General features: G+C 43.8%; 1 protein-coding gene across 1 annotated transcript; it reads right to left on the bottom strand.

The window, feature by feature from the left end:
* Positions 1-243: 243 nt before the first annotated feature.
* Positions 244-32,399, bottom strand: chst15 (carbohydrate (N-acetylgalactosamine 4-sulfate 6-O) sulfotransferase 15). Its single transcript, XM_062413648.1, has 8 exons — positions 32,183-32,399; positions 12,157-12,750; positions 10,105-10,444; positions 6,595-6,738; positions 3,571-3,727; positions 2,683-2,839; positions 1,919-2,066; positions 244-1,282 (listed from the first exon to the last, which is right to left on the bottom strand). The coding sequence occupies exons 2-8, from the start codon at positions 12,595-12,597 to the stop codon at positions 1,083-1,085; spliced, it is 1,587 nt and encodes a 528-aa protein (XP_062269632.1). The 5' UTR covers positions 12,598-12,750; positions 32,183-32,399; the 3' UTR covers positions 244-1,082.
* Between the last annotated feature and the right edge of the window lie 19,421 nt (positions 32,400-51,820).

Here is a 51,820-nt window from a genome sequence, read left to right as displayed (position 1 = left end):
GGTTTTTAAACCTATGAAATCAATATGGATTTTTTCCCCAGGTTATATTTTCATATTTCAGTTTCTCCATTTCATTTGTTCGACGGACTTCCAATTAATTCACCAGATTAAATCATCTCCAACCCAAACCTTTGCATTCAGCTTGTGTCTGATTGGTTAATATCCAATGTTTCTGACAGACCTTCAACAGCAGGATATGAAGTGATAATTGCATGGCCTCACTCCACTTCAGTCCCAAAAACAAACATCAAGAAATAAAACTGATCACTTTTAATGTCTTTATACATCTGTCAAATTTACACTTGAAGTCTGCATTCATCCTATCTGACATGTTTCTGTTTTCAGCGACTGAGGCCATATTAATATTGCAACTACGTGTTTTTCCCAGTAGAGGGTGCTGCTGTTTCGTATACCTTTTAGCTCGCGCTCAGTGTTGGACACATCTGAATTATGGTGCAGACAGAGTGAGTGTCAATTAAGATATGCATTTTATAAACCATAATATTGTTACACAATCTTTTATTTAATTTACTTTACTCTTGTATTCAGATTTAGCCTCAAATTCGACCTGTATCGTTGATTAAAAGTCCAAAACACTTGATGACCCCTAAGGTCCACGACTGAAGTTATGTCCCTAACATCCACTGGTGTCTGCTTACACTTGCTAACATCTACTGGTAGTTGGCAACTTAAATTGTGCTGAAGACCTTCAAAACGTACAAGGGACATTCTCCATCTTGATCTAGATATTCTAAAATCCAAATAGAACACAGGACTTCGTTTTTCATACCTTTGAATTCACTATTTAATTTTGTACATCTGGTCACAGAAAAGAAACAATCAAGACCTCACTCACTCACCCGCACGCTCACTCACTCACTTGTGCTATTTTTCTATCTTTGATTCATCTCTGCTTTTATAACTTAGAAAATAATTTAAATATAAAAACATTGATGATTTTTTTTTTCCTTTCATGGGCACTTGAAACTCCAACGAAGGGGCTGGCAGACACATCGGTGTGTGTTTTTCTCTGTTCGTGTGTGTGTGTGTTTTTTTGCAGAAGTAGAATGGAGGTCGGTTGTTCAGAGGGTTGAGTTATTGTCCCAGAGGAAGGAGTCATTGCGCAGCACTTTGGCCAGTTCCTCGTTGAAAGGCGTGTAAAAGTCCCGCAGGATCTCTTTCGTGATGGGCAGCATGGGTCCCAGGTTTTTGTCGGCCGGCTTCCTGGTGTTGGACGCTGGATTTCGCGTGATCTCCGACTCTATTTCTTTTGTCAGTGGCCCTGTAGAACACACAAAAACACTTCACACCCCCGTCCTCCTTGGCCACTTCAGATTTTTTCCACACCACTAAACAAATGGAGGAAAATACAGCAAAGGACACTTGAAATGTCAACATGTATCAGTGGTGCTCTTAGCAGAGGAGGCGGTGCTCTGGGAGGTGATCACACCTCTGCTGCTCTTTGAGGAGTCGAGTCAGAGCTGTGGGGCAATTGAACTGTGGGATGAACCAGTATGACCAAACTAAAGGGGGGGGGGGGGGGGGTGTCAGAGACTGTGGGGCAAAACTGTTTTTCCCACTGACCTGTCAGTAAACAGCAATTTACACTGTACTCCAAGGACACATTGGCACCACTGATACTGACTGTCCAGAATGTGTACAATGCAGTACCTGTTATACTCCACACTGATGGAGAAATAAAACTATGGCTCAGTTTCCCATTTGAAAGTAGAAACGACACAAAGCAACTGAGATTTCAACCTTTAACATCTGTCACTGCTAAACTGTTTGGAGATTGATTTTAGTCATTTTTCCGTTTGTGTCCAACAGTGACATGGACTCAATATGAAAAAATCCCATAATCCCAGAGTCCCCTGAAGGAACAGCTAGATGTCTGGTCATGTTGTCTGTTACTCACCCAGGTTCAGGAAGTCAAAGACTTTGTGCATTGTGTATTTCCGATTGGAGGCGTGGTCCTCCAGCCTCAGGACCAGAATCTGTTCCCTGCTGAAGACGGTCAGCCAGTCCAGTAGATACAAAATGTACAGGCCAATTCGCAATCGGACCTGTGCACACACAACACAATTAATCAAGCACAGGGCGCGGGAGCCTGGAGTAAGGGCAGCTGTGATACCTTTCACTTGGTCTAATAACTCTGAGAAGATATTAGTGGAGGGACATAAGGCCGGCGGCAGAGGGTAGGGCATGCGCCCACAGGGCCGTAAAGCTTGTCAGTGGTAGTTGGAGAGGAGGACCTCGTCTTAATACAAGGCAGCCTGGAGGGGGGGGGGGCAAAAGAGGATGGGCCGGACTCTTCCTCCCCTTCCCTACACTGTGGGAAAAGCTGGCCAGGGGCCCTACACTGGGGCCCTACGTCCACTGAGACTTGTTCTGTTTTGTGAGTAGAGAGTAAGCTGGTAAACTAGCTTTTCTCATACAAAGAGGCTGTACACTCTCAAAAGCCAATCCCTTTTCGTAGAGTCGCTCCCTGCAAGCTTCATCATGTGTTAATGAAGTGTGGATTTCACTCCATCTGTCTTTCTCCCCCCCCCCCCCCCCCCCCCCCCCCCCCACTCCTTTTCAACTTCTTTCTTCCCACCAGTTAAAGGTGCTGGTTGCCAAAAGGCCAATTTTTGTGTTCAGGGACTGTGAGACAAGAGTAGAAAAGGGGGGCACACTCACTGGCATGGCATTGTTGAGAGTAATGTTGTACACACAGGAGCGCATTGTGTACTCTGTAAGGCACCCCTCGAACAACTGCAGCGATTCCGACACCTTCTCGTGGAAATCCTCCGCAGACTTATTGGTAATACCAAAGTAAAGGTAGTCGGAGTATAACCTGCAAGACAAGATAGATGATCCATGAACAAACTTGGAACATTGTTTAAATGATATCCTCTCTGACATTTTTCCGAACATCAAACTTGGGGGCTGCTGCAATGACACTGCAAGTAGAAAACCGATATATATATAATAAAAAACAGTGATATTTTTAACCTGACTATAAAGAGGCCTGTGTTTAGACGGAAAAGTCAGATTTTACTGAACTTTTCTTCACTTTACTGCTGATCTCAGCTCTGGAGACTCAGTAGATTCAGTGTCTGGTTGCCTAATATAATAAAAGAAAACGCCAAACTATTTGCACGTATTATCTTATTTATATCAGCCTGTATTGAAAATGAATGTGTGTGACACACAAAACACGTAAATGCTGTCACAGTTCAGTTCGAGATGTCAGACGGCGGCCGTGCCGGGGAGATGCCAAGGTTGTAAACAAGTGGCGCATAATAAAAATTCATTTCCCCGAGAATTGCTTCAGGGAAAGGTTGAACAGGCTGTGATTTGACAGACAAAGGCAATTACAGAGAGCACGTTCACACACTCTTTAAGTAAAAATCTAAATTAACAGAATTAAGTAATCCCAGTTCGGCTCGCAGGTATTCAGCACTAAGCTCTCCACACGTCTGATAACGGCGTCATTATGAAATAAATTAAAAACATGACAATGTGTGTGTCTGATATTTTAAGGTGGGTATGTCGGTGGGAGGCAGTGAAACCGATGACTCGCACCTTTCCACCGGGTCCCTGAGCATAACGATGAAGCGGCCATCGGGCTGCAGGGCGTGAATAAAGTCCTGGACGAGGAAAGGAGGCTCTCCCTCTGTGGTGTTGTCATAGAAATACACCCAGGCGTTGTTGTCCCACATGGTGGATGCACTGGCTTCTCCTGCAAAACACACCCACAGTAGTTTAAATAAACAATCTGCCATTAGCGTGCGATGTAATTTTTCATTTTTCAATATTAAATGTTTAAATGTTTCTCAAAATGTTCAACCTCATCTTACGTCCTTGTGAATCGATGCTTGCATTTTATGGTAAACAAGATTCTCGTGTGATATTGAAAGTACAGAAAAAGTAAATGTAAATTGCCAATTATGCTACAAACTTCTTGAAGAATGCAAGAAAAAGTTTTGGTTGTATTAGTTTGTTTTTATTCATTCTAAAAAAAGAGTCCATACAAGTAGATAATTCTCCAAAACCTTACTGCAATTACCTGTGTGTCAACTCCTTTCTATAATTGCCACTGAATCGAGGATTTGACCATCACACACGCAGCATGTTCCCAGCACACACGCGGCAAGTCAACACAAAAATAAAGATTCTTGAACCAGTGCACAGACATAAAAGAGAGAGTTGCTACACCTCCAGCTGTGAGGAAAAATAAAGGGAATAACTGTGCACACAGTAACTGTACTGGTGCTCCTAACAAGTCACAAAGCGTTTCAGTGCAGGAACGTAATCAGGCTGAGCTGAGAAATGATATCCAGGATTCATTAGGCTGCCTGTGCCTTCACCATCCTCTTATCTATGGAGTGAAGCTGTGATGTATATGGAAGGAACACATCGCAGGCCTTATCTGCCTCTCTTTTTCTTGGAGAAAGGGAAGATAGCCAGGACCTATTTTCTGCAAAAGCCGCTATGCCTAAAACGACACACAGTGCGATCAAATCTATTTAAAGGCCTCCACTTTATGTCCATTAAAGGGGTTTATTTGGCTCCATGGGGAGGGGCCTTAATAGGACAAACAAATGGAGGAGCCAGGCCTGCATGCCTCTGGTGTTTCTCAGTGGCTTGGTCTTGGCCGGTGGCTTGAGGAGAGTCAGAAGCCCACGTTTCTGGCCACAGGCCTGCACCTTGCTGCGCTCTGCCAGGGCATGGTGTGAATACTGAGCAGGACTCGGGCACACTCCTCCCTAACATGGATTATTTATTTAAAGAGGGAAACAAAACAGGGCGGCATGCTAAGCTGCGCTCAATACACCAACTCAGTCCAGTGTGAAAAGGCTATTGTTGAAAAGTTTTCCTTTGCAGCCGAGCAGTCCTTTCAGACGGTGTTTGGACATTGGGGGGGGGGGGGGGGGGGGGGGGGGAGACAGAGACAGATGAGAGCACGAGGGGCTGGAGGCAGGATATGCAGATCGAGGAAGGAGGTTTGTGGAAGAAAAAAAAACCTACACCCCGCCGCGAATATTATTGCTGTCCTGGCACAAAAATACAATGATTATTTTCTACGGCACTTCAGTGAAGTGGCTAAGCAAAGCAGAAGGAAGTCCAGCATTATTAAGCTGTGAGACTCCTCTTTAAGGCTGAGTCACTGGCTTGCCTAAAAATCAGCATCACCCTCTGGAGCCCTCTGCTCAAGCCCCGCTACCTGCTGCTTTAACAGCAGTTTTATAATATTAAAGCCGAGATTACAAGCGAAGTTCCAGGCAAGTGTTGGGTCACCCGGAGCCAAGCACTGTTTGGCTGCAGCCTGATGGGGCCACAGGGTTCCGTCAGTCCACGTTCCACACACCGATCACAGCGCCAATACATGACCTGAGTATCAACTATGATTCAGCAGGGAGGGGAGGGCCAAGCCGCTCTCTGACACGAAGTGACACTTTGACAAAACAGGAAGTCAAAATCTATGCTGCACAGGAAACGTCTGTGCAACTGAAGCTGCCGGGAGATGTCACTGGAAGACGAGAGAGTGTGTTTTACATGCCACTGTTTGTTATCTTGTTCCCTTAGCTTTCCTCAACGTGCACTTGTTTAAGTTTTAAGTGATGCTTTGCTGGCTCAGTGATTGATATCAAATGTTTGAGTTACGGTTAATCTTTAAAACAAGAGTCTTGGAAGGAATGTTTTAAATAGAGTTACAAATGGGGTCATGGGTAGATTGTGTTCAGTGCAAACAGGGGTGTTTACCAATTTGTGTTAACTCCCTCGCTCTTACTGAAAATTCCGCCAGGTACCGACTGGCCCACAGAAACCGATGGCGTCAGATAAATGGGTTAAATCGGTCAACTCTGTCGTGGGGAGGTGACGCACGCTCAGCACTACTGGCTACAACAATCCCTCCATAGCTTTGTGGTTTTTCATGACGCTGTTGGCGGGAGCGTCTCGGGGGATTTTTAACGCCTGAGGCAAAAAGGATCTGGAGGGGCCACAGTAAACCAGAACAAAAACCTCTGCAAAATTATGAACAAAGTGCAAACCACCACCGCCATCACAGACACGTGCCTTTAAATGTTCTTGTCTTCAGCCAAATCTCTAAAATGATGCGGTGTGTAACGTCAGTTTGTGGCGAGGGGTCTGGTGAGGGGGGTTCCAGTAGTGCTTTAGTTGTCTCTTGTACAATCATTTCAGAATTTGATTGTCGTTGCTGTGGACTAATGTAAATCAGCCTTTCTCAAAAGGCCATTCTTAATTTGCCTACCCCTGTTACAAGAGAGAGGACTTTGGAGTTGTTGAATTTCAGAAGCACTCATGATTGTGCAGTGGTGTGAACAGGTGAATGTGAAAGAGTGGAGCTCTGAGATACAAAATACATTTTTATAATCCGGTTCATTTCAGCCGATAACGATCCCTTCAAATATGTCTGGATCGGCCTTCATACAGATCTTAAGAATTGGCTGATGTCATGTCCGTGCAACTGAAAGGAACATTACCAGCAGATAAGGGCTGCACACATGAATACAGAGTCTCAAACCAAATGTGATACGGACACACAGAAAGCCAATCCAATGGCCTGGCTGCCTCTTTGCTTACCTATGATCATGTTAGGGTGGCTGGGGCTTCCACTGCCTTTTGCTGTGAGGTTGCCCTGGATTTGATAAGCAGACTGATCGAACAAGTCCAGGTAGTCTTCCACTGGGTATCCATCCTGGAAGCCCTTGCTGATACGACTGATACCTGGACGGGGGGGGGGGGGGGGGGGGGGGGGGGGGGAGAAGACGGGATGTTAGGTACACTTTGTTGGGCATATGCATCTTTAGGGAATATTTACATTTGTTGGCAAATTATCACATCCTATGGTTTATAGAAAGTAAAGCTGGACTCAAATATTTTAGATGTGAATCTGAGATTTGTGGTGAGATGGATTTGCATCAATCAAGCTTTTTTTTATATAACTAGCTGCCCCCTCCCCTTCATTTATGTCTGTGTGTAAGGAAGGAATATCCTCAAGGATTTTATGTTCTGTATTAACATCCCATTTCACGACGATATAATCACAATTATGCGATTGTGGAGATTCAGTGTAGGATTTGGGAGCATCCACGCAGCGTAATGAGGCAGCTCAGGCGTCTGTGACTTTCAGTGATGCTTTGATGGTGTCGCAGTAAAGCACCTTTCTGTAGTTAGGAGGAAAACACGATTAGAAGACTCTAGTAAACTCTCTAAATAACCAGCCTGCAGCATTATTCATCCAGTACATCCCCATCCCTATGAGGTGCCTTGGTTCCGCTGTATCTTGCTTCAGGGCTTTTTCTCTCTCTGTTCTTTTTGATATGATTGAAGTGTCGTGCACTTTTCAAATAGTCCTTGTTTCTCGATGGGTACTATACCACAGCAGACACATCTGCTTAAGATTCAAACTGTTCCTCTAAGAAAGTTATGCAGCGTGGATAGCATCAAATCGCCTTTTCACAACTGCGGCTAAGTGGAGAGACCAGAGGGGGGGGATGGAATAAACAACCACAAACCAAGACCATTTGAATTTAGAGTGTTCTCGAAAAGGATGTCTTAAGAGAAAACGTGCTGATTACCAGCGCGGAGCCCTGAGTGCAACACCGGAGGGGAACGAAAGAAAGTGACAGCGCAGATGAAAGCACGGGAGGAGGTTGGTGACCAAAGCTGAGAGGGACCGAGGACCTTGGGATACGGCTGCATGAGGCTGCATTCGCTGCTACGCAACATCACAAGGCTGCGGAAACACACCAGCACGAGGCGGCCAAACCAACACAAAAGGAGGTGGAAATAATTATCAACTGAAACCAAACGGCACATATAATGGGTATTGCATCGCAGACTGATCAATCCACCAAAAAGGTAAGCGAGTCTCAGCGGGATTAGGGGCATAGTTAGTCAGCAGCTGGACCAACTTCAAAAAGAAACGCGTCGGCTGGAACAGTTGAGCCGTCTTTGATATTTTGCAGCGAGAATTTTGATTTTGAAATTTTCAAACAAATGCGGCCGATGCTGCATGTAACACCCTCAACAAGTATTACGCCCAACCCCCCCTTCCCCCTCCCCCAGGGTGAAATTATTAAAATGTAGTCATTTTTAGACAGATGGCTCTTGGCGAAAACGACATGTACTGATTCATGAATCAGTCATTGCTGAGCTGAAGAATAGCACTCATCCATAGCGAGAAATCAACATGAAAACCGAGTCCCTGATGCTGCGCTGATGTGATGCTGTGGCTGCTTAAAAAAAAAAAAGGAGAATTATGAGATTGTCTGCACACATGTGAACACATCTTCCAAATCACTTTAAACTCATTATCTAATCTGCTTTTTTGTTTTGAGCAGAGCCATCAGGCAGATCGGTGCTCGGCAGTTTAATTGCCTCTCCCTCTACTTTCTCTACAAATACAGACACACATCAGTGACACACAAACACACTCGTGCCTGCCTCTTTCGCTGCTGAAGGTTCTCCATTATTCATGAGTCTTAATGGTTGTTTCAGTCGAACAAAAATAACAATGTGGGTATATTGTGAGTCTTTGTGGATTTAAATCTGTTAAGGCTGGCTGCTAATCATCAACTATTTTTTACTTAGAAAATATTTCAGATCTAAAGGGGAGGACAGACTCACAATTCTCTCGTGTCTTGTGTGAGTGTCTTTATGGAAAGTCACCAAACACACTAAAGAAGCAAGGCAGCAAAGTGTGTGCAAGTTAAGTGAGGGTCGCATATTTGTAATGAAGAGGCTTTTCAGTTCATTCCTGGCAAATAGAGTCTTCCTCCCAGATCTCGCCTGGTTTTTAAATCCCATCTGTGGTGGCTTGGGCGGGGGGGGGGGGGGGGGGGGGGTTGTTTTAACGTCACAGATGCACATGGTGAAAGATGTTGAAGAAGTGACATTTTGCCACCTGTTCAAAGACTGGAAATGAAAACCAATAGTGTAAGAGAGAGAACTGTGGCAGTAGGATGTGTGTATCTGAAGAAGGCAGTGACGAAGCAGTGATTTACAGAGAGCGTTTAACTCTGGCAAATATTTCCACAAAAATACAGATAAGAATCATGAAAACACGCCTCTGAGAAATTGTAAAATATGCAGCAGCTCCCTCTAAAAACGCTCGGCTGTCAAATTAAATAAGTGATAGCTCCGTTAATCTTTTAAATGAGAGTATCAAACCCCTGGTGTGCCCAGGGTAGAGAACGGAAGCTGTGAATTGAGGCAAGAACCAGGAGCTGACGGAAGCAAGGGTTTGTGTTTTTGAGATGTGACGCAAGTAATGACGTTAATGTTTGCTAAGGAAGCACAGGAAGCGTCGCCCCCGCACATGTAGGTTCAAGGCATGTGAGGAGGAGGAGGCTGCGTCTTTCACGTGTTGCAACCACGCAGTCAAATCTATGTCATACGAGATGCCGAAGTCAGTTCCTCCTTCTCACTTAGTCCTAGTTCAGCCCTTACTTAATGAGCCATCAGCGCATGAGCTCGACCGTCTGTGTATCAGGATGGGATTGGTTATTGTGTCTAAAAGCACACAAGATGGGTAAAGAGAAAAAAAGATATAATGATTGTAAATACACAATTTAGATCTGTAAATTTGAGGCTGACAACTCTCAGGTAGGAAAACAGCTTGAGTTTATTTTCATTCTCAGCACAAGTTGGCTCTTGAATATGCATGACTTGGTTGATTGCTTCGGGAGATTGAACTGCGTGCACTAGAGCCATTTAATCCATGTCACATATCCAGCTATCACACTTTAAAAAAAAAGGGGGAAATTGCTACTTATTTTATTTTCTTAAGTCAATTTGATGTAGAAAAACCTGTTTTCCAATGTGAACTTGTCAGTCAACACCATGAGGACTTTCCACCCAATTTACTTAATAATACTGAGATAAATATAATTATGCTTGTGAAAGAGACAGGTCTGCCTTTGAGGATGCCCCCCCCCCCCTTTTTCTGAAGCTAACTGAGGTATGGCTCTGCCAAAATGATATGCTGCAGAGAGTCACACTTCACACTTCCAATGCCCTGGGGCTCTCATTATTGTTTATCAGCCTGGAGGCCGCTTCTACAGCACATTATGGTTTCTCTTTACTCACCAAACCTCTTGCGGGTCCACCAGTGCGGCTCTTTGAAGGTGGTGAACCGAACGTCCGGCCGCAGCTTCAGTCTGTCGTACAGGTCCGTCGTGCCACATTTTGGTTGGCCTATGATATAGAAATAAGGAAGGCACCGCATGCGGTAGAGTTTCCCGTCATGGTGAATCAAGTGCTCTCGGAAAGTGTTCCTCAAGAACTGGAATTCAGTCCGGAAGCGCCTTGAGTAGCGCGCGTACATATTTTTCCTGTACGGGTCTGAAGTAATATTCCCGGTGTACTCCTCATACCAGCAGGGGTTCTTGACACCGGGCTGGAATTGGCGGGGGATAACAGAAAACATCTGTAACAGCAAACAAAGGCACACAAATAAAACGGATTACACACGATTCCAGTTAGTCGTTGCTAAGATACATTAAATGAGGTGGCTTGTGTGTTGCATACAACATTTGTGTGTTAAGTTCACATTAAGCGCAAGTTGATGTCGGGGGAACGGTCTCTAGAGGCACAGTAAAGTTTTAGAAATTGACTTGTGTTGTCTTGGTTCTGAAAACTAAGGAAAAGATAAACATTTGTATTTGCTGGAAGTGGGGTCATTGCTCTACACAGAAGGTGATGAGACCATTAAGCATCATTTTGATGTTTAAAATGTTATCACAAGACATGAGCATACACCTGTGACTTTTGTATTTAAGCTCTGTCTGGACTGAACCAAAGCCATTTTCCCTTCCTCCTTGTTTTGGAGGCTTCTTGCGTCCATTCTGTATTTCTCTGCCCTAAAAAGAGCTTAACATCCTTCACCGCTCAGCCTGTATGGATATATACACCGTCAACACGTAAAACATTGTAGTGTACTCGTTTAATTTCCAATCCAAAGTGCTTGACCCAAGAGAAACGATAGAGAACAAACCTGTCCTTGTATTTTGCAATTGCAGCGCAGGCAAAATGCCACTTAGTAGAGTTCAGACCTCCGCCAACTCGAAACCACATTTAAATTCACTACATCCACAGATTCATTTGGATCGGCATCAAGTTGCTAACACTCATAAATTTCAGTCTGATATATATATATTTTTTAAATCAAAATAGAGGGATTATTTGCAGAGAAGTCAAAGAAAATATTAAATGACACATCTCGCAATCTTAAAGAAAGGGGGAAATAATCGTGGATATGGCCCCTGATTCAGGTTCGTCCTTGACCCATAAATCCTTCCAGCAGGTATCTGAGTTATCCATCTATCGGTATTTTTCATTCAACCTGGATGAAAACGTGACCTCCTTGGCTGAGGTAAGTGAACACGTATATGCAGCGTGCAGTGTGGGAGTAAAGCTGACTCATCCACAACTGTAGAACACATTTCAAAGCGGGTTTTTGACGATTAAACACAACAAAAGGCCCGTGCCTGTCTGACCTGCTCGCCGCCTGCCAGACACGACCGAGGACAATTAATGTCAGACCCCCGGCTCAGACGTGGTATTGATTGTCCCGCGGTCACACTCTCCTATTCATCAGCTTGCTCAATAAGAAATGAGTTATGTCGAGAGAAGCTCTGGCACAGGCCATTATCATTAGGGTTAACAATTAATTGAACCAGGCTTTGAGGTGAGTCGGACGCTGGCAGAAACCCACAGGGGTCGTGTGTTTGAAGACTGTGGGAGGACTTTGAGCTTTAAATCCCTTCTGAAGGAAAAAAAAAAGACATATATGCAATTATCTGATTTTACACCATTTTTTTTTTTCCAGAGCAGTTTTATCTTTTTATAAATTAAATTAGAATGTGCAGCCAGTGGGGGATTTCACCAGCGCGGCTCTGTTGAACCTTGTGTAGACGGCACGTAGGGATGAATACTGATTGGAATCACCTTTCCTCTGAGCATTTAATTACCCAGAAAGACACGTGCACGATTGTCAATTAAAAGAGCGATCACTATCACGCTGGTATTATGATGTAAAGGATAACGTTTGCACTGAAACAACGGAGGTATTCATTCCACGATTAACCTGATACGACCGATTAAATGAGGGAGATGACGGCGTGTTTCGGCTATACTCACATGTGGCTCACTGTTAACCAGCACTTTGAACTCCGGGATCTTTCGACTGCTGTGAAACTTCACCTTGGATGTGATAGACTTGACCACTAGTTTGATATGTGCATCGTCCTTGACCGAGGAGGCATTGAACGCAAAGGGTCCCGGGCTGACCAGGCTGCTGAAGTGGAAAGGGGACGGGGTGAGGAGGAGGCCCTTCTTGTCCCCCGTCAGGATGTACGAGGCCATGATGAGGAACGTGACGGCCAGGCCGAACACGAAGCTGTAGAGGCGGATGCGGCTGAGGCAGCCCAGCGTGCTCCACCGCCTCGGCAGCTCCCGTTTCACCTCCAAGATCGCAAACAGGTTCACGGGCGTGTCGTCCACCTGCAGGAGCAGCGGCCTCTTGCGGTAGTCGTCCACCGCCGAGCCCAGCAGGCTGTACTTGTAGTCCACGTGCGTCATCGTGTCTGCGAATCCCAAGTGTCACTTGCTCAGACTCTCAGGGGGGGTGTTGTAAATCAGGAGCCAGCCAGACGGGAGGGTTGGAGATGGGGCCAGCAGTTTAAGTCCATGATGGGTTGTGGAGAACATCCCACCTCATCCACTCACAGCTCCCTGTTGAGAAGAAAAGCAGAAATAAGAGAGATGACCGGCTGTCCGCTGGTTGACCTCACACATGTTCTTATGCCACAGCTTCATCACTTCTCAATAAAGTTGCTGCAATAGACTCACAGTCACATCCTGTTTGAGTGCTGACTTGCATGTAGTTATCAGTGTATTTGGGAACTTGAATTGAAGTTATTTCCAATTCATCACTTTCCCGAATCTCTGATGACAAAATAAAGCTGCTTTAAGAAAATGGGTGTTAGCAGAGAAAAGCAGTGACTATCTGCTTTGAATATTGATTTCTCGCGAAATGGGAAGTAGCAAGTCATCACTGGAAATGATAACTCGCTTCAGAACATCCCCATTTCTTGACAGTCTTTTGTGGTATCATCTGTATTGTGACTAAACCTGAGGTTGGGGGAAAAAAATATAAATTCTTTTCAGTGACTTGCTCTCATACTTTCTGTTTTAATCACACAGCACAGCGACACCCTTCCCAACCACACAGTCCATCTTCCCATCCTCCCTGTGCATCGGAGTCACAATATGGAGGACGCGATAAGAGCCAGGGATGCTTTCAGCCTAGCAACTACGAGGCTGCGTGTCAGACTTTCCCGGGGAGAAACATGAAAATGAGAGATACCCGGTCCGGACCCCGAGAAGGGATTATATTATCAGAAGTCAACAGTCTCCTACAGATAAAAGAAGGGCGGATTTCTAAAGGGCGAGAGAATTGGGGATATTTAATGATAATGCTCCTACAGTGGTAATGTCTAGTTTTAATCCTTGAGGATTTCTTTGTATCTGGAGCTGAATCCATATGGTGGCGGTGAATAGAATACAGCATAATGGCAAAAAGCCAGCCGAGCCGCGGGTCTGGGGCAAGATGAGTGGGATGTTTGCCGATTTGACTGAAGCCACCTGGTAATGTTTCACACCACACTTCCAAACTGCATGGATACAGCCAGGAGTTTGACGTATGCAATACCTGCCAGCTGCTCCTGCTCGCATGCATCATAAGATAACGGCACCGTGGAAGTGAGTCATCGCTCCTCCTCACAGCTGCTGATGTTGTCTGTCCCCCCCCCAACTCCCACCCCTCCCGCCCATCGCTCCCACCCGTTCCACGGCTCTGTATGTGTGGAGCTTGCGGCGCAGAGCTGATAAGAGGGAGAGCGACCGGAGAGCGTCGGCCTCCTTGCTCCAGCAATGTCATTTACTCCCAGCTGGGCCCTCAGCATCACGCCACAGCCACAGCCTCTCCAGGACACAGGTTTGTGTGTGTGTGTGGGGGATGAAAAAAGGCCTGTGCTAAAAAGAACAATTTCTAACCTTCAAGATTTTAGAACGACTACAATTTCAGTCAGAGGAAAAAAGAATAAAGGATTTGCTGCAAAAAAGCTGAAACCGCGGTCACACAATAATCTGTTTTCACTTTTAGCCAGAAAATGAGAGATCTTCTGGAGCAGGATTATCACTTTCCAGCATAAAAAAAAAACCTGATGAGAGTCTTAGTAATGGATTTTAAATTACGATAGCTACTTCAATCAAAGTTTGCCCACAAATGGCAGATGGTGTATCCGTGCTTCTCTTGGATAAAATTCACCAGGAACCACATTTTCAAAAAGTCCTAAATGATGAAAGCTATAAAAGATTGAGTGGTTTGCTTTATCGGAAAAGTAATTACCGCAGATCTGATGTCCCGTGCTCCATCAGAGACGGCCACTGCACCGTTTAATCAAAGTTCAAAAACCGGAATGACATTTTCAGGACTCTTCTTCGTAACAAGTCTGCCGTTTGCACTCATCTGTATTCGTCATGTCATTATCAATTATAGACATGTCGCCGTCCTTCATCAAGGCTGAAGTCAATGGGGGGGGCTTGCGCTCAAGGCTATTTAGGACAGAACGAAGGAAGAGGAGGGCATGAGAGTGAAAGATGGCGACAGGGGGCAGGGTGAAAAAAGGGAGCAGAGAGAGATTGAGGGAAGAGGCAAGGTGTGTGTCGTTGACGAGAGAATGTCACTCTCAAGGGAACTCGCATCTGAATCAATCAGCTAACTGCAGCAGTGGGTGACTGGCATCTTGGCAGACCGCCGCCCTATTCAGAAAGCAAATTCGTTGCTCCTGTCCATCAAACATGATGAAATGGCTTAACTCAAAAGGAAATATGGCTGCAGGGGCAGTGGACGAAGGGGACACAAGGTTGCATCAGCCACCTTTTGGTAGAAGAACCTTCAAACCCACGATGGTTAAAAGAAAATATGGATTTTTACATTTTCATTAAAGAGGGTTCTTCACCACATTTATTTTCTCTTCTCTTCTTTTTTTTCAGATCTCTATTAGGTATCAATTTGAGAAATATCTGGGTATTGTACAGCGTCAATGTGCTTTGTCTTTTTACTTTTAATATCGGAAGTAGAGCTTGGGTGATGCTGAATTTTTTTAATCCATATTTATATCTTACATTTTCAGAAAATGACTCCAATAAACCTGCAGTAAGCTAACATTGGCTGATATGTCAGCCAAAATTTGCCTCCTTAAAGACTGAATTATTTGACGACCTGTACTAGGTAGAGTGAGTCCTTTCGTGTCATGGGTTTAATGCTTTCTAATAAGCCATCCAAATGAATTAAAGAGCTCGCTAAAATGTTGTCAGCTGTATTTTTATAATCCTAAATCATAATAGAAGTTATCTCAGGATAAGTCTTCCATGAAAACCACTTGGTGACGGCGTTAAGGAGGAACTTGTCTTTTGACGAGAGGAAACCGTCTTTCTTTTCATTCGGAGATTGATCAGTGAATAAAGACCATCAACGGGATTTGTTTTACATCTGTCATTTCACTCCCACTCTCCGTTTCCATCTCTGCTCTGGAAAAGCCGACCAGCCTCACGCGGTGGCAGCTAATTGATGTTCTCTTGTGAGCCTTTTTTTTAACATTACAGTTTTTTTCTTTGTGTTCACTGCTGCCAGTACAGGATGATTGATTATTTGTGAAAAGCTGCAGTGCAAATGGAAATATTGTGCTCAATAAAAGCACCTGTTGAAAAGCCATTGTTGTTAACTGCTACTAAGCCACTTTCTGTAGAAAAAATAAAATTTTCAAACAGGTCGTATGTGGCAAATGTCAAAATTGAGAATTATTTTGAGATGATTGTGGAGATGAAAATGTGGTAGTGACGAACAGAACAAGACTTTACTTGCAGAGTAGAAATAATGCTCTCATTCCTGTGACCATGAACCAGGTTTATATTTCATATTAAAAGCTATCAAACAATAGGAATGACAAAAGCACTCCACAGCCCTTTAATCATTCTGTCATCAAACTACAGTGGTGAGCGATCATTATACCTGGCTGGACGAGGAGTCTGTGCAGCAGAGAGCACAATGTCCTACCTCCTCCGCTCTCTGGTATTTCAAATGGAGGGAATTAATTGCATGGGCCCCTGAAATGCCCCTTTCTGTTTTGGTTCAAAGCAAACGAGCCAGCTCTTTCTCAGACTACAGAGAACTCACTATTCCATATCGCGGAGGATAGTTAGAATACCTTGGTTATCCTCGCAGACCTCCCTGTGTTCCTGCTGGAGAAGATTAAAAGGGATTTTTTTTGTTATCGGGCATAACACTAACCCATTTGCAGTGGAAGTCGGAGGTTTCATGCTTGTTTTTCTCTCTGAAAAAATGGTGCAGGAAACTCATGAAGGTGCCGTAGAAACAATCTGCTTCAGTGTATGATTTTCTCTGGTTGTCTACGGAGGAAGGTTTTCTTAGAGCATCAGAACATCTTTTATTTACTCAAGGCTGTTAACATTGCACAAATTCAACTTCAAACATCTGCAGGTGCAACAGCGAGATTAGAGGTTGTGTTGGAAATTGGGAGACAGAGGAAACTGGGTATAAGATGAGTTGATAAGCTCAAGACAACTGCATCCATGTTACCATTAAGAATCCTTGAAAAATATTTCAATGATTAGGTTCTATACTAAAAGGCAAATTAGTCATAGTTACCTGAATGACACCCGAAGACACATTTAAAGTGTTATCCGGATTTTGGTTTGGATTCGCACTAAATTATTCATATTTATCGATATCATCTACACATCCATTTATTATTTATACTGCATTTTCTTTGAGGTTGGTGGAGCCAATTCCATTTGGGGCGAGAGGTGGGGTAGACCCTAGACAGGTCATCAGCATATTGCACGGCAACCTAACACCAAGCCAAGTTGGGATTCAAACCACTGGACAACTGTGTCCACCATCCACTTCCTAGATAATGCAATTCCACTAAATTTTACTTAAGATCCATTAACTTTCCAATGCCTTTGGAGATTGGTGAAAATGTATATTTGTTGTGGATCCTTCATCCAGATTTCTTTGTCTCAATGTTCCAGCAGGTTCTGTGGAAATCCATATCGTAGATTTTGCCCGATTGTCATCAAATGATATAGTGTAAATGTAATGGGATCATCATGTCATCAACAACGAGAGTGAGCATCTTCATGCTCTGTGGCTGCTCAGTATGCAGCACAGCACTACTGACAGCATGTGGCACAAAGTGGGTTATGTAATACGGACTGATAAACTGGAGAACACAATGTAAACAGGAGCTTATCCCTGATTCATTGCATAGGTGGGTAAAGTGATACAATATCGTTGCCTCCCTACGCAGCCAGCAACGTGGGAATCGCCTGCAGACTCTGTTATCTGTGACAGAAGTTAAAGAACAGAGTAGCAGTGGTGGGAGGTGCACGGCAAAAACAACAATCTGCTGCTGTGCAAGCCTAGGTGCTCTCTCGAGGGAGAGGGGGAACAGAAAACACGAGCACAAGATGACGGGTTGGACCGAACACCCTGCGACGACGATGCTTGGGAGACCTTGATAAATAAAACAGCTCGTACTTTCCACACAGTCTTTGTGTGCAGCAGCCCAGGAGTGCTCACTAGGCTTTTTATCTCAAACTGATTTCAACCATTCACTGTCATGCTGAAGATACTGTTTGTCATGCAGCAATGAGCCGCTTTCACCGAGCATCATGAAGCCATTTCCCCCCGAAGGAGACCACTTGTGGATGCTCCAAAGCAAATCAGCAAACGGATGAAGCACAGAGCAAACTGCTAATGACTCAGTATAAGAAGGAAAGTGCTGCCTACAGACTCAGGAAGTTTCTCATTGAGGCCTTGTCTACACACACTGATGAGTGTATAATCCAAAGACATAGCTGAAGGGCTGTAAACATATCATTTCGGCGTGTTCACTTCGGAGAAATCATCTTCCCGCCTCACTACGCCTTGACCTCTTAAACATGAGCCGGGAAGTGGACTGTGGTCGAGGTCCGGCAACAACACAGGAAGTTCTGTCGGGACAAGAGCGTGACAGGAGCAGTGAGAGGGAAGAACAAAGCGGGTGTCGCTGCTGTGTCAGCCGCAGCAAAAAATGTTTTTCCACTCACAATAATTAAAGTTCAGCATGGGGCCAGTGCGAGGGCGATCAGGCACTGAGACCCGGCCTGGCATGTGAAACATCAGCAGCCCCGTGATTGGCTGAAGAGGGCTGGAGATATTTTAATTTGGAGGAACTCTATTTTTATTAGAAGTAGAAAATATGTCAATTATTCATTTAATGCTTTTCATTCATGCTTCTCAAAAAAAATCTTCAAGATTTCAGCCCGGATTTATGAGCCTGCACAAGGGACTATTGTGGTAATAGCGAGTCTGGATTGATACTACAGCAAACACTTTACAAGCAGCTGCTGTGTCTGAAACACAAGAGCAGCACAACCCAACAAAGCCGCGCTGCTTTAATGAAGAAGTCAGTCAAAAGTAATTGCGACAGTGCTCTGATGTCACGCTGCACAAGCCTCAAGTTGTTCTCCTCACATCAGCGGAGCGATGTTGAAAGGAGCTGGAGCCGGAGGAGTGCGAGTCACCTGCAGCTCCCGTTCTATCCCCTCGCTGTGGCTGGTCCCTCCTGTTCTGTTTACTCCTTTCAAAAAACATGAAAAATGACTCCGTGTTTTGCCAGTTGAATGCATTTAATGTGAGCAGGTAACATTTGTGGGTTTGTGTGGTGCTCGATAGGCAGGCGCCTCCACCAAGGGTAAAGTATATGTCTCCGAATTAAACAAAGTGTAAAAGGAACATTTTGTGGGTGTTACCCGAAATTGTTTCCAAAGTTATTGAGTAATCGTGCTGACTGATGTGGATGATACGTCTCCCACACACTCAAAAGTTATATTTCTGTCTGCAGATAATATTGACTTGAGGTTCTCTTGTGATGAGGCCATTTGATAAAACGCTCTGACTCGTAGAAAATAAATCGAAACGGGAGAAATTCAGAAACAAGCAGCTGCACCTTCGTGTCTGTCTGCGAACACAGGAAACGGTTTAACTCTGCTGTCTTAAAACCTGATTGTCACCAGGGACATTGTGAGCATTAACCATCCATTCAAACTCAAGTCAATTAGAAGGAGCATCATTTGTGAGAGCAAATGAAGCAAGAACAAGCGCAAGTTACTGAGGCACGGAGTCAATCCTCGCTGTAGCTTGGGAGTACAAGAGAAACATCTGGAAAGAGGATTTCAACGAGCTTCGTTTCCACGATGTGCCACAAAGCCCACTGATGATGTGGGAGCCATATGACTTGTCAAGTATGTCACTTCCTCCTCTAATGCCCCCAGGGGCTGCGGCCCAATCCAATCCTGGAAATCACAACCACGTAACACAGGCGAGAAGGAGAGGATGAGTATTCGCCGCAGCTCACAGTGGATTCGTGGATCGTATTTCCCAGGGAGAAGACGTCCATCACACACTGTTGACCAGAAGATCAGACTCTAATCTCCAGGAAATCAGGCAGCAGCCCCCCCCCCCTCTCCAGGGAGATCAGCGAGACCAGGACCTGACCGTGACCCGGCCGGAGGAGCCAGCGGGGTCAAATTATCCACACAAGACACGAGACACTCTCACTGTAGAGGAGGGCGGCGAGGAGGGTGGCCTCTGCCCTTGATTCATAACTGCTGCTAAGCTGGGTTCTACCGGCTGGAGTCCCACCTCAGCACTTTCTTCTGTCTTATCTTTTATTCATCATTTTAATACACTGGCAGCCCTCCCGCAACCAGGACTGTCAGAGGTCAGAGTTTCACACGGCGGCCATTTGTTTGCATTCTGTGACCGTTTCTCAAGACGGTGCTTCCTCCGAGTCTGTAACTAGGAGCTCCAGTGTGACGTTTTTACCCCAAAATCATCATTGTGTGTCATGTGAAATGGGAAACACAGAAGCTACTAGTGAAAAGTGGGTCTGGAGCTGTGGAAGTGTATAACTCTTCTGAAGGTGTCATTAAAAGGACCAGAAACACAGTAGTCTCCATTTAAATTATTGAGCGTGGAGGTGGTGAGAAGAACTCATATAATGAGGAAGAACTGGGACTGAAAGTTAATATTCAGAGATTCGAGCAAAGGTTGAAGGTCATTTATCTTCTAATGGAAGAGAGCCTATTGTACATGAAAATATTAATTAACTAATAATACATTTTTTGAGTGAAAGTGTGTGAATGACAGGGCTTCAGCTTTGAGGTGCATATGTAAAGCAGTGCTGTGTTTCCACTTCATTTCCCAAAGAATAATTTATCAGGATGAATCTTGTTATCTAACTTACCCTGATGAATTCAATTAAATCTTGAGACATCTCTGAGTGTGCATTTCACTGTTTTGTCTACTGTTAGAGATACGATCTGTCTAACAGTGGTCCTACAGTCGCTTTAATTAAATGTCTTAATTTCATCCTGTCTTGCATTTTGTATCAGTGGCCAGATCCTGCCGTCTCTTGATATTGATTCTTTGCTTGTGAAATATGAATCCGCCTTGCTGACAGAATTTGCGATGTAGTTTCAAATAAAGGACAGTGGAGACAGAATTTCAAAATGCTGACTGACAAGAGGAAACTTATCTGAGCGGCTGGGAAGAAAGAGAAACTGCAACGTGGACAAGAAGTCGTGAACTTTCCTTTCTAAATTCACGGACACACTCGCTGCTGCGTGGGAGGATTGGATGTTTTGGGGATCTGTGAAAGACTTGCCAATCAGTCTCTCATCGCCTTGAGGTGCATCTCTCTTGTTTTTAAATTGCCAATAATGTGGGTGGCAGTCACAGCCTCTAACATTTACGTTGAGCACCATTAGCTACTCAGCAACTTGTCCAATCCAATGTTTCCCCGCCGACACTGAAACTACCAGAATAATGATCAGAGTAAGAGACACACCGAAAACAAGTGCTGAGGCCAGACGTTACCCCCTTCACCTCGTCGACCACCTTTTTCCTGTGCTCAGCACCAACACCTGCTCCTGCTCACCTCCCCGCCCTCTTTACGAGACCTGACAGCCCGTCTCTCCGCCTGAGGACCAAAGTTCAATCCACTGTTAATCTTCTTTTTTGGACAAGAAGCAGGCGGACCTGGGGGAAAAGCAGTTGGTAATTAATCCAATGGGGAATGTTGACTGTTTCCAGTGGAATGCGTCTGAGCCCACGCAGCCGCTGAAATGGCTCCCATCCAAATTGGCAACCACATAATTTTACCGGGGGTGGGGGGGGGGAAACCACAACACTTGTATGAGAAGAACAAGAAAAATGTTGTGGCTAGAACATTGACTGCTAAATTCAAATTTATAACAACAACACAGTCGTTGGGTATTTCTACATCGGCATGTTGTTGACATTTGAAGGACACATTTGAAAACAATCACTGAACTTGGAGTCGGTAAACCACCTCTAAAATCGGACTTTATGGCCCATCTGTGCAACACTTGAATACAGTGCATATTTTGGTAAACACTCAATGGGACTATAATGAGAGCCAATGAAGTCGAGAACTTCAAAGCAGAGTGCTCAGAGTGGATGTTTCCCGACAGAGGGTGTCAAGAGTGAATATAAAAGTTTGAGTGGCCTAAAACATGCAGCAACCTTATATGAGTGATAATAAAACATTAACTGCAAGGCGTTAGTTTTGCACCGTGTGGGTGATAAACTACTGTTGAGATAGACTGAACTCCTGCCCCCATCTGGTAGTGGTAGTAACTGTTGTCCAGACTGAAATGTCTCAAGAATATCTGGATACAATTTCTGTGAAAGTTTGGACGTGACACTGAGCTGTCCTGCTGATTCTGGGGCTGTTTCACTCTCTTTTTAATAATCATTGGCCCTTGAGGTGAATTACTGCCAGTGGCCTGGAGTCACTACGTCCGTATTAATGGTCTCTCTCCGTTTCATTATGTTCCACTTGGAAGCATCTGAGTGACACCTACTTCTGGATTTCAGTAGACTTTTCTAGTTTTCGGCTTAATATGGAAGTTTTTAATATCAAGGTAGTTTGACACCGGCAAAGCCTTAGACCCCTTCGAGGTCCTGCTCATCCGATTATTTCCACTGACTTCAATATAAAACGCAATTAAAGTGGTTCTGCATTCAAAGAGTTAATCTAAGTTCACACACAGAAGAACACATAATGTATCGAATGAAGAAATGAGAGTCCTCATTCAGGTTTTCCCTTCACAGCACTGATGTCATACATAATTGTGAGTGATCATTCAGTGGCTCCAGATTGGGGGATGATTTAATTAAATCATAACTTACTTGTTTTGCATTTATCACACTTAGGCCGTGTTAGCAAACACTTTTCGGCTTGTTAGCAGCCAACTGTGTGATCGTATAAAATCCAGCCCTACCTATCAGTACTACTTAGGTTAACACAAGGTCTGTGTGACAGATTTGTGAAGTGTTAAGGTTTTATAGGCTTCCCTTGGTCGCTGCAGAATGTAAAGGACCCGTGGGATGTGGGGTGTCGCTTATAAGTCACTGTTCTCAGTCCGCACATATTTTTATTTGTCCTCCTGGTTGCCCAACCAGACAGATGGAGATGGTGATGGTACCCAGGACTCGTGTAAGCTGAAGTCCCTGAGGACTGGTCCACCTACTAAGGAAACTGAGACAGGGACAAGGTACAACGACACTGACAGAAGAATTGTGTTTGTGAACATTTACAAAGTAGGACACTGTAATTTACAGAACCAATTTACAGCACGAGACAAAACAACCCGAGCCCAACCCAGACCTGACAGGCATTCGGTTTTCTGTGTCTGACCCAAAGCTTAATGTTCTCCCAGGCCCATGCTGCCTAAAAAATCAATTAAATAGCCCAGCCTATGGGTCCTGATGGGTCCTGATGGGCTAGAGTTGGGTATCCACACTTAAATCTAGAAGCACTTATTTTTTCTCTGTGTACTCTCACCACTGGTATCATTTATTCACAGAATTTTTGTCACATAGTCTTTTCTACATGTGTGCAAACCTCTACTCCAAAATTTTGAATTATTTGTCGACCACACTTTGCAAGTTCAAAATCTCATTGGCCTCAATTTGAGCCCATTAACCTGAGTCGCCAACATCAAACAAGCTCCTTTCCCCAATCCTGCGGTTGAGATGGTTCCCAGGGTATTTTGGCACAGTCTGAGAAATGTTCTTCACACTAGAGACACAACTTGGATAGCTCCACTCAGTGAACCGTATTAAAAGATGTCAGCCAAATTATTAAAGACTGCACTTTTCCATCTGTGACTTCTGTGTGAGTGACGATGAGGAGCGATGTTTTCAGAGCATCTCCCTGTTTTTGCCTTTAATTCCCCACTTTCGGTGAGCCCACTTGCAGACGTGAAGTAATCCTGTGCAGTGGCGTCTCCCACCTAGTAAACAGTGAGAGCTTTATCTCTATCTGCGCTGAGCCTCCTGCCAGATAGGGATATGTGCACGGATTGAGTGTTGGCCTATGACTGCCAAGAAAACGGGTAAATTGACAAAACGTGTGCTATTACCGAGTCGGCTGGCTTATTGCACAGCCGCTCGACAGCACATATACGGTTTTAGGGAGGCACCTCGAGGGCATCCCAGAGGATCCATGATATTAAGATGCTTTCTGGATTTTCTTTATGAGGTGCTGTGCTTCATCTTCTCCCTGGTTCCAGCGTAATCAAGGCTTGGACACACAGACAGGAAGGTTGATTTTCCCAAATTAAATCTGAGAATAAAGAGGTCTCCTTTGAAAACGGGGGATTAAAAGCGTGGTATCTTCATTTTTAAAGTTGCCATGTTCCATCTCTTTCACAGAGGGATTACTTGCGCTGTAATTTGAGTGTCAGATTTAGCATAAATTGCAATAATACTCCTGTCTTGTTTAGTATGCTCTGGAAGTAGATGGTAGCAAAAAAAAAAAAAAGTCTAATCCCAATTCTACCTGCCTGGCCACATCCTAATATATGGAGGGAGGGGTAACGGTCTTTTAATGACAACAACACATCCATCATGCAGTGTGAACAATTTCCCATAGTTTGACAAAAAGGTTCATACTGGCAGCGGCTGCCTCCTCAGATATGAAGCTCCAACTCCAAATTAACTTTTGCAGGGACAAACCCACAAAATGATAGCTGCAGCGACGAAAATAACATTTGCAGAAGATTCCTCGTGGCCCGGGCCAGGTTGTGAGCATCTGCGGTAACTTGAGCTCGATGTCGACCTTTGAACTCCGACAGACGCGCGGATGGGTGGCGAGTGAGTGCAAGTTTTTTTGTTTACCTCCACCTCTCGTTTAAAGGGTTAAATGAGCCCCGGGGGCCGCTGCTGCTTGAACTCTTAATCACAAGCTTAACCGTGCATTTGGTGCCATTACTGGGAGGGCAGTGTTAAGAGGAATTGAACTTCAATCAGTCTCAATGCTCTGTCGGTCGTTTAGAAAACCACAGACGGCACGGTGCAGAGAAATGGAGGCTGTATTGAGAGTTGCTCGTTTAAAAGTAATAATTGGAAAACAAACACTTCTCTCCACAATGCTGTCCCTTTGTGGAGAGACCCCACAGGTCCACGCCGAGGCCCATTACAGTGACATCTGGGAGACGGATGCTGGAGTCAAGCACAACCACTAATAATGGCTCTTTCAGCTACCATAAACTAAAATAATAAGCCTTAACTAAGGGATTCCATGGCAGCCCATGAAAGCATCCATCACCCAGTGGTAGAGTAAATATAGATTGTAAAAGTCATGCGTGTAAAAATAGATTCACGAATGTTTTCCAGGAATACAAAATAACCAAAATACTGATGCCTGTTATTTATGTAGTATCGTGTAAGTCAATGAATAGGGCCTCATTATATATATATTTTTTTAAGATTAGGTATTTAATTGCAAATTAATTCAGAACTGTATGAAAATAAAATCAGAACACACAAATCTTGACGCACAAACTAAGGACTTGTTACTTTTCCCCCCAAAATGTGTTTGTCTTACTTTCTTGAACATTTTGAGCTCTTCTAAAACTATCATGTGTGCGTTTTCTGACGACCTACCATTAAACAGTTAAAGAAATGGTTAAAGAATGATTAAAGGTCCTGGTTAGAGGGAACCAACATTGGTTGTTGGTTGGGCGTACCATGTGGATTGTGGCGATTTTGGAAAAAACACATGATTCTGCAAGTTTTGTGTTTTTCAAAGCAGACTTATTGAAGATATTTATGGACATTGTAGACAATAACCCTCAGAGAGTCAGAGCCACTTAATCTAAGAATATACATGTGTCTGGGAGTTTTACTGACGTGTAATTCCGAGAGGTATGAATGTTGACATCAATTAAAAAAATTAAACTAACGTTTTAAAAGCATCTTAAATGCTTTTCTCATCCCGCTGCATCTCTTTACCACACGTGTCCCCTCTGCCACGGTCCCCCCGTCAACTCCGTCACGGTCCTCTAAGCAGGCATAACTCATAGTTTACAAATTCTATGGTTTAAATCAATCAGCGCCTTTAGAAAGAATAAATCAATAACGTAATAAAATCCAGTGAAAGTAGAAAATGTAAAGTCTAATTATGTATTAGTTTTCAGCAGTATATTATTAATAATCAAGAGTTGATATCAGTAATGTGGTCTCTAATGTGTAGAGATATTTACATAATTGTAAACATGCAATTTACCCTGCCTTAGTAATAATATTCCCACACCACAAAGTGCCATAAATCAAACCAGTAGCTGCATTAGGGCTCTGTTCTCATTCACCAGCCTCACGTCTGTTTGGCACAACTGGGTACAGATGGGGAGGGGAGGAAAAGCCAGTTTGGTTTCCCGCGTGTCATTAATAAAGGCAGTGACCCTGGACTTGGCAGCGGCACGCAGCATCTCGGGGACGCCAGATTTACCTTCCTCCTCTGCACCTGAAAGTCCCAGCGTGACGTCCACATCGTTCATGGGGAGAAGAACTGTCCGAGCGAAACGTAAATCAAAGTGAAACGGAAGAGAAGGCTTGTGTTCTTTGAAGGCATGTTTGTTTTCATGGGTGAGCTATTATGTCCATGCTGTTGACTGATATGATAAGTCACACTCATCCCTTTAAATACAATGTTAGTTTCCCCCATGTGATAGAATTCTACTCAACAATGCTCATAACAGCTCATGACACTTTCAAAATCCAGAATTGTCATTTTCATGACAAGAAAACGTCACCATGGGAAGTGGGGCATTTAATGTTATTCACCATATCTCCAGAAAACAGGTATGGTTTGGTTTTACCAGCAGAATGGGAATATAAATGTCTGGAGTACTGCATGCTGTTAAAACATCTATTCACTTTGTTTACTAGACCCAATAACACCGCAGAAGAAAAACTGTGCAAGTCATTTCCAAGATAAAGCAGATTAATGTCCGTGGGGCATGTTAGCTTGATCGCGAGGAGCTCATCAATCACGATGACAAACAGCCTCAGACCGCCGCCTCGGACGGACGGCATCTTCTAGAGTGGTTGCTCCACCGCAGCCACATAAATCCTGCCCGGTGATCCACTACTCTTATCAGGAATACATAACATAACTTCATTGGAGGACTAATCCATCACCAGGCCCCCGGCGTGCAGCATTATTTTCAAAAGTCCAACTCCCACACTCGAGTGTAATGCCTGGAAAAACAGCCAGATACTGTCTTCCGTATAGATCATTCAGTCTAACGTGGAGTCTGCTGTCATTTCGATGTTACACAAAAAAAAACACAGCAGTCTGTCGATGAAACATTAATGCAATGGTGGGGGGTGGGGGGGGGGTACTGATGACAGGCGTGTAGAAAAAGATTGCATCCTCAAGAGCTGACATCTTTCCATGGGCTGCAGAATAACCCGAGACTTAACTTTTTAAATAGACACGCATCTGACAGGCGGATTTGTCTATGTTGATGCACACGCACCATTATCTGCATCCTGATGAGAGGCGTATGTGTAACTACCGCAGTTTGTTCCGAATGAGCAGTCTTTACTTTAAACCACGCTTTGCTTGTTTCTGTCATTGGCCCTGATGTAAATTAGAGAGAAAAAGAGGTGGGTTGTTTTCTCTTCCAGCTGTTTGCTTCCTTTAGTTTTTCAAATACTTAAAGTTAAGGGACTGTAATCGGAGCAGAGCTTGCGTCTGACAGTCGAGGCACCACAACCAGCAAGTCCTCACATTTTAAAGCTATAGGGACTAATTGTCTCGGGCAATAACCAATAATCTGTCAGCACAGAGTAACCAGGTTGAAGGGGACACTCACTGTACAGCGCTTCTCCACTTCCTCCCACCATCTAGAAATAAAGACAACATATCCAGGATATGAACGCCTGCATCGGTAGCAGTAGGGGGATGGAGCGGCAGTATTTGAGGTCAGTCTCGGCTGTCAATCATGGCGTTTAACCCCCGTTTTTATAGCGTCACAAAACTAATTTAAACCAAGGATAGCAGGAACATGAGCACTGGAAAATAGTTGTTATAAGAACTATCTAAAAGGAAAGAATCCATCTTGCCGGAAAAAATATATTTAACGTGTATCTTGACTTTTTAGTTTGGTCCATGTCTCATCCACTAACATGGAGGAGGCAAGGTTAACGACCTATACTACAGTCAGCCACCAGGGGGCAATTAAGACGCTCTCATTTATAATCATGTCAGTAATCTTTACAAAGAGATATATATATATTGCTCAAAGTATGTTTTCTTGTTTGAACACTGACATGTGGTGGGTTGAGATGTGCTTTTTTTCACAGTTTGACCTTGTTAAGAGTTAATGTTGCCTGCGTCCATCTTGGTCTTGGGTCCATATGGACAGCCTGAGTGCCCTGTGGCCCAGAGGAGCCCCGTCGAGCTGCACACTGTGGCCCCCGATGCACACTTGACACTGGGCTTCCTGTCGCAGTGACTAAAATAAAAGACCCTTAAAAGAGAGGTCAAACGCTTCATTTGAGAAACACAGGCTGCTGCTCTCAGGCTCTCAGGCTGAAAAACTGAGCTGTATCCCTTGGGGGGTGGGGGGGGGGGTGAAAGAAGTGTCGGAGTTATCAGAGCGGGGCAACAATCTGTGAGTCACTGGGAAATCGAAGAAATGGAGTGGATCTGAAGGACTGGTCAGAGGTTTGTTTTGGGGGAGTGAGACACTCTGTCTGGTGCAAAATGTCCCAGTCGAGTCTGTCTGGGAAGCTGGCACAGAGTCAGGTCGAGCCAACTCTATGTTCATCGTGGCTTCTGATTTCTAGTTATTTCTGATGAATAATTATGCAACAGGGGCCTTGACACAAAATGAATCTAGATGCAAATCAGCACATTTCCCTGAGATTTATGGAAGACAATAAACACGGCATTCCACTTATTTTGGAAATTAAAACAGGGTGACTAAACAAGAGCAAACACCAGCCTGTTGAGACCATGTGACATTAAATACAGGATGACAGGAAACAAATCCTTTAAATTCTTTATTTGGACCCAGAGTGTCTTCCTTACCGAGAGCTGCTGTGCCTGTTTTGTAAATGACTCAAAATCTTGTAACAACACGGGAACAAGATGGTCAAATAATACCAGCAAATCCCCAGACGCCTCTCTCTCCAAAATAAAGCTTTTTCCATTTGAAACTAATCCAGTGGGGGGGTTCAACGTTTGGCCAAAGCACTTGGACATGTTTAATCTCTGTCAGTGTCTAATGACCTTAAATCTATGATTTTGAAAAGGGCAACAAGCCTGTGTGTGCTCGCTGCCAAACTCTCCCCAGTTTCCCTGATGAAGTGGCCATAAAAGGGCATTTTTAAAGATGAGCACCCTTCCCCTGAGAAATTATTTCAAACAAAGATTTCAATAACAAAGACATCCCAACTTTGTCTGCATCGCAATAATTAAGTCTGCAGCCGGTCGGTTCCTGAAAGAGACCGTATCACCGGAATCCTAATGGATGGAAAAAGCTATGTCTGAAAATCGAATTCCTGCTAAGATCTCACTGACATGTAATCAAAGTCGGGTTGAAAAACTTTATCATCTTTCTGTATCATAACTTGTAGCAGATATAAATATTATTCATCCCGACTTCTGTGTCTTTTTTCAACACGCTCTCTCTTGAATGTAGCACCAAAAGCTATGTGTTTCGCATGCAGATTTGACAGCGTGTGGCGGGGGGGGATTCATTGTTTATTTACTTTAAGCTCCCTCTAAATGAATACTTAATCAACGCCCCATAAACAGCCACGTTAACGTTCCGTCTAAATCAAGAACAATCAGCCTGGAAACATTATAGCTCAACTTATCACAGACAGAGTAATTCATCAAAGGGGCTTCAGTCACCCAGTAGAAAACGAGGAGGCGGGGGGTGGGGGGGGCTTTTTTTTGCCAGAGACGGGCCACGCACGCTACTACCAGTCTTGGCATTTAAATCATTCTAATCATCCATCCCACTCGCTGCATAATAATACACTGCAGCGATAAAGATTCCCCCTCCACATTTACGACACCTACGTCTCAGCCTCCCACGCAGACACTGTGTCAACTCACAAGCAGGCAGCTACTCTCGGCTCACACGCGGCACTTAATACGTGTAGAAATCACGTAAACATTGCATGTGCATCGTTGTGAAACGGGCGCCTAAAAAACGTGAAGGGCCCTTTAGCGCTGTGAGTAAATCTTGTTTTCATCATCTCTATTGGTTTACAGGTTTATTCTGTGATATTGTAACGAAACGAATCAATTGAAATGCCTGGTTTTGCTTGGTTAAATGTTTTTTGTATTTATATAGTGCTCTTCTAGTCTTGATGACCACTCAATGCGCTTTACAGTACAGTTTTACATTCAACCATTCACACATTCACACACACATTCATTCATACAGTGCATCTATTAGCAGCACTTTGTTGTTCTATCAGGGGCAGTTCGGGGTTCAGCATCTTGCCCAAGGACACTTCGGCATGCAGATGTGGAAGACTGGGGATCGAACTGCCGACCATCAGGTTGGAGGACGACCCTCCAACAGCCTCCTTTCCCTCAGCCACAGCCGCCCATAGGTTAGCAGCACAGACCCCCAAAATATTCCCACAAGTCATAGAAAAGCAGCAAACCCTTACGTTTCAGTTGCCTTAAAACCATAGACCTTGCATATCTGACATTTACATTGTTTAATGAATTTCCACTAATTCACTAACTCCTCCAGCACTTTTGCTCTCCAACTCCAACTGCTTCTGCATTTGCATCACGCCTTTTCTCTGATGAAGTTCACTTTCCCATACGGCCGATGTGCTGGCAAGCAGCTTCCATGCACCTAATTCAAAGCTCAAGTACAGTAATTAAAACCCCTCGTATTACTCTGCACATTAACTTCCTCAACTGGAGCCGTGAAGAGGAGAAGAGGAGGAGAGAGAGGTTAAAGTGATGTGATGCACCCTGAGGGCTTGTCCCCAACCATTAACCAGCTCTCCCATGCATCCATACATTCCTGCAGCACATACTGAGGATGTTTACGTCCTGGGATGTGTTCGAAAGCAGCTGAGTCGGGCGAAAAGGGCCAGATGTGCAAAGTGCTGTACGTTTGGGAGCCGGTGAAGGAAACTGTGGCCAAAAATAGAAAACATACCAGTAGTCAGTAGTTGCTTATATTTATCACGACAAGTGTCTAATTATTATTTCTCCTTAAGTTTAAAGATATCATTTTACTCCAGGTGGTTGTGGTTTTGAACTCCTCTTTGTGGACAGAGACAAAAACTTGTTAAACCGCAAAACATTTAACAAATCTGAGGTAGAACAGTCAAACCAATAATGAGTTCTACCTTTGTTACATTGTTATTGATGAAAATTATATTGTGGTGATTCTTTTTATAGTTTTTTTTCTATTGCCCAGCCCTTATATGTTAATGTTCTTTCAACGTCTTTCAACAAACTGCTAACTGCTGGTCTACAAACACTTTGGTCAGAATTTATCTTGGCTGTGGGAAATACTATGGACACCTACTGTTAACTACCTGTAGTTGAAGCGACAACAATGTTTCAAGGGGTTGTTTGGTTGTGTTCAACAATGGAGAAGTAATTCTGTGACTTGACACAGAACTTACATTGTAGTCATGGCTGTGGCTCATGGGGTAGAGCGGGCAGTCTGCTAACCAGAAGATCGGCGGGTCGATCCCAAGATACTGAATCTCCATATTGGGATTGTGAATGATAGAGAAAAAAAAAGCATTACAGTTAACTTGTTGAAATCTTATGAAACCATGTGTACAGCGGGCTTTGATGGCCCAGTCTAACATTATGTCTAATTATTAACTTGTGTAAATAAAACAAAAATAAATAGGAAATAATGAGGTTCCCAGTCAATGTCATGTGAGCCTGGCAGCAGTGTGTGGTGGGTGTGTGTGTGTGGTGTCTCAGGTGTAGGACAAAGAGATGAGAGGACCGCTCCATCCCTCCTGAGGCTTCCCCTGCTCCTATTGGTCAGCGGGACAGCCTTTTGTTTTGGCTCTCACGGTTGAGGAGCCCCGGCAGCATCTCATGAATGGAAGCCAAATATTCCCTGCATGCCCAGCAACAAAGAAAATGCCAAAGATCTGGACTTTAGAACAAGCGCCATCCCATTCCGGAGCTGCTCGACGGGTGGCGAGGAGACTTTGTATTCTCCAGCTCGATTATTGATTATTAATCCCAGTTTGAAATATCTGCACGACTCGCGAGTGTGCTTCTAACGAAGGGGGCAACTGAGTGAAGTTGGGTGAGAAAACATAGTGAGCCATTCATCCTCTATGTGCGGGCTGCGGGAGCCTCTCCGCTGAAAGGAGCCCGTTATATCGGCGACGTCTCCGCTTTTACACATAGGGCAAACACATGCACACGCACGCACGCAGTCACACACACACAGGCAGTCAAATCACCCAAAAACTTTTCCATTTCTGCAGCTCGGGTCTTGCAGCCTGGAAAAAAAAGCGAGGGCATGAACTTCCAGACACACACTCACACGCGCACACACGCGCACGCAGGAGCATGGAAATAAAAATGAGATCGATACAGTCGCTGGAAATTAAAACGCCAGTTGCTGACACCGGAGTGTTGAAGTATATAAATCCAGTGGCGTTAGAAATAGAAAGGATAAAGAAACCTACCATTAGTTTCCTCTCGGTGCCGGCAGCGCTCACACCACCACCCCGACCAAACTACTTCTCATCGCCGCCTCGCATGTGTCTCCATCTAGGTCGCCGGTCACGCGATGACTGGCATTTGTAAATCCGTGTGATGACTGCAAATCCTAATATTATTATTCTGATTATTTGTGTTCATCCAGTGGAGGTTGCGTGTGAACAAGTTGCAGACTGTGACAGCTCCTGCTTCTCTCTCTCTCTCTCTCTCTCTCTCCAAATGTGAGCGGTGGGAGTCACTCTGTGATTCTCCTCTCTCTCTCTCTCTCTCTCTCTTTCTCTCTGTGTCTCTATGTGTGTGTCTCTCTCTCTCTCTCTCTCTTTGTGTCTGTCTATCTGTCTTGTTTGGGGTGAAGGGGCGCAAAAGGACGAGGGGGAGTTCTCATACAAAGAAGGGTTAGCCAATGAGCCTATATATAGATTTATATATAGATCCATTTATATATATGCAAATAAGACAAGTCCTCTATTATATATAAACATATGTCAAAAGGTATCATCAACACGCTCACTAGGTCACTGAGAACTATCCAAATTATGCATTCTTGCTTTATTCTCAAAACGAATCACTCTGACATTTTTTTTTTCCGGATATTTTCCGGACATTTAACCAACATTGAACGTACAGCCACTCTAGAAAATCTCTGGGAAAATGTCCAGACTTCAGTCCATGTCATAAGCTATAGAAACAGGTATTTATGACACATTATTAAAGATGTGCATCCTCAGTAGAAACCAACGGTCTTGAAGCTGCAGAGCCGCAGTCAGGGAAGGAAAGTAGGTGATTAATAAAAGTAATTAAGTGAGGGATCAACACATAGATGGCTGTCTGTTGTCTTGTGTGGTTTATTCAGTGGATCCGGGCAAACTGGGGGAGCTGGAACAGTATTGAGAGATGAGCGCCAAAAAGATAGTAATTTGGCGTTGCATTGTAATTCTTTGAAGCTGTGAGCATCACGAAAGTTGTATTCATGTTCACTGAGGACACAAATCTATAAAATAGGAAATGTACTCTATACTGTCTTTATTATTGTTGGGGCGAACTGACCCTTCAGGCTCAGCATCGACTGCTCCGGCACTAAAAGCAACATAAATCTCAGTAGGAATCTCCAAGAGCGCTACATGGCCAAGTCTCTGTTGGACCATCATTGGATTATTGTGGTGCTCAGTTAAAGGGGGGGGGGGGGGTGACAGTGGGGGAGGGACAGATGACGGCAAGACAGCTGCTGCTCGCTGGCTGGTTAATCAGAACGTCCACGGAGGCAAAGAAGGATTTATAGGAGGGAGGCCATGTCATGTCTGTAAGTTTGTGAGACTGTCTTTGCTTTACGACTCCAGTGTGCCGGCGGTATCCACAGTCACTGCTAAAGATCAGTATTAGACATTTTAGACAATAACAAGGGTCTCGCCGCGCAGAAAAGGAAATATAACAGAATCCACCGCAATTACTAGAGAAAGAAAGCAAAGGTCAATACCCTCCCCATCGATTTGAGAATGTGTGTGTGTGTGTGTGTGTGTGTGTTCATCTGTTGGTGTTTCGGCCACACGCCCACCATCCCCTGCTCCCGCTTGATGAAGTCCAGCAGAGAGATGGATGGGAGCCAGATGATTCAACCCGGACACATCCAGGCGATTGAGCCGCGACACGAAATCAAAGCTTGACCACGTGAAGTCGCAATTCTGTCAGCGAGAGGTTGATGGGAAATATCGCATGTTATTTCAGTAATGGCCCCACAGGCCTGATACTGTCGCCGAGTCAGTCATCACTATCATTATCATCATCGCCATCCCTGGGATGGCTCTCATTAAGTTTCTGTTATTTTCTCACATGCTGGTTGCAACATCGATTGTCTTTTTCTACATCTCCTTTTCTCTATTGCAATAAACAAACTTCATCTTCTCTTCTCACAATGTGAAGTTGTGCAGCTGCGTCTCGTCTCACACGTGGACGATCCCAATCTGTCTCACTGGCAATTCGCCTCTGACGGCAACAATGATGATGATGATGATGATGGTGCTGAAGTGATTGTGCAATGGCTGGTTGTCTCTTCAGCAAGTCATTCAAAGCATATGAGTCACTCTGCCTGCAGCGTGCCCCATATCTGCAGTCAGACATCCCTCTCAGCAGCAGCCTGTCTCAGCCTCTGTCTCTATTAAAGCCCAGAGGAAATTACGGACAAGGAAACTAATTCGAAAAAAGTCTCCAGTCCTGCTTGTTTTTTTCGTTTTTCTGTGTGTTCTGGGCTCAGAAAATTGGATTTCATCACACATTAGGTGGGCGGCGGCTGGAAACGAGCATGTTCATGCGTGTGCCTGTGTTTTTCACCTTCAAGCCAATACCAGAATCACTGAATTACCAGATATATGGACCAGAGCCTCTGGTAAGTGACCTTGGCTGTGCCGTTCTCCAGGTGGCAACATTTGGCAGCATCATATCAGGTTCATCATTGCTTAGTAATGGTGGCCATCATTTCAAGCTTGGCCTTTCTCCATCACCCCACTTGCTCTTCAAGCCTACGAATTTGATCAAAGAAAACACAAAGTACTCCGTGAAGTTAAGTTGTTCGTGTGTCCTTGAAATGGGAAAAGCTTTTATTTTGTAGATGAGACCAAAATGACTTTTCACTGAAGTGCCAGGCTGATGTAACATATGTATTTGTATCTGCAAGGTTAACATCCATCCCAGGATTTGTAATATTTCGGTCCCTCCTGGATTGTTAAATCCTGAGATATAAATCACCAACGAGTCTGGGAGACCCCCCACAGTTCCTTTGTAAGGGAGTATTTTTTATGATCAGCTAGACAATGTCAGCTTCTTTGAGGGGACTTTTTTTTTCTTTCCTGCATAATGAAAAGAGTTTAAAAAGCTGCCGCAGGACGGTCAAATGAGAAATAATAACTTTTACAGATTCCCGTTGGTGCGAGGGGGGAAGGAAAAGATAAAAATCACGTGGGGTATTTCTGAGGAAAGAGTGAATGCTGACCTCAAGCCTAAATGATTCACTGTTTCCACTGAAATGGGATGAAAATGTCTTTATTTTGTCCTCGGTGCAAATGTGTTTGTTGTTAAGTCTGGTTTGAACTGCCGGGAGCTCGGGCAGCTGCTGCCGTGTGGTTCTTTACAGCCTGGGCATTACTCATCCCTCTCATTCCATATTGTGTGCGTGTGTGTTTGTGTGCGTGTGTGTGTGTGTGACAAGTCTGAAAACTGGTCGGACCCTACTGATATTTGTCGGAGCCACTCACCACCACAATAAGAGTTGAACAAAGACCTTGGAATGCAGTTCCTGAAATAAATAAAAAATTGGTTATCTGATAACATTTACAGAAAACCGGTCCCTGTGCCTGGAAAATCAATAATAACAAGATTTGTGTTGACAAACAAAGATACAGTACAGAAAGCCCTGTATATAAAGATGTATGAAGAATATCAGAATGTTTGCTGTTAGTCTAAAGTGAGATGATGGGAAACAACAACAATAACAGATCATTCGCTTCATTTACCAAATGGAAACAGTATGAGACAGTGCATCTCTTGATGTTGAATCTCATTAGCATTTAAAGGAAGATGCTGCCAGGATCCTATATCTCTCTTACTGTCAATGATCCTCGTGAAAAAAACAACCATCGGTGCATTTGTCCGTCCCTCAGGGCTTTTTTTGTTTTCTCTATCTTGTCTTCGGCCCAAACCCCATTTAGTTCCTCCTGAAGTTGAATCCACATATTGGGTTTCGCGTCCCCACAATTTCCACTTTTGCTGCACCATCTAGCAACGTTTCGTATGGTTATGTTTAGGAACACTTGGGTAAAGAGCGTGAAAGAGCCTGGTCTTGGATCAATATAGAAAAAAGAGAGAAGTGGCTGCCAACAGCGCTCCCGTTCCCGAGGGGCCTGCTGGAGGCAACAAGTTTGAGAATCTGCAGATTACAAAGATGCTCTTAATCTTTTCTCGATGCCTCAGGCTTCATTAGCTGCTGCTTCGCCTAAATCTGCGCCAAACTGTCAGTGGTCAGGTTGTGGGCGCCAAGGCGGCAATAACAGAGACACTAGCTCTGTCCAACATTGTTATAGGAGAGAAATGTTAAATCATTCGCATTATATACCCACCACGCATCCACACCACCTCTGTACGGCTTAAATATATTTATAAATATAAATAATAGATACTTCTAAAATATGGCTCCGTTGAACATCCACCAATTTCATTTCGCGGGCAAAGCTAATTATTGATAAATATATTAACTATTAATGTAGCAGTAATTGTTAGTACAATGTTGTCAGTACTTTGGTGGGGTTGCTTTCTTGTGATTGTTGGTTTATTTGTTTGCAATAAGAAAACTATTTAAAGAAAATTAATTAAATGCTATAAAATTATATAAAAATCCCCCAAAGTCAGTTTGTCAAGAATTAAACCCTCAGATCTGATGTACAACTTAAAGAAACTCATAATTTTTTCAAGTCTGGTCTCATGGACTTATATCATGTGAATAAATAATGAAACTGCCTCTGATGGCCAGGCACAGAGCAGGCTGCCGGATCTATCACCATCCGTTAATGTTTTACTTAGGGTGCAGGGGTTCTTCTGAGTTCACACTGATGTATGCTTAGCCCAGGTCCAGGTTACACAGCAGTATACTGAGTTACATGTTATGTGTTTAGACAAATACCGATTGCCAGCAGGCCCCACAGGCTCTTTTAATAGTCTTTAATAGACAGAAATGATCAATACTACTTTGGATGCTAAATGTATATACTGTGCTGTAGCAGAGCATCACAGGCTACATCAATGCCAATAGTTTTTTTTGGGGTATAAGGGCATTTGGCCCATCGAGCCAACAACACAGTCCAAAACTATGCTTGTAACACCATGCATAACGGCGATATGATTTCAAATTAAAATGGTGTGATGTGGATGTCGCCTCAGAGTTGAAAGGTCATATCACGTGACTGGAAGAGATTTGAGGAGGATTTGGTGTCAAAGTGAAAAAGTAAAGTCAATAGGTTGGATGTAAACCCACTGCCAAGAGGAAACATGATAAGATTAATGAGGCAATCTGCAAACCTCACTTTAAATCTAATCACACACACACACACACACCTTTTGACACATGTCGCTTCTTGTAAAATGTCTGGTGCAAAAGGTCACACCGGTGTCGTCCGAGGTTTATAACCTTGGAAGGTAATTTCAAAACGGTTCCGTCGCTGGAACAAATCAAAAGGGAAAACTTTATTCAATGTGTTAATCTGCTATAATCTGCTTTGAAATACTGGTCTCAACAATCACAGGGAGACACCAGTACCCGGCTCCTCAGAGAACAGTGCTGCCTCAGCACTTCAGCAAACCGGGACTTTGGATCGAAGCTGCCACACTCCATCGTCCCCGTCATAGCTCTGTGCTCCAGGAGGCTGCTTGTTTCACATCAGGCGGCTGAACGAAAAAATGTATTAATTCTGTTGCACAGTTAACCACGGCACACGTTGACTCAGCTGAGCTCCAAGGGACGTTGGAGGGAAAACGGAAACAGTTTTCTCCTTGATATACTCAATAGATTTATGTGGGACTGCTTATGTTTGTAAAGAGTCGGTAGAACCTAATCCTGCAGCGTTGGACAGGATATCATTCATCAGTTTCCCCAGCAGGGTAACAGTACGCATACACAGTCCCAAAGGGGATACAACTTCTTATATTGTAACACAACACTGAATATGAACATATAATGCATGAATGAGAGCTTAAAGAATAGAACGAGATAGTAAGAAAAGTCTAAGTAGCAAACATTATTTGTTTTCAGCTTCTCACATGTGGGGATTTGTCAAATATAATAAATGTCTTCAGGTTTTAGAATGTATATAAAGATGCACAACGCTTCTCTTCTTCCTCCCACTATCCAGAAATAAGAGATTATCCTGGATACAAACGCCACTATCTTGTGGATAAGGAAGCAAGGTCCCACCCAAGGACACACCCTTGATGACTCACGAGTCACTCTCAGCTGTCAATCATTATGATTCACCCCGTTTTTTATAGCAACAAATAAATGATGAAAACCAAACTTACCTGAAAAATGTCTGTCAGAAAATTAGGAACAAAGAAGATTAGAACTATCAAACAAAACTGAATAATTATCGGTTCTAGCTCCTGAAATGAGAAGATGTTGTACTGTGTGTTGTATGAAATATGATCAACTTAATAATACATAAAAACAAACCGAGACTTTTTAGGTAATCAGGAAGGAAAGGATTCATCAGTTGCAGTCCTCAGGCACGGAATGTCTCATAAACACCCACACACACACTTGAGCTTTTCCAAAACAAACACTGAGCCAAAATAACTACACCCCGATTGTGTTTCTTTGCCTAAAAGTGAAGCGATGAAAAGGCTTTGTGAGAGAACTGTTTTCCCGTTTATTCGTGTGTCCACAGACTGATGTTTTCAACAGGCCTCGGTGAATGGAAGCTGTCACTGTCTTAACCTTGAGCTCAGTCCCTTTTTAGATTTTAATTGTTTCTTTGTGATGAGAGATCAAGGAGCTTTCGAAGTCGTACAGATCTCGATGGAGGGAGCCACGTTGAGAACGATGTGGGGATTTGCATATTATTTGAGCAGCTCCGCCTGTTACATATGTATTATTGTTATACACCATAGTAATCAGCAAAAGGGCTCTTCTAATGTTATTGCCTCTATCAATATCAATAGTTGTTGCTGCAAAGAAACTTGCTGGCACAGGAACTAAATATGTCTTCATATAATTGGAAATAAACACTGTTGTATTTAGATGAGAAATTCTTCCTCTAGCGCCGTCCGTCTTCTTCGGGAACACTTTCCACAAGCCAGATGCCAGGAAGCAGAAAAAAAGCAGATTTTATTAAACAGACAATGGAATTCAAATAGCAACCGAGACACAAACATGAACTGGAGGATGGCTGGAGGTTAATAAGAGTACATATCATTTGCTCGGATTTAATACGATTTTTAAATGGCATGATCATGTAAATACACTGTCGCCTCTGAGATGGTGATGGCAAAGCAGAGAAATGAGAACCTTCCTTTACTTGTTTGATAGGCGACGGCGAACCCCTGCTTGTTCACTCACTCGAGGAGAACTTTTTCCCGACATTTATGTTTGATGTGGTGGAGACACATGAAAGCTTTTTGAAGCGATGCTTAGTTGTGAGATCTGTGAGCAAGAGCATGGAGGCACATGTTGTTTTTCATTCAGCTCGACTTTAAATCTCGTGCTCGCTCTTTCAAAGCTCGCACCACAGGGATCACATTTCCTCTGCTTCATGTGAGACAGTTTGATGGTGTATCCGGTTTTTGATATCACCACCTTTGCTTACCCGCATCCTGCCCAGGCGAAACTTGCGCTCGGAGGAGCCGCACACTTTGTTGTCTCACTTAGCTTCCGAATCACATTCTCATCCTGTGATTGTCGACTTCACTCAGGGCACAGAATGAGAAGTAATGAGAGATTCTTTCAGGGGCGTAGCTCTGTGGCTATTAACATCAGTCAATATCAATTTCCATGCAAATCAATGTGATTAAAGCGGATTTCACAGCCGCAAGAACTCTTCAGTGTTTCAGGCACAGACCACAAGGAGATAATTGGATTAATGCAAAGGATTTTCACCTTTGCATTAACAGCACGACGACTGCCCGCCACCATGTCTGACCAAGGAGAAATGATCACAGTTCTGATGGGGATGAAGATACCGCCATATGCCCGAACCAGCTCAGGCAGAGATAGCCCAGCCGAGTGGCTAACCACAGCAATTTCATTACACTTCATGGCCTGCTTCAGACAACTAAATTGGATTTTTTTGCTCTGTCATCACTGGAGGGCATAAGGTCATACAGCAGAGGACTTTCCAAACAAAATGGAGGATCATTTTCATTACTGTGTGTACTTTCAAAGCACAGCAAGCTATTAAATCTCCAGACATAAAGTGAGAGTTGCTGCCGAGTTTATTGTGTGCAGCGGCGCATAAAACTAGACAAGATTAGGTTGTTTAAGGGTCACTAGTGCTATCAGTTCATATTCTAACTAATTTTGACTAAATTTCTTTCCTTAAACAAAACCCAACATTTGCATTACGACATAATTACTCTTAAAAGAGCAGACATTTTAGAGTTGTACTTCAACATGCAATATGAGACTTCACCACTAGGCGTCTACCAATCAAAACAAGAATAAAAGATGATGATGGGAGTTTTGGAGACTCAAATAATGTTTAGGGATGAGGTTATGTTTTATTCCCGTTACGCCACAAATGGCAATATATAATCATGACTCTTTATGAGTACGAATTACAAACACTGGAAGAGAAAAACAGCTAACTGGCTAGCAGTTTAGTTTTCCTTCATCGTACATCATTTGCCGTGAAAGCTCCAGCAGAGAAGAGCAAAGCCACGGGTAAACGGGCTAACATCTTCATATTGTTTGAATTGCTTATTTTATCCAACTAATAACAAAACAAGCCCAAAAGGTTCATGTTTGACCCAATGGGCTTAATTGGGAGGGGGGCCTTAAAGAGACAGGAGATAAAACCAAGCATTTCAGACAGGGGCTGAATAGAGATTTTCAGGATATACATGTATTGATTCATTGTTTCGGCTCCTGTAGAACACTTCAACCGAGTTCAGAGTTTGCATCAACCATGCCAAGACAAATGAAAAGTGATTTAAGATTGACAGACAGTCCTCCCTCCATGGAGACATGCTCTGTAACTTCAGCTCCTGAGCAGAATGGAAGAAAGAGTCCTGAGGTTAAGGTTTCAGGAAAATCCGGCCAATCGTGCTCATACAAAAGAGCCAAAGTCAACCTCTGTGCAACAGATTATTCGATCAGGTTTCAGCAGAAATGCGTACATCCTGCTGGACCTCAGAGGGCTGCCACGTGTTGATCTCTTATATTGAAGCGACAGACATCTCTGTGAATAGTCCTGCATTCCAGCTGCATTGTCAAATAAGTTGGATGCACGTCTGTGGTTGCTGCTCGGTTGTAGAAATGGAAAATGGGTCTATTATCTGACTGGCTTCCACTCCACTGGTGTCGAATGGGAACACAGGTGAGTAAATTTGCTAGGGAGCAGCGGCCCGTAGTCAAAATGGCTTCGAGGCTGATGGTGTTTGAGATTAATTAAATGGCCTGTCTCCAGGAACACTGTCTGCCAGGCTGTGCGGCTGCTGGTCCGTGCTCCAAAGCTGAAATCTGTCAGTCACAGACTGTGAGACAGCTGCTCCGTCCAGGTGCCAACCTGTGTAACTGTGCCAAGGGGGGTGACTTCACATCCTCCACTAACACTGAGTCCCATTCATTCACAACTGAAAGAATATATCAAGCAGGCAAGAGTTAAGAAAAAAAGGAGGGGAAGGAAATGGAAAGTATACAGACACACACAAAAAAAAGGGAATTCGGCGGAAAAACATATTGTGCTCACTTTTCACCTGTGAAATGGAAAAAAATGGTCAGACAGGACATTACCTACGTGGCCGATGATCATTTTCATTATGGATACATCTGTTGAGGACTTTGGTATTAATTCATTAGACATGATCATCTTAAAATGATCAGTAAAGAGGGAAAAATGCCAAAATATCAAGATGTCATCACTCCTGTTTAGTGTCAATTTGCTTGGGTCAAAATGTAGCATCCCAGCTGAATGACAATGACCTCCCAGACAAATGTGACTCCCCCAGGGATGTGATTAAAATCGGCTCAGTTTAGAAGCCGCCACAGCAGGGTGCTCTCTTTTCTCGTCACCGTAAAGGAGCTTGTTCCATTCTGACACGACGGCTAATTTCAGGTTAAGGCCGAGCAGCAATGGAGAGATTGAGATTGAAATTTGGGAATACTCTGAACTGGCTGTGACCTTCAAATCAATTCTCTACTTACACCCACAAGTCTGCACACACACAAACAGACGCACACGAACACACACATCTCCTCTTGAGCATTACAGTGATGGCTTGCTGTTTCACACTCATTCAGGTGTCGTAGCAGCAGCAGTCTGCTGACTCAACCAGACGCAGGCACATGTCCAAAAGTCATTATTTCCTTTCAAGCTGCTGTTTCCAAAACACAGCTTTGTGCACACTTCCTGCACTGATTCATAGTTTTCGTCATTATCTCTCTAATCTTAATTTTGGGGGTATTGAGATTGTGAAAATTGCTCATGGTTTGATGCTGTCGTGGTAATTCTAAAAAATTTAAAATGAAAAGCTGGAATAAAAGCAAATAGAGAAATACTTGTACTTAACCTTTCCAGGTTTCTCCATTTTTGTGTTAGAATTTGGAAACACAATTTCCGTGGAAGGCTACTTCATGTTCTGAGACTATAAATGTCACCCTTTTCCGACAGCAGCTGTAAACGTTCAGGTATGTCCAGACTAAACATCACTTCGCTCCACTTGCACAAATTGGTCTGTAGGACTCATTGTTCAACTTGTGCTAATCTGGGATATGCGAGGTTTGGCTTCAATCTAACTCTGGGAAAGTCTGTGAATAAGCCTATTTCCCCAAACTGAACTACCTCTTTCATATTGTGATCCATTTCTCTGGTCATCTGCTTCCATTAATTTCTCCGCCCTTGTTTCAGCTCTTTGTCGTTTCCCAGACTCTTGTATGTGCGAGGCAAACCCAATCGGATTGCGCTGCTCGTTCTCCTTTCATACCCGCGAGCCGGGAGAGTCCTTTCAACCAATTAGCTCAGACAGCAACGGTCTCAGACATGCGCCGGGTGGAGGGCATGTAAAAAAGATTTACAGCTTTGAGAGCCAAATTCGCCCGCACGTCTTATCTCATCCCCCAGGGCTCTGGCCACCATACAGCGTGGCCAAAGGCTTTATTGGCGGATAATGCCGTGGTCCGAGCTGCTTTCATGGGAGAACAGTGGGAAGATGCCTGCTGCGTCTGTGACTGTGAGAAACTGCGGCATTAAATTCAAAGTTGTGGCTCAGCTGTGTGTGCCACAACACAAGCGGAGTGCCACACTTTTTTTTCTTGCAAGAGTGACTCAGTTTACAGACCCATGCACATTGGAGCAACTTTATGCGACTGCACACACACTTGCAAAAGGGAGAATGGCTCCTCTTTCTTACCCGCTGTCTGCCTCCCAGCACCTGCTCGTACTTAGAAAGACTTGGAAGTCATTACAAACTTGGGGACGTCTCACATAATAAGCAAGGAATCTTTAAGACTATTACAAATTTGTGATGGATGTGTTTGTTACAGCGACGGCCCTTCTGGCTCATGAGGAATATCCATCGTCCTGTGTTTCACTACAGTGAGTAGGAATTCGAAGTCCAAGTTCTAATCAAGCAATTGATAGGCTTTGTTTCCTGAACATGAAAACCACCTCACCACTCTGACGCTTTACTTACCACTTGTGGCTTGAGGGGCCGCAGTGGATCACATAAGGTTAGCACTGCTTTAAAGCCAGTTTATCAGTGTTTGGTGGTTTTTGTGGTGTGATTAACTCTGCGACTGATGAAACTTGGTCTCAGGATTATTACTGTAACCACGTGTGTCATCATCCCTACCCGTTACCCTCTGTTTTCACCACGTGTTACATTGGATTTCATTACCACTGTATGCCCAGTGCTGATCTGTCTGTAAATTATTTTCTTTTTGTTTACAAGTACAGTTTCCACTGCATATTCAGGGATACAATTACAAATGCAATCAACGCAGTGCTTCTAGATTTCTAATGCTGAACATACACATATGTGTATGTATCATTCCAGGGTTGTCATCACAACGGCATTAGTCACAGTTTGGTGCCGGGACACACAACATAGCCGGCTCTTGTGCTAACATGCCATGCTAGCTAGCTATGCAGTACAAACAGGGGAAATAAATCCCCAACCAGATGAACACACAGCTGCCTCTGCCTCCTGTCTTATGAATAAAGCAAGATGTGATTGGCTGGTACCTCCACTGTCACATGAAAAATGGAGGTCTCTTCAACTTGCAGCATGAGCAATGCGACACAACCGAACCACAGTTTGACAATGCATGATACCCCCCCATTCAAAGGGAACAAGCCTTGTTTGGCTGAAGCCTCTAACATATAGATGTGGGTCCAGTCAACGCTCATTGGAGTGTGTCCTTGTGGGCCAGAGAACGGCACGTTTGTTTATGCACTAACTTGAGTAATGCAAAATTAGCATGCAGCACTGTATAAATGATCTACCCCCGCTGAATTTATAGTTGGACAGCTGTTTGTGTAGCGGCTGTACGTAAGTACACTGAGTAAGAATAAGTTGATTCACAGCTCTCTTCTCCATGATGGAGGACACGATGGATTGATCGACCGCCCTGCAGTGGCCCGCTGTGGCATGTTAATGTAAACAGCATTTCAACCACTTACAAACCCATGACGGTCTCTCTCTCTTTCTGCCTGTCAGTGCAATTTGAACATGTATTATGCTCATGCTTTTTAATGTGGAAAGTATGAGGTCCATCATGTTCCTCTGGAAACTGCTCTCTGGTCAGCGCTGATGCCCTCCCAGGTCGCCAAGTTTTTTGAGCAGTCGGTACAGAGTGTCTCAGAACATCTACGCAGAGTTTCCGGCCCTGTCACTCGAGAAAAGGTCAGCGTTGTGCTCTGTAGCTGTAATTGCAGCTGCTCGCTCATGTGTTTCTATAAAGGAATCAGTTTTGAGGAGGGGACAAATGGTAGGATGGACCTGCTTGTTTACGAAGTAAGCTAGCGTGTTTGCCTCCTCATGCTCTCGGCCTTCTGGTGGAAAACATCTGCAGACTGTTTGAAATAGAGACTTTTTGTCTATTCGTCTGTCATGTTCTGGGCAAAGCTGTTTGGAGGCGGCATGCTTGGTTAAACTGTCAGACACAGGATGTTAGCAAAGGATTAGACGGAGGCAGATAGTTTGTAGTTTCTTCCAACCAATACCTGTAATTACCTCCACCGAGGAGGTTATGTTTTCACCCCTGTCCATTTGTATTATGGGTCATTTGTTTGGGACCTAGATGACACAAAAATCGGACGGACGCTTTGTCGAAGGAGGTGGCTGCGAGATACATTTCTTAGAGAGCAATTCATGGAGAATGATGATATCTGGCATGTTTAGGGCACTGATGACATTTGGATTTAGAGTGTGTGTGCAATTTGGTGCAGATTCCAATAAAAATCCAGATTTAGTGAATTTAAATGAGGTTTCAAGGTTGGGCCTTGGTGGAGGTTTCAAGTCTTCTTTCTTATGTGTCCACATGCTTTAAAACGTGTTCTTAAGTGATATATTACCTGAGTTATGCCAGCACTCAAAGTGTGTCCATGTTGGTTTATCGTATTGTAGAGTGCAAACATGATTTATATGAACTAATCTGCCACAGGAATCTCTGTCAGAGTAAAAGTCTGAGGAACGATAAATTAAATAAGGCGATCACAGAGGATCAAAGGAAACCTCTGAAGTCCCTGAAAAGCCTCAGGTGCGTATCTGCATGGAGCTGATAAAGAGACACATTCTGTTACGCTCGTAACCCCCCCGCTCATGAATATTTACCAGGCTGCATCCTTAATTGTGGATAATCCCCTGTGTTTGTATTTTCCATTTATAGCTAAATATCGCACATGGGATTGCTGATGTCAGACCATTTAGATAGCACCATCATCAGTTAGCCTCACTTTCCGAAACCTGAAATGTTTAATCAGACCAATTTCTTTGATTTATGATGTTACCTAAATTAAATTTTCCGTGAACCAGCTGAGATGTTCGGTCAGTGGCAAAAATGTGTGTTGCTTTAGTTTTTTTAGTTTTACTTAGCTAGTGTGTTAAAAACGTATTCAACACACCTCCTGTGAATCCATAAAACATTTTCTAGCTGTATTCTCACGTGGGTGAGTGAGTTTTTTCTTTCGGGGACCGGCAAGAAATAGTGATTCACATTTTGTTTTTTGGTTTTATGGTTTGGTTCATCTTCTGCTAGAATATTATTGTTGTGGGTATTTTTCTTTTCCACAGCTTCACACTATTCTAACTCTGGCTCCGCTCGGACGGTTCCTGATCCGGGATGGCCCTTGTAAAAAAAACAACAACCTCAAACTCCAACAATGGCCGCTCACACGCCTCGAGCAGATGGTGGCAGGTGCTATTATTGGAGGCAGATGCTCAGAGAGACCCCCCTCCAGCTCACACATGATTGTTTTTCAGCCCGGGATGTTGGACTGAGGCATTATGGACTAGATCCCTGTGGGAAGCAGTGCGGAGCATTACGGCTGCTGCCTCCCACAGCAACCCGTGAAAATTAAAATAATATTTCTTCCAAACAAGCCCAGAGGCAAATCGGTGGCTTTGTAACGTTGAGTGAAACTGACACTGTGGACCTGCTTCACCTGCTGAACACCTGCACTGTTTGAATGAGCCTGTGGCCTCTGGAGACAATAAGGAAACTCTCTTTGAGGTGAATCGCCTGCAGTGATGATATCTGACATGAACCGAATGGCATCGCTCGTTTGGAACTTTCTAGAGAAAATCCTTTAAAACATAATAATAATGTAGCTACATTAAAAGACTGCAACACAAATAAACGTGTGACAGACAATTTGTCCTTCATCCTAATGTAAACATCACTCAGTAGATACTTGTAATTTCACGTATTTATTATGTAAAGCTGCACAAAGCAGTTTGCTGTTTATCTGAAATGAATGCCCCATTATTTGATGCACAAAATGAGATATCCTGCAGCTTACTATTCATCTGCATGCAGCATACAACTTTTGAATATAAATGGTGCAGTTTGCTTCCCTTCGCATATTTTTGTCGTCTTTTTCTTCTGTTGATACGAGGAATGTGAGAAGCTGCAGGCGCCAATGAGACTATGAACAGCACAGAGGATCTCAAAGGTCAGGGCGCTGGTACGGAGCTGACCCCAGATCAGATATTTATTGCAGTCGCTCACTTCAAAATGCAGTCAGTTTGTGACCGTGAAAGGGGGGGGGGGGGGGGGGATTCATTCCCAGATTTTGAACACCACAGTCTAAAAATAGAGATTGAACCATTCTGTAAACTAAAAGTCAATCTATCCTTAATTGAAAATGTGTATGGTCTGTTAATACTGCAGCTGGGTAGATATAAAAATACAAGCAGTACCTGAACTTTCACAGGACTCCATTAATGAGCTCACTTGTGATAGTTGCTCTTAACTCCCATAATGTTTGTTTTATTTGGCGCTCGTTTAATTTACGAGTGGCACTATAAATAATGTGCCGTGTATGTGTAGAAGGTATAATAACATTATAACTTTATTGTTGTACAATATTAAATCTATGAAGTGCACCTTTAAACAGTTTTATAGAGCAAAAAATAAGTTTAGTCTTGGTATATTTTTTGCTTTTCTCTGTTGATTTATTCATTTAACTTTTTTATGTTAGACTTGAATGCTATTTAAAGATCTCATCGTGGGCTGCAGTGGGCATTTTTCGCATTTATTCACTAAAAGATTAATCAAATTATAAAAAAACAATGAGGTGTTTAATCTGTGAATAAAATAATCATTACTTGCTACCCTGCAAATGCTTTTATTAATTAATAATGGATTCTTTCAGCGATAGCAATAGCACAAAAGTCCATTATATGTCTCATGTATTGCTTATGCATCGATGGAAATTTATTGCTATACCTCAGATTTTTTAAATGATTTGCTGTTTATCAAGTATTTGTCATTATCTCACATTATCTTGATTATTAACGATACCGAAAATTATATCCCAATATATATTTTCCGGGATTGTTAATTATCATATCGTCCAGCCCTTCGTGTAACAATAGTTGGTTTTTCATTTCATCGTGTTTTACGCTACATACATTCATATTCATGATGTTTCCTGTGACAGTCGTGGTCGTGCCCTCCATTTCCTTCCTTAACAGAGAGTCACCTCTGCTGTCACTATGTCGCTGCCTCTACAGACGTGTGCTGTTGTGCACACCTGAGACGCAAAGCCGCTGTGCTGCTCAACAATTTGCAAACATGAAAAGGCCCATCGGGGTAATAGGTGCTCTCCCAGCACGCGTTGCTCAGCATAATCAGCATCTCACTGCTTCACAGCAGCAGCCATTCAGGTCCAAAGAGGCACAGTGAAGGAGACGGAGGCAGTCAGGGCGCAGGCTTCACTGTCAACGGCACCGCGAACAAGCCAGGAGCTCTGGGAGCCGGTTCCAGCTGGCTAAATATTAGGCGCTGTCTGAAAAATCCCCTGACACCATCACACACAAGGGTCACAGAGCTTGGACCACCATGAGCCTCGGAGCCCGCTGCATTCCCACAGGACTGTTTCACCTTTCTGCTCTCGATATCTGTGCAGGCTGGGATTTCCAGCTCCTTGTGATTCCTGCAAGTGGAAAAAAAACAATTTTCTGAATTTCGGTGTTTACTAGTCGTGCGATTTTCCAGCTGGTTAAAGGTAATTGCCGAGTGTGTGAGGCAGGTGTTTTGCAGCTACCCTGCGGTTGTGGAAGCCATGCTTAGACTGAGAGAGACTTTCTATTTAGGCGGGGGTCAGTGGACTGGAGTGGATTGCCAGGGAAATTGCCGGCACGTGGACGGATTGATTACATTTTTCTGTCCCCTAGTGGAAAATCTGACGGTGATCTGTATCTATAATATCAACAAGGGGATGGCACAATCCAAACAGGCGCTATGGAATTCACTCTAAATACGGTGTTGATACGCTCCTGTATTTACAATAGAGGGAATTTATGTTATTGGCTGATACCACCAGTTTATCTCCTGATGCCACATCATTATCTCGGCTTCCAGCAAATCTCCTGATTCCGTCCACGCTTAAAACAGCAATTGTCCTTTGCAGCCTGATGTGGGATTCATCGCTCGCTCGCTTGCAGGTTCCACCCTCTCTGACGAGCGAGGAGGGGGGGGAGGGGGGGGATTTGTTTGCAAAACAGCGCACGTAACGCTTCATTAGATGGATTTCTTCGCAGCGTATGCTTAGTATCACCCAGGAAAGTGATGGAGACAACGTGGTGTGCAGTGTTTTTTGAGCTTAGTTCAAGTTTGAAAAAGAAGCTCCAGAGGTTGTTTAAACAGAAAACTTGCAGTGCATTGTTAGAGGTGCGGTCCCTGTGTCTCTCAGGGTGTGATAATTCACTTTGAGCCTTTGATTCTGCAGGCTCTTCAAAGTCTCATCTGAAATGTATAGAAGATGGCTGATATCCGTGCCATGTGTGTGTGGGTGCGTGAGTATGCGTGTGTGTGTGTGTGTGTGTGACTTTTGATGTTCCTCTGCTTGCGTCTCTGAACCTATTGTCTCAAACTGGCTGGGGGTTAAATCTTTGATGTTAAGGACTGTCAGTCATTGTTTCCTGTAGGTATGAAGTTGACCTGGTACTGGATTTTTCTAGTTTTTTTAATCTGCAGGCTTCCCTCCGGAGTTGAACCTGTTACGTCCACAGGGTTTTGGCTCAGGCTGAGTCCAGAGCCCCCGGCAAAAAAGCTCCTGCATCCACCAGAAAAGTAGGAAAACCCCAGAAAATTATTCAATTAGCTTTTAGAGGCTTTTCAATTTAGTTTTTTGGACATCCTCAAAACGGCTACAGAAGAAAATGGGTGAACAATTGCCTCTGTGTTGAATTGCCAAGACTTTATTTATGCAGTTTTGATATCCCCAAGCCCACTGGACCCCTGTGGTGCAGCATTATAGACGTGTCACCCTCCAAACTATTTAAAGCGCTTTCCAACAGCCCATAAACACGGCTAAATATAGCCTTGTCTGTTACTATGGACTTGGCAGGGGCTCTGAACAGTTGAAGCACTGTGCAACAAGCCCGCAGGAATTTCTGATGTTGTAATATGAAAACCTGGGGCCCCTCGTGGATGTTAACTCTGGCTAGCCCTGTCACCAAGGTGCAGGGGGATCTGAGTGGAAAAGCAAACTCTTCACAGATTTCACGTGGGCGGATGGGGGAGAAAAAAATCGCAGATGGAATGGTGTTAGCTAATTCTGAGCTATAGGCTGTCTGGAAAGTACCTATGGGCTGCGGCTACACTTTGAAATCATCATGGTTTTATGGTGGGTCTGATGATTAAATCGCACAAATATCAGTTTTTGCTTATTTTGCATGAAGATGGCTGCAGAAATTCCGCCATCTAGCCAATATGCTCTTGCAAACAATACAAAGCCATGCAGATTTAAGAGATGGATAAAGTCATGCAGGCACATGATATATCTTTTATGAAATGAATCTGGCAAGTGCATGGTCTGATTTTAAAGCCCCTGAGAACTAGTTTTTACATGTAATTCTTCTCCAGAACATAAAAGTTTCATGACTGAGGGTTAAAATTTGGGGAAAACCTTCAGTATCGTGGGTGAGGAGTTTAACACTCTCTCATGAAAACCCTAAATATAGAAATCTCTCACGAGAAGTAGCTCCCATCACTCGCGGTGAGAAGCTTACTGAGAAAATTGGATTTTAGGGGTTATAAAAAATAATAATTAATACCATTCACATGAGGCCCAGTCACAAAAATCCTCTTGTAATCTATTTTTAGAGTCTCTCTAGTGTAATTGTTGCCGTGAGTGTGGATGTATAGCAGCGTACCTGCAGAGCGAGAATGAACTGTTCGTGAAGTCTCCCATTGGGCATCATCACCTACTGCAATTTGTGAAACGTCCACAGAGAAACGCCTCCCTGTTCCCCCGCTTATGATTTATTCATGCTCTGGAATTTGCCGGGGCCTGATTGTGTGTGTGTCAGTGTGTGTGTCCTGGACTCTGTTTTTTTGCTTTGTTTGTTGTTGTCTCACTTGAACAGAATAATGCATTACAATGTTCCCCATCAAACCTGCTGACAGCGGTGCAGAGGCTCATTAGGAGAGGCGTTCAACCCTGGTGGGCTTTTTCCAGGCTGGAAGCGGCTGTGGCACCTTCACAACCTAAAGTCAATAAGGAGGTTTGAGCCAGATGCTTTTGTGCTATGCTGTGTGTGCGTGTGTGTTTGTGTGTGTGTGTGTGTGTGTGTGTGTGTGTGTGTGTGCGTGTGTGTGTGTGCTTTCAAGCTGTGGAAATTAACTGGAATTTGTCTTTTCACCTCGGACCACTCTGGAAGGTGATAGCCCCTTTGAATTTTTCTGTTTCGTTTAATTTGTGACTAGGTAATTCCCTCGGCTTGGCGTCGTGATGCCCCCCCGCCCCCCCCCCCCCCCCCCCCCCCCCTACATTATTGACACAGAAAGCTTGTTTGCCTACCACCTCGCCGCCCATGATGAGTCATACGGAGCTGAACTCTCTTCTGTTCATCTCTTCGCACCAGCCGTCCTCCTCCCCCAGCTCCACTTCTCATTTGTTCTGACCCAGTTTACACAAGCATCCGGAACAATTTGGATGGTCACATATTTTCTCATTGATTTGGGCTCTGAACTCCTGCGTAGTAGATGTGAAATTAAACAATAGGATCTAATCCGATATCAATGTCGGACCAAATAACCAGGTTTTAAAAATCGAATTATCACATCATAATGTTTATTAGTTTTTAACTTAGACACATTCCTAATTCAGTTACTCTTGGTTTTAATATCAAATCCTTCTCTGTTCTATAAACAGAGAAGGACAGTTAAATTGAGATCCAATAAG

The sequence above is a fragment of the Platichthys flesus genome, chromosome 20 (genome assembly GCF_949316205.1).
Source record: "Platichthys flesus chromosome 20, fPlaFle2.1, whole genome shotgun sequence".
NCBI lineage: Eukaryota > Metazoa > Chordata > Actinopteri > Pleuronectiformes > Pleuronectidae > Platichthys > Platichthys flesus.
Note: the sequence above shows the minus strand (reverse complement) of the source record. Positions and strands in the feature narration are given on the sequence as shown.

Excerpts from the sequence above, each read along its gene's own strand:
- chst15 (XM_062413648.1), bottom strand. The coding sequence starts at position 12,597 with ATGACGCACGTGGACTACAAGTACAGCCTGCTGGGCTCGGCGGTGGAC. Across the intron at positions 3,728-6,594 it reads CCACCCTAACATGATCATAG|GAGAAGCCAGTGCATCCACC; the intron begins GTAAGCAAAGAG and ends TGTGTTTTGCAG. Across the intron at positions 2,840-3,570 it reads CTCAGGGACCCGGTGGAAAG|GTTATACTCCGACTACCTTT; the intron begins GTGCGAGTCATC and ends CTTGTCTTGCAG.